This window comes from Papio anubis, chromosome 11, assembly GCF_008728515.1.
Source record: "Papio anubis isolate 15944 chromosome 11, Panubis1.0, whole genome shotgun sequence".
Classification (NCBI taxonomy): Eukaryota; Metazoa; Chordata; class Mammalia; order Primates; family Cercopithecidae; genus Papio; species Papio anubis.
In genome coordinates, this window is record NC_044986.1 from 53207013 (window position 1) to 53279101 (window position 72089).

Sequence of the window (72089 nt, forward strand, 5' to 3'; positions counted from 1 at the left end):
TCTAACATTTAGGTCTTTAATCCATCTTGAATTAATTTTTGTATAAGATGTAAGGAAGGGATCCAGTTTCAGCTTTCTACATATGGCCTGCCAATTTTTCCAGCACCGTTTATTAAATAGGGAACCCTTTCCCCACTTCTTGTTTTTGTGAGTTTTGTCAAAGATCAGATAGTTGTAGATTTGTGGTATTATTTCTGAGGCCTCTGTTCTGTTTCATTGGTCTATATCTCTGTTTTGGTACCAGTACCATGCTGTTTTGATTACTGTAGCCTTGTAATATAGTTTGAAGTCAGGTAGTGTAATGCCTCCAGTTTTATTCCTTTGGCTTAGGATTGTCTTGGCTATATGGACTCCTTTTTGGTTCCATATGAACTTTAAACTAGTTTTTTCCAGTTATGTGAAGAAAGTCATTTGTAGTTTGATGGGGATGGCATTGAATCTATAAATTACCTTGCACAGTATGACCATTTTCATGATACTGATTCTTCCAATCCACGAGCATGGAATGTTCTTCCATTTGTTTGCATCTTCTTTTATTTTGTTGAGCAGTGGTTTGTAGTCCTCTTTGAAGAGGTCCTTCACATCCCTTGTAAGTTGGATTCCTAGGTATTTTATTCTCTTTGAAGCAATTGTTAATGGGAGTTCACTCACGATTTAGCTCTCTGGTTGTCTGTTGTTTATTATAGCACTAGTCACAATAGCAAAGACTTGGAACCAATCCAAATGTCCATCAATGATAGACTGGATTAAGAAAATGTGGCACATATACACCATAGAATACTATGCAACCATAAAAAAAGGATGAGTTCATGTCCTTTGTAGGGACATGGATGAAGCTGGAAACCATCATTCTCAGCAAACTATTGCAAGGACAAAAAAAAAACAAATACTGCATGTTCTCACTCATAGGTGGGAATTGAACAATGAGGACACCTGGACACAGGAAGGAGAACATCACACACTAGGGCCTGTCTGGGGTGAGGGGAGTGGGGAGGTATAGCATTAGGAGATATACCTAATGTAAATGATGAGTTAATGGGTGCAGCACACCAACATGGCACAGGTATACATATGTAACAAACCTGCATGTTGTGCACATGTACCCTAGAACTTAAAATATAGTTTAAAAAACAATAATAAAAAAAAAACCTGGTTTTTAAAGAAACTTCAGAGCTAAAGCTCTAAATTTCCAGGAACACTAAACTGAACAGTGTTCAACTATTATATATTTACTACCTATGCACACTGTAAATCATTAGGTTGTTGTGAGTTTCAGTACATTTAATCTTCAAAAATCCTGTACCTTAGCCATGGAAATAAAAGCAATTACAGTCAGACATTTGTAATCATTGGCGCTTTCAAGATTCTTTTCCAGCAAACTAAAACTCATTACTTTTCTAATCAACAAACTAAATTAACTGTCGCTAATGCTTCCCGAAAATCTAAAGAAAGACAATAATTTAAAAAGTACTAGGTAAAATTCAATAAATAAATTAAAATAAATTTTATGAACCCAAACTTAGAGAACAATTGAGAATTTCTGAGTAGTTAGGAACTCTAATTCAGAATCCTTTTAACTACTGTTAGTGTGTCTAAGAGAGGATAATGTGACAATCGTTTTGTACCTTGGTTTTCTGCAACCAGATTACATAATAGTACCCAGCATTTAGACACTGGTTATAATTTTTAATGTATTGTTTCATGCATTTTTCATTAATTCCTTTCTCTCAACCTGAAAAGATGAATAATCATAAAACCATATATATACATTTTTGAACACTCAAGACATACTATTTTCTTGCAAGTATGATTTAATCCTCCTAAACCTGATAAAAAGAACATTCTAATCATATTCTTTCTTTTCTGATGAGAAAAAAAGACACAGAAATATTAAATTTGTTGCTCAACTAATAGGAAGTAGTGCCAGGAAACTAATCAGGCAGTTATGTGATTAGCTACAATATTGAATCGCCTTGAGAGAGGAAATTGGGTGTTAACAGGATTTGCAAATTCTAAGAATTGCACAATGTTATCTTAACACTTAAATCGTGGGAAATGATTACAAAGGAGTTTTTGAGATCACACAAATCTTTCCTTTTTTGCTATTTTTTTTAATTATTATATTTTAAGTTCTGAGATACATGTGCAGAAAGTGCAGGTTTGTTACATAGGTATACATGTGCCATGCTGGTTTGCTGCACCCATCAACCAGTCATCTACATTAGGTATTTCTCCTAATGCCATCCCTCCCCTAGGCCCCTACCCCCAAAGGCCCTGGTGTGTGATGCTCTCCTCCCTGTGTTCATGTGGTATCATTGTTCATCTCTCACTTATGAGTGAGAACATGCAGTGTTTGATTTTCTGTTCTTGTCTTAGTTTGTTGAGAATAATGGTTTCCAGCTTCATCCATGTCCCTGCAGAGGACATGAGCTCATCCTTTTTTGTGGCTGCATAATATTCCATGGTGTATATGTGCCACATTTTCTTTATTTGATCTGTCATTGATGAGTATTTCGGTTGGTTTCAAGTCTTTGCTACTGTGAACAGTGCTGCAATAAACATATGTATGCATGTGTTTTTGTAGTAGAATGATTTATAATCCTTTGGATAAATACCCAGTAATGGGATTGCTGGGTCAAATGGTATTTCTGATTCTAGATCCTTGAGGAATTGCCACACTGTCTTTCAAAATGGATGAACTAATTTACACTCCCATCAGCAGTGTAAAAGCATTCCTATTCCTCCACACCTCCCCAGTAGCTGTTGTTTCCTGACTTTTTAATGATCACCATTCTAACTGGCATGAGATGGCATCTCATTGTGGGTTTGATTTGCATTTCTCCAATGACCAGTGATGATGAACTATTTTTCATATGTTTGTTGGCTGCATAAATGTCTTCTTTTGAGAACTGTCTCTTCATATCCTTCACCCACTTTTTGATATGGTTGTTTATTCTTTTCTTGTAAATTTGTTTAAGTTCTTTGTAGATTCTGGATATTATCCCTTTGTCAGATGGACAGATTGCAAAAATTTTCTCCCATTCTGTAGGTTGCCTCTTCACACTGATGGTAATTTCTTTTGCCATGCAGAAGCTCTTCAGTTTAATTAGATCGCATTTGTCAATTTTGGTTTTTGTTGCCATTGCTTTTGGTGTTTTAGTCATGAAGTCTTTGCCCATGCCTATGTCCTGAATGGTATTGCCTAGGTTTTCTTCCAGAGATTTTATAGTTTTAGGTCTTATATTTAAGTCTTTAATCCAGCTTGAGTTAATTTTGTATAATGTGTAAGGAAGAGGTCCAGTTTTCTGCATATGGCTAGCCAGTTTTCCCGATACCGTTTATTAAATAGGGAATCCTTTTCCCATTTCTTGTTTTTGTGAGTTTTGTCAAAGATCAGATGGTTGTAGATGTGTGGTATTATTTCTGAGGCCTCTGTTTTGTTCCATTGGTCTATATATCTGTTGTGGTACCAGTACGATGCTGTTTTGGTTTATGTAGCCCTATAGTATAGTTTGAAGTCTGGTAGCATGATGTCTCCAACTTTGTTCTTTTTGCTTTGGATTGTCTTGGCTATACGGGCTCTTTTTTGTTCCATACAAATTTTAAAGTAGTTTTTTTTTCCAATTCTGTGAAGAATGTCATTGGTAGCTTGATGGGGATAGCGTTGAATGTATAAATTACTTTGGGCAGTATGGCCATTTTCACGATATTGATTCTTCCTATCCATGAGCATGGAAAGTTTTTCCATTTCTTTGTGTCCTCTCTTATTTCCTTGAGCAGTGGTTTGTGGTTTTCCTTGAAGAGGTCCTTCACATCCCTTGTAAGTTGTATTCCTGGGTATTTTATTCTGTTTGTAGCAATTGTGAATGGGAGTTCACTCATAATTTGGCTCTCTGTCTGTTGTTGGTGTGTAGGAATGCTTGTGATTTTTGCACGCTGCTTTTGTATTCTGAGAGTTTGCTGAAGTTGCTATCAGCTTAAGGAGAGTTTGGGCTGAGATGCTGGGGTTTTCTAGATATAGATCATGTTATCTGCAAACAAAGACAATTTGACTTATCTTCCTATTTGAATACGCTTTATTTCTTTCCCTTGCCTGATTGCCCTTGCCAGAACTTCCAAAATTATGTTGAATAGCAGTGGTGAGAGAGGGCATCCCTGTCTCGTACTGGTTTTCAAAGGGAATGCTTCCCTCTTTTGCCTTTTCAATGAGATATTGGCTAGTGGTTTGGTCATAAATAACTCTTATTATTTTGGGATACATTCCATCAATACCTAGTTTATTGAGAGTTTCTTGCGTGAAGGGTGTTGAATTTTATTGAAGGTCTTTCCTTTGAGATAATCATGTGGTTTTTGTCGTTGGTTCTGTTTATGTGATGGATTACATTTATTGATTTGCGTATATTTAACCAATTTTGCATCCCAGGGATGAAGTTGACTTGATCATGGGGGATAAACTTTTTGATGTGCTGCTTGATTAGGTTTACCAGTATTTTATTGAGGATTTTCTCATTGATGTTCATCAGGGATATTGTCCTGCAATTGTCTTTTTTTGTTGTGTTTCTGCCACATTTTGGTATTAGGATGATGCTGGTCTCATGAAATGAGTTAGGGAGGAGTCCCTCTTTTTCTGTTGTTTGGAATAGTTTCAGAAGGAGTGGTATCAACTCCTCTTTGTACATCTGGTAGAATTCAACTGTGAATCCATCTGGTCCTCGGCTTTTTTTGGTTGGTAGGCTATTAATTACTGCCTCAATTTTAGAACTTGTTAAGGGCTTATTCAGGGATTTTCCTTCTTCCTTGTTTAGTCTTGCGGGGATGGAATGTCCAGGAATTTATAAGTTTCTTCTAGAATTCCTAGTTTATTTGCATAGAGGTGTTTATAGTATTCGCTCATGGTAGTTCATACTTCTGTGGGATCAGTGGTGATATCCCCTTCATCATATTTTATTGTGTATATTTGATTATTCTCTCTTTTCTTCTTTATTAATCTAGCTGGTGGTCTATCTATTTTGTTGATTTTTTTAAAAAAAGATCTCCTGGTTTCATTGCTTTTTTTGAAAGTTTTTTTCATGTCTCTATTTCCTTCAGTTCTGCTCTGATCTTAGTTATTTCTTGTCTTCTGCTAGCTTTTGACTTTGTTTGCTCTTGCTTCTCTAGTTCTTTTAATTGTGGTGTTAGGGTGCCAATTTTAGATCTTTCCTTCTTTCTTCTGTGGGCATTTAGTGCTATAAATTTCCCTCTAAACACTGCTTTAGCTGTATCCCAGAGATTCTGGTATATTGTGTCTTTGTTCTCATTGGTTTCAAAGAAACACTCACCAACATTTATCTCTTATTTCTTTAATATTAATCATACTACCAGGTGTGAGGAGATATCTCATGTAGGTTTAATTTGTATTTCTCTGGTGAACAGTGAGGTAGAGCAAATTTTTATATAATTGTTGACCATTTGAGTATCATTTTTTTGTAAAAACATGTTCACTTCCTTTGTCTATTTTTTAATTGATTTGTTTTCTTCTATTAAGTTGAGTTCCTTACATATTTAGGATATTAATTCCTTATCAGATAAATGGTTTGCAAATATTTTCTCAGACTCTGTAGATTACCTTTTCATTCTTCAAATTGTTTCCTTTGCTGTGCAGAAGTTTTGTAGAAGAAAAGCTTTTTTGCCCTTTTCATTTTTTTTCCTCTTTTACTCTACTAATTTATCAGCTTTGAGTTTAGGTAGGAATTCTGTTTTCAAATTGCTTATTTAAAAAAAATCAGTACTGCAATCAGCATTAAAATTGGCAAATTCTGCACAATTAATTCATCAAGTTATAAACTTTTATTCTATTTGTAGCATTTTTCACTTGGTGCACTTTTGTTCTTAGAATGAAACCACTTATGAAATAGAAAGAAAACTTGAAATCAGAGCACTCTGTATATTTTGAAATATTTTCATTGGGAAATATGTGTTACAATGGGCAATGTGAAATAAAAACAAACTCATAAGTATTTTTTTTCTCCTAAACCAAATCTTTGTTTTTTTAAATGAAGGTTTGTATTCTCCATGATTTGTACAGTCATTACAGGTAAAAACAAAACAAAACAAAAAGTAGGTGACTGTAATTTTTCAAGATGCCATTTGCATATTACAATAAATATGTTCTTCACTAAATAGTTGAGAAAACATCTGTGAATATTGTCACTATGTAATCAACATACCAATAACCATCTGAAAAGTAAAATCATTATGCCATCATAAACATTGTGATATATTATCTGTTTTAGGTTTTGTTTAAATGATAGGTGTGCTTTCTCATTTGTGAACTATGGATCATGCAGGAACAGTTAATACTTCTTTGTATAGGAATGTCAATCTACTATGTTTAAAGATATTTAATTTCGGCCAGGTGGGGTGGCTCATGCCTGTAGTCCCAGCACTTTGGGAGGCCGAGGCGGGCGGATCACGAGGTCAGGAGATTGAGACCATCCTGACTAACACGGTGAAACCCCATCTCTACTGAAAATACACAAAATTAGTTGGGCGAGGTGGCTGGGCGCCTGTCGTCCCAGCCACTCGGGAGGCTGAGGCAGGAGAATGGCATGAACCCAGGAGGCAGAACTTGCAGTGAGCCAAGATCACACCACTGCACTCCAGACTGGGCAACAGAGCAAGACTCTGTATATATATATATATATATACACCAGCAGCACTAGATCATATTAAATGTTATAGTAATAAGATTTCCAACATTATTTCAAAGATGAGCTGCAATTAAGCTGTTCACACTTCTATAATTTGAAGTCTCCACTTTTTAAGTATGCCTCGAAGTAAATTGATGGCCAAAGTTATGTGGGGAAAATTTGCATTATTTGTCTATAATTTCCAGTGTATCTCATAGCTTCTCAAGTTCAAATAATCTTCTCGAATACTCTGAAATTTATTTCCACTTTATTATAAAAATTTAAGGCTTCTTACAGCATATTTAATTAAGAGTAAAGATGAAGATCTAAGAGAAACTTGTAAAGCATCTTCAACTTCCCCGAAAATTGCTGCTCAATTTGATTTCTATGCTAATATTTATATTGTTGAACTTGTGTAATGACAATAGAAAGCTTACATATCCCAACAGAAAAAGAAAAAATGCTTGAGCTGATACTACAATAAAGAATATATACAAATATTTCCAATAAGCAAATATATTTTGGGACATAATTAGTCATCAAGTATTGCAAATTGAAATGAAACTAAACTAGCAGTTCAAAACCTTTAGAAAGGCTAACATTTCAAAAGCCAACAATGCCAACTTCTAATAATGGATAGTAAATAAGTTTTCAGACATTCTTAGAGGCAGTATAACATAGCTTTGGACACTGGTTGTCATTCACTTATAAAAATAACGATGTAAGTGTCCTATGGCACTTTTGTTTCATAAAGAGGAATGACTTGTACGAGAATGTTGTAATCATTTAATACATAATAGTTAAAAACTGAGAACAATCCAAATATTCCTCAAAAGAAACAAAAAAAGCAAACATGGACAGGAATAATATTCATCAAGGTGAAGATAGAAACTACTGATAGAAAAAACTACTCAAGGAGAAAGGACTCAGGACAAGCAAGTTCCTACTTCAATTCTTATGATATTCTAAAACAGATAAAATGATCTATCATAATAAAAATCATAATAGTAGTTGGTTTTTGGGTTGGGCATTATGAGGAAAGGTACATGAGAAAAATTTTTATGTTTAATAGAGTCATTTTATATCCTGATTAAGCATAGATTGCACAGTGGTATGTATTTGCTGAATTCACAGTCGACATTTAAAATCTGTGCATTTTACTGAATAATATTAAGCTTTACCTTTACAAATTTGAATAAACTATTCGTATTCTTTTTGCAATTTGCTTCCTCTACCCCAGTTGCAGAGTAGAATTGCTGAAACCCTCAAAATTGAGAGTTACATATTTAAATTTATCTTTTAGCAGTTTTAGTTTTTCTTACAGGGCTATTTCTACTTTGGGAGGGGGTTTTGTTTTCTTTTTTTGACACAACCACAATGTGGCAATCAACATTCTCTCTCTCCATTTGTCTGTATACATGTATGTTTCTATATCTAGTTATAGATAGCTGTATCTGTCTATCCATCCGTCTTACCACTTATCTATAATCAATTTTCTTCATAGCATATGTTCACAGAAATGGAACTTCTGAATCAAATAATAGGTATATTTAAGTTTTTAATTATTCAAAAATATTGTTTTCATTATCTCTTGTCTTCAAGTTTTAGAAGTTCTTTGCATATTATTAATATTTTATCAGTGAGTGTTCTTTTTACCAGGAACAGAAGCTAAGTGTTCCAGTTATCTATTGTTGTGTATCAAACAAACACAAATCTTAGTGATTTAAAACAACTATTTTATTATTCTTCATAGCATTTGACTAGTCTCAGTTGGGCAGTTTGTTTGGTTTTTGGTTTTTGTTTTGAGAATCTCTCTCATGCACTACGTGTTAGATGGCAACTGGGTTACAGTCGTTTGAACACTCAACTGAGTTAAATATCCAAAATGAAATTTATTTCCTCACAGACAGGATTCTGATATAGTTGGGGGTGGGAGATTGCTGGGTATCTTTCTCTTTCTCTTTTCTTTTTTTCTTTTTGTTTTTTAGACATTCTGGCTCTGTCACCTACCCTGGAGTGCAGTGGCATAATCTCAGCTTACTGCGTCCTCCGCCTCCGGGGTGCAAGCAATTCTTCTGCCTCAGCCTCTAAGCAGCTGGAATTACGGGCATGTGCCAACACACTCAGCTAATTTTCGTATTTTTAGTAGACAGGTTTTCATTATGTTGGCGAAGCTGGTCTTGAACTCCTTACCTCAAATGATCTACCCTCTTTGGCCTATCAAAGTGCTGGCATTATAGGCCTGAGTCACAGTTTCCAGTTCCCTTTCTTCCTCTCTCTTCACACAGCCACTCCAAATGAATAGCTAAGGCTTTCTTACATCATGGTGGTCTCAGAGTTGTTACACCCCTTGTGGGATAACTAACTTTCCTCAGAGCAAGTATTTCCAGGGTACAAGGAAAAGCTTCAAGACCTCTTGAAACCTAGCCATAGAAGCCACACAGCATTATTCACACCACATTCTGTCAGTTACAAGTCATTTACAGTGTTAAAACAGAGCCAGGGGAAGGAAATCAGATAGGGGCATGAACACTAGAAGAGACAGCATGTTTTCTAATATACGTATTTAAGATTATTTTTTGCAAGCATTTTCTCAATTTTATTCTTCATCCAAAAAGGTTTTATATGTTCTGTTTTCTGTATCACTGAGATCAAATATTTTCTAATTTCTGACATTTCTAATATTAATCTGTCAACTTTAAATACTGATTAGCATGCAGTCAGCTTTCCAAGGTAATACTTCTGCAGTTTATTATATTTTTGCCATGGTAAAATAGCTATTATTGGCTTTTTGACCCGCTACTGAGTTGCATAACCAATACCATTTATTTTATGTTATTTTACATACATAAGTCCATTTCTGATATGAAACTCAGTATTTCTCCTTTTATAGGCTCAGCTACATGTAATGGAGATTCAATGTCTCCATTACATAAAATAAAAGTTCACTTCTTTTTCTAGTTAAAAAAAAAAAAAAAGGCTATCTGGAACTAGATAGTCTGTTGCTGCTATGCAGACTCTGTTTCACTGGGTTGCCAGGTAACCCTCAACTTCACTTGCACCAAACTTCAGTTAATGCCATTACACGTACTGAGAAGGAGATAATCCAATATATCCACAACCTATACAATGGTTTAAGAAAATGGAGGAGGGTTGCCCTTTTCTTTTAAGATCACTAAAAAGTATCTGCCCCAAAATCTGCAACTACAATTCTAAAACATTATAATCTTGTTTTGTTTATCACATTACCTCTAGCAGAAACTAGGGATTGTATTCTTAATTCTGGGTCATCACATGCCTACAAAAAATACTGATAAATTCTGAAGAAAGGTAGATGTATGTCACGGATATATCTAGCAATTTTTACTACTGTGGATTATAGAGCTGTAGAAATTATTAAACATTATCTATTTGTGTTTTGTATTTCCCTGCATTTAGCATGTATTTTTTAAATTAAAAAGTAAAATTAAATTTAATCCATATATTTAAAAGTTATTTGTCCTGATTTTTACTTTAAATATAGCAAATATAATTGGTTACATTTGTCATAAATGCTTTTCTGGTCAGGACAGTAATAAATAATGTTTAAATAAACAGATATTTAGTCAAATAACCTGACTAAAATTCCAAATAGAGTTCACACTAATATTTCAAATAATTGTTTACATTTTTTCTAACAAGGATTACCCAAATACCCATTTGCATAACTTATTAAGAATGTAATATTTTCTGGCCAGGTGTGGTAGCTCTTGCCTGTAATCCCAGCACTTTGGGAGGCTGAGGCGAGCAGATCACCTGAGGTCAGGAGTTTGAGACCAGAATGGCCAACATGGTGAAACCCCGTCTCTACTAATAATACAAAAATTAGCCGGGCATGGTGGTGCTGCCTGTAATTTCAGCTACTCCGGAAGCTGGGGCAGGAGAATCACATGAACTCGGGAGGTGGAGGTTGCAGTGAGCCAAGATCGCACCATTGCACTTTACCCTGGGCAACAAGAGCAAAATTCTGTTTCAAAAATAAAAAATAAAAAACAAATGTAATATTTTATTTAACATCATAGGAAACAGCAAAAATCTATCATGTTTGATATGTCAATGAAGATGATAAGAGCATATGATCCAGAAATCCCAGTTTGGGGCAAATATCCAAAGGAATTGAAATCAGGATCTTGAAGAGGCATTTGCACTCTCTTGTTCCTTGCTGCATTACTTGCAATAACAAAAATTTAGAAACAACCTAAATGTCCATTAATGGATGAGTGGATGAAGAAAATGTGGGATATACATACAATGCAATGTTATTTGCAAGGAAATTCCTGTCATTTGTGGCAACATGGGTGAACCTGGATGATATCATTCTGAGTGAAATAAGCTAGACACAGAAAGAAAGATACTGCATGATCTTACTTATATTTGGAATATAAAACCATCAAATTCATAGAAGTAGAGAGTAGAATGGTGGTGATCAGAGGATAGGGTAAGAGAGAAATGAGGAGGTAACTGTAACAGGGTGCAAAGTTTCAGTTATACAAGATAGACAAACTCTAGAGGTCTACTATACAACATTGTGCCTATAGCCAACAGTACTATATTGTATATTTAACATTTGCTAAATGGGTAGATCTTATTTTAGGTGCTTTTTACTGCACATACTTGCACACACATGCACACAAATGCACACCCATACACACAAAAATAATAATAATAATAGAAAATGGAGTGGGAGAAAAACTTTGGGAGAAAATGGATGCATTTATGGTCTTGATGATGGTAATGATTTCACAGATGTATGCATGTCCTCAAACTAATCAAGATGTATATATTAAGTAGGAATGGCTTTTTATATGTCAATTACACTCCAACAAAGTAGTTTAAAAATAAAAATAAAATATTTTTTCTCTCTAAAGTGTTTATAATAATTTAATATATTATTTTAAATACTTTTGTATATCTCTATACATATATGTAAAAACAAATCTATATCCAACATCTCTATATCCATCTATCTCTCCATCTATCATCTATCTATTCATATTTGTTTTGGAGTATACTATATGAAGCAATATCATGAAATGTGGAATGATTTATTGAAACTTATACCATTCTGTATTAAACTACATCAAGTTCTGTATACACATGCTTAAAAGCCATCATATATATGTTTTAAGATATTTCTTCTTTTAAGCACTATTTAAGAGACTATTTTTGTTCATTTTGCATTGCTATAAAGGAGTACCTGAGACTGAGCAATTTATAAAGGAAAGAAAGGTTTATTTGGCTCATGATTCTGCAGGCTGTACAAGAACGGTTTCAGCATCTGTTCTACTCCGGGTGAGTCTTCAGGAAGTTTATAATCATGGCAGATGGCAAAGGGGGAGAGCCAGCATATCACAAGGTGAGAAGACACAAGAGAGAGAGAAGGTGCCAGGATCTTTTAAACAATCAGATCTTACTTGAACTCGTAGAGTGAGAACTCACTTATTACCATGAGAAGAACATCAAGCCATTACGAGGGATCCGCCCTTATGACCCAAACGCCTTCCACTAGTATTTATAAGGCATTACTCTGTGTTCTGTGGTCATTAGAAAGAACCGTAAGATATTTTCTCTCTAGTGTACCCATTATTTTTGCCTCTAAGTTGTCCTCTGTTTTTGTTCCACATGCCCAACAGCAGCGGAGAATACAGCAGTGACGTTGTTCTCAAGGTAACCAGGTTTATATTTTACCTGATTTTTCTGCTTTCTCAAATTTCCTTCTCCAGATTATGTATTTGAACATACCAGATTGTTTCATACTGAAATATAATTTGGCTTTATTAGTTGTATATTAAATTCAAACTTATTTGACCTTGACTATATATAAATATACATGTATAGTTATATAAAAGAAGACTATAACTGTGTTAATAAATCTTAAATTATTTTGATTTCCTATACTTAAACAGTTGAGTGTATACATTTTTGCATTCAGTTAAATTTAACATGTGCTTTTGTAACATGGAAAGTGAAATATTACCATGCTGTGTGGGCCATCTGTACTGGGAAATATATTTACCTCTTTGAGTAAATTTTAGTAGCAAGTATATTGACTTCTGTACTCTTGAGAAATTTAGACTTCACCTTATAACTCTGAAGTTGAGATTTTTATTAATATATCATATTCCAACATGATTTATTATATCAATATGTTTCATATATTGCATAAGATAGAATCAGGATCAAAGTAAATAAATACAACCTTTTTAGAGTTGTGACTTTATTTCATTTTTAAAATTTATTTTCATACCAAAAAACAACATTCAAAGAAAGTATTACAAAGGATGACACAATACATAAAATTGACAGATGTCTTACACTAAAATAAAGTTGGTTTTCCCAGATCTGAATGGTTTTATACTACTTGATATTTCCAATTGGTCCTGAAATAAAGTCCATACCCTCCCTAATACTATAAGAATGGCACCAATATTTTACGATATTAATATTTGAATGGTGATTTGGAAGGTAGAGTTCTCACTCACAGATATCTTCTTGAATGTATGTCTGTACTGTGTAATTTAACCTCATCACCGTTGACTAGACCAAAATGCATATTTGACTCAAAGCAAGCAATAATAATCTGTATTCATAAAACTATTTGGACTGATACCATTATAGGTCTGTTATTAGCAAAAGATGTGAATTGAGAATGAGGAGGTAAAAAAAAAAAAAAAGCAGAAATGAGAGAAAATAATACTGCATTGATGTACGAGAAATTGATGAAATACTTTTTATTTTCCCTGAAAGTTTCCTAGTTCTCAGATCCAGGTGCTTTTCCTGCACTTGGGTTACATGGCATCTCTATCGGGATAACAAACACTATCTTTATATAAGTTAATTTGACAAGACATCTAAACTTGTAACTAAAGTCTTCAGTAGAGCCAGAACAAAATAAATTTGCTCTGTATTAGGGCCATCAGTTACGTTGTCCAGGAAATTTACAAAGATAAAACAGTTAATCACTGTAAGGTCACTGGGGATTTTCCTCTCTGGATATTCTTACAAATCTACATAAGTCACCTACTGTGAAACAGAGCTCTGATTATGGTGCTGGAATCAAGCTTAGTATCAGAATCACTAATGCAAAAGATTAAATCCAATCTGAGTGTGAAATTGAGGATAAATTGTCTTTCTGTAAAACACCAAAATTGTAGACAGAGGTAAGATTCATTCAGCTCATCTGTCACAGACTCTTGTTTTTTCACACTGGTTAGGGCTTGTTGAAGAACCAAAAAAGTCTAAAAAGTATAAGCATTCAAATTAAATAATAAATCATAGGTACTCTGGTAAGATCTTCAATAAAGATTCAAGTACTGACTAGAAAGTAAAATGAGGTAGCAGGAACTGTTTTTCCATTAGGTGGGAGGATGCCCTGTCTAATAGTGTTAACAGTGATGTATGTCTCCTGGTAATAGACTCTAATGGCTTAGGAGAACAGCTTAAGCTGTTAGAAGCAACCAGCCCACATCTTGAATGCTTTGCTGCCTAGAAATTCCTTCCACCAGATACCCTAAGTCATCACTCTCAAGTTCAAAGTTCCACAGATCCCTAGGACATGGACAGATGCAGCTAAGTTATTTGCTAAGACATAGCAAAAGTGACCTTTACTCCAGGTCCCAATAAGTTTCTCATTTCCACCTGAGACCTCAACAGCCTAGACTTCATTGTCCATATCACTATCAGCATTTTGGTCACCACCATTTAACCATTTAACCAGTCTGTAAGAAATTCCAAACTTTCCCTCATCTTCCTCTCTTCTGAGCTCTCAGCACTATTACAAACTCCATCTGTTACCTAATTCCAAAGCTGCTTCCACATTTTCAGGCATCTTTATAGCAATGTATCACTCCTCGGTACCAATTTTCTATATTAGTCATTTCTGACTTTGCTATAAAGAAATACTAGAGACTGGGTTATTTATTTATTTAGGAGTCTCGCTCAGTTGCCCAGGCTGGAGTGCAGTGGTGCGATCTCGGCTCACTGCAAGCTCCACCTCCTGGGTTCACACTATTCTCCTGCCTCAGCCTCCCCAGTAGCTGAGACTACAGGCACCCGCCACTACGCCTGGCTAAGTTTTTTGTATTTTTAGTAGAGACTGGGTTTCATTCTGTTAGTCAGGATGGTCTCGATCTCCTGACCTCGTGATCCGCCCGTCTGGGCCTCCCAAAGTGCTGGGATTACAGGAGTGAGCCACTGCGCCTGGCCGATACTGAGTAATTTATAAAGGAAAGAATTTTAATTGGCTTGTGGTTCTGCAGGCTGTACAGAAAACATGATGCTGGCATCTGCTGCATTTCTGGGGAGGCCTCAGTAAACTTACCATCATAGTGGAAGGCAAAGTGGGAGCAGGCATATCATATGGCCAGAGCAGGAGCAAGAGAAGAAGGGAGGCTACCACAACACACACTTTTAAACAACAGGATCTCAAGAGAATTCACTCACTATCTCGAGGACAGCACCAAAGGGATGGTGCTAAATTATTAATAGGAAATCTGCCACCATGATTCAATCTCTTCTCACCAGGCCCCACCTCTGACACTGGGGATTGCATTTCAACATGAGATTTGGGTGAAGACACTCAACCAAACTCTATCATTGAGGTAATGATAGTAGTCTAAATTATAGATATGAAAAATATAACGGTTGTTCCCAAGACATGGGGAGTGGCAGACATTGGGAATTATTCTTTTAATGACTATAGAGTTTCAGCTTTGCAAGATCAAAAAATTTATGGAGATATATGGTAACTGGATATTACAAATGTATTTAATACAACTGGGCTGTACACTTAATAATAATGAGAGTGGTAAATTTATATTACAACAACAAAATACAAAGAAAAAATATACCTGATGATTTTTTAGATTTTACATCTATGCATATTATATGTGAAATTTTTAGCCCTATACCTAGTACCTTTTCAGTAACTAGTAAAATTAGTGTATATAATTATTATAGAAAAGTGCTATGAATTCTTATTTTATTCGGAGTCCACTTAGAGTCTTTAAATTCCACAAAAGATACAAGAAGCATATTTGTTGCATAGAGAATAGAACAAACTTTACCCAACTTAGATTACTTTTATGAACACTGATTCTAGCTATATGGCAGACATTCAGTTTTGTTATTTAAATTCAAAATTTAATTAAGCAACACTGGTAACCAGGTAGCTGAGGGAGTGAAGGGCTGGTAGGTAAAAATAAGACAGTAAAAGTATTTCAAATCATGCAGAAATCACATATTCAATTAGAATATACTGTGACTGCAAGTATGTAGCATAAAATGTTGAAATCACATATATATGTGACTACATGTGTGATTCTACATTGGTATAATACCAAATAAGTTGACTTTGTCCCTGGTTCCCTGGAGGTAACTTCAAAATCCTTGAAGATTCTCTAATGATATGAGTGTTATTCACAGTAGGCCCCTTAGACCAAATCTGAGATTAAAGTAATGAGATGACTAAGGATGGGTCACACAAGAAATAATAATGATAAGATTAGAAGTTTCAAGCTTTTGAGACAGATGATATCAGCCCTACCTCTGAGAAAGAAAGGAGGGATATTTTGTTCAATAATGTGGTCAGTGATTCAATTAATCATGGCTAAGTACTGAAACTCTAAGTATATAAAATCTTTGAACAACAAAACTCCAGTGAGTTTCCTGATACACATGAATGTTACAGGAGGATGACACATCCTGAGGACAAGAAACTCCACATTTGGTATCTTGCAAGACTTAACCCTCTGAGTCCCATATTTGGCTTGTTCTGACATGGATCATTTTCAAGAAAATTGTAATCATAAGTGCAATGCTTTCCTGAGTTCTGTTAGCTGTTCTAGTAAGTTATCAAACCTGAGGTGATAGTGGGCATGCCAAATTTCTAAATAGTTGGTCAGAAGTGGTGCTTGCAGCTGTCGTCTGAAGTAAGGATAACCAGTCTTATGGAACTCTGCCCTTAACCTGAGTAATCTGCGCCAACTCCAAGTAGCTACTGCACATACTGCATTGCAAACACTGAAAAAATGTTCCTAAGTGTAAGCATCTCAGAGAGATGTCAGAAAATACAATATAATTTTTTAATTTTCCATTTTTTAATTTTTCATGAAATAAGTAACCATAATAACTTTTCAAAGGCAATATTTCACAGATAGTAGAATTATATATTTTAAATTACGCACATAGTATTATCAAAACTTGAGATTTGTTGAAATATGTTTTTCTGATTCTCCTGAGAATAACTGCAGGAACAGAAATTATCTATAGCAGTATTTTGAAATAAAGTAAAAATTAGTGAGTTTTTTCAGAACAAGTTTTTAGAAATATGTAAAATAAAGTGTACATCATTTTAGTGACAATGCTAAAGTATTGACAGCCAAGGTGGCAGGTAAACTGCTAGTGTGTCTGAGAATTCCTAACATTACAACCCAGTTAAAATTTACCATTAACAATAAATATGTTATATGCTATCAATATGAATACTTGCTGTTTAATCAATACAAGATTTAGAAGTTTGATTAGAAATTGTTTCATTTGGGAGGAAAGACAGTTTTAGACAGTCCATATTTTAATATATAAAATATAAAATTTTATTCTCATTTTTAAATATTTTTCATCTTGATATTCTGTAACATGTTTTTCTTCTTAAGTAAAAAATGTCCTTTCCCTAATGAAACTAAAGGTTATTTCTTAGATGTCTATGTATCTATCCCAGATGTTCAACAATTGGCAGGAGATTCTTGTCATGTAGAAATGAATGTTAAATTTGATGACAGTATTATTATTTATAAATTCAAATAAAAGCTGAATGCAAAGTATTATATGGATAATTGGTACTAACAATAAGTAATAATAACAAGTTCTATTAAAATGTTAAAAAAGAGCTATTAAGTGTGAGAACATTCATAGGGTCTTACAATATTTATGGAGATTAACATTGCTAATTTTTCTGGGTTTTTTTTTTTTTTTGGTTAAATATATATCTGCTTTTATTTGGATTCATTGAGTTAAAAATTATAAATTGAGAGACATGGCAATGTAGGAATGATAATTACTACCTAGAATCTAGATAGCCCATACATTTATGTGATCTGTAGAATTTTTTTTTTTTTATTATACTTTAAGTTCTAGGATACATGTTCACAACGTGCAAGTTTGTTACATATGTATACTTGTGCCATGTTGGTGTGCTGCACCCATCAACTCGTCAGTACCCATCAACTCATCATTTACATCAGGTATAACTCCCAATGTCATCCCTCCCCCCTCCCCCTTCCCCATAATAGGCCCCAGTGTGTGATGTTCCCCTTCCAGAGTCCAAGTGATCTCATTGTTTAATTCCCACCTATGAGTGAGAACATGCGGTGTTTGGTTTTCTGTTCTTGAGATAGTTTGCTGAGAATGGTTTCCAGCTGCATTCATGTCCCTACAAAGGACACGAACTCATCCTTTTTTATGGCTGCATATTATTCCATGGTGTATATGTGCCACATTTTCTTAATCCAGTCTGTAACTGATGGACATTTGGGTTGATTCCAAGTCTTTGCTATTGTGAATAGTGCCGCAATAAACATACATGTGCATGTGTCTTTATAGCAGCATGATTTATAATCCTCTATATAAAAAGGATAAATTACTGTATTAATGTTTAATAGTAAATTATTTTATGAGAACAAATATTAGTTTTTTGTAAGAATACATAAGCTAACATAAAAAATGAAATAGTATGTGCAAAAAAATGTAGAAAACATAAATTATGAATTAAATGAACAAAAGGAAAGTTGATTGAAGGTCATCATTGTGGCTTGACCAAATAAAGTAGAGAATCCAGCCCAAATGCTCTTACTCCACTCCCAGGTATCTTGGCAGCATTTAAGAAACATAAAATAGATAAAATGAGACTTACCGCTTGAGGAAGCTTTAAGATATTGCTGGGCTCTTGCTTACTCTACTGATGCAGGTCAGTTCTAGGTTAATTACAAATTCCATGTCAGTTATAAATCTTAGAGTTCAATATCCACATGGCCTTTCCCCATCTATATCTTGTCATCACTGCTTGGAAAGGACAATTTCATGAGAATTTTAGAAACTTACTTTGCTGACTCTGTGCATGAGCTAAACTCAAAGTATTCTGTTGCTTCATTTGCTCTTCTTTGTCCTCTTTTATTGAAGAGAACAACAGTAGAGCAAATAATAGGTGCCAAATGGGTTTCAGAATTCAAAAATTTGGAGAATGTAGTAAGACAATGCCATGTAAATTCTGTATTACATAAGATTTCTGGCAGAGTCAGGGGCAGCATCCTGTAATCAAATCTATTGCTAGTTTTTAGTAAAATATATGAACATTTATGCGAACTAGGATAAATAAAGACAGACTATGAATAACTTTACGTTTTTTCAAGGCTAACTTTGTCTCTAAATGAGTTTTGCCAAACTTTTATTTTTTATATGTTTTGGATTTCAGAATTTTGGTGAAATTATTATGTAATTGTACATCTTAAATTTATCTTATTATTATTTATTTTTTATAATTACTCCATGAGTGAAGTTTTTTTGTTTGTTTGTTTGTTTGTTTGAGACAAAATCTCTCTCTGTTGCCCAGGCTGGAGTGCAGTGACGCGATCTCGGCTCACTGCAAGCTCCGCCTCCCAGATTCACGCCATTCTCCCGCCTCAGTCTCCTGAGTAGCTGAGACGACAGGCGCCGGACACCACGCCCAACTAATTTTGGTTTTGTATTTTTAGTAGAGTCGAGGTTTCACCATGTTAGCCAGGATGGTCTCGATCTCCTGATCTTGTGATCTCCCCACGCTGGCCTCCCAAAGTGCTGGGATTACAGGAGTGAGCCACCGCGCCCGGCCAAGTGAAGTTTTATTATCACTTGTTGAGAAGTTTACGGACTTACCTAGAATCATACAGCTGCTAAATTGTCATATTAAGATTTAAAACCGTCTCACTTGAAAACATATTGCATCAGCAACTGAACTACACTATTTTGCAATACGAATGAGACCTGAATGTATTTAAGAATATTCATGTGACAAACAGAACCAAAAAGTGAATTTAGGAAAATAGTGTATGGTTTCAGCAGAAATATTCTTTCAGTTGACAGATAAAGGCAAAGTTATTATTCAATGATAAATTCTACTATTTTCTGGGTCAATATGTATTACAATTACCAAAGACCACCAAAATATGTGGTTTTTAGCTTGGTTCATCTTCAGGTCTCATGATTAAATATGAGAGTGCAGCACTTAGAAAAGATTGTCTAGTAGTAGATAAGTGGAGTTGTAAAACAAGGTAGAAATGTGTACTAGAACTTGACTTAATTGGAAGCCACTGTCAGTGGCTCATTAATATGACATGGAAGGCTTTAGCTAAATGAGGAGGAAGGCAAAGAGTTTAAATGAGGCTGAAAATTATTAAAAGGTGTGTGCGTGCATTGATCTAATATATGGGTATGTTTGAATATGTTTGGCTTATTCTGGAAGGTTGTGTATCCTTATGGAGAGTCTAGATTTTAGGAAACAAATATTCTAGACACTGCTCTAGGTAAAATAGTCAGGTTACAAGCATACACTAGAAGTTAATCAACACCCTCAAATCAAAATTCACTAGTAACATATCTCTAATAGATTATAGTTGAGCATATTGACTCTTCACAATGAGGAAGAATGTGCAATGTCGAAAGTCTGCGGGGGTATCATTGAGAGGATATTTGAAATTACTTATAGGATTTAAACTTACGTTAGATCATTTGAGGAAGGGTTCAAAAAAGCAGCCCTTTTATTGCGATTCAATGCTAGCGGGATAAGGGAATAATTCTGATTGATTCCCGATTACATCTTATCTAAATAGTTGGTAGAATGAAACTAAGCTAAAGCTACAATAGGTGAAAGGGCTGCAGTAACTCATGTTAGCCAGGATAGGGAAAAGGTTTTTTTTGTTTTTTGTTTTGTTTTGTTTTGTTGCTTATTTTTTGAACAATGTTCTTGCTTCTCTGAGTTCAGGCATTATTACAGAGTGCTTTTCTTTTTTTCTTAATCTGCCATGGTCACAAAGTTGCCTTCTCTGAGTTAGTGTTCAGTGAAAATGTTTATATTCAAAGAACACCAAGAGCTAGCTGTAGTACAGCTCTTAGCAGCAAGGTTTAACTGACAGTACCAAGCCATTTTGGCTATCAGGGGCTGCTGTTCTATTCCTCAAACTAAAGAAAGATAGCTAGAGTTTAAAAGGATAGCATGATTTTGAGGGGAAGCAAGTGGAATCTACTATCAGCAAAGACTTAGAAATAAGTGTACCTGCTTGGTGCTATTGAGAAATGAGAGCACAAGCTTGGTGCTATTGAAAGTCTACTTAAGACTCAATAGCACCTGAAGAGTTACTTCAAAGTTAGTATAAGCTATTCTATTGATTTTGATGTCAGGAAATATACTATGCTCTCCAAGTGCTAGGATGGCACTTTATGGATAAAGAAATGTGGGAACACATGTCAATTTCATTTTGTTTTGTAAGCGTTCTTCATAAAAGATGGCACTTACACTATTTTCATTAAAACAAATTTTACTGCATATTTAAAGTTGAAAACATGATGTTATGGGATACATATAGATAATAAAAAGATTATTAAAGTGAAGCAAATTAATACATTCACCATACCACATAGTTATTCATGTTTTCTTGTGTGGCAAGAGCAGATTATTAGAAGTCTACTCATTTAGTATGAATACCAAATACAGTACAATTTTATTACCTACCGTCCTAATGTTGCAGATGTCATTATAGAAACCCGTATGGAGATTTCTAAAAAAATGAAAAACAGAACTACTATATGACCTAGCAATCCCTCTGTTGAGCATACGCTTAAAGGGAATGCTATTGATGGCAGCAGCAGCCAGTCTGGAGCGACCACTAAGTAGACACTGACTGCAGTTGGGGAGGCACGACAGGGGCTATGCATTCCATGGAGCCCGCAGGCGCCAGGAACAAGCAGTTGCCCTACCCCCTTCCAAGTTGGGGGGGCAGGAACCCCACCCTTCCAGGCACACCTGCAGCCACCCAGTCAGACCCAGGAGGCTCCCCTGCCCCTGCAGACTCAGAAGTGCCTCCTCCTGCTGCCTGACTTCCCACCGCTGCAGGTGCCTGCTTGGATTTCAGAGCAAAATTGTGGAGCCCAGGCATTGTCATGACCAGGCCAGGTGTGTGTGCACTCAGTGCCATGCTGACACTCCAGCCCCCTGCTGCCTCTGCCTCTTTTGGACTTTGGGCGTCGATGAGCATGGGAGGGAGGCCAAGGTGGGTGGGCTGAGGTCAGCTTAGCAAGAACCCACAGGCACTCCTCAACATGAACAACCTGGGAGTCGTGGATAGCATATAGATGGCAGCAGGAGGCAGACAGTCTCCTGGGCAGAAAGGAGTGGGTCCCTGGTGAAGCCCTACCTTCAAGCCAGGGATGGCCTGAAGCCAGAGGGTCAGGCTGTCAATTCTGGGTGGAGTTCCCCAACAAGAGTGAGAATTTATGGTACTTTTTCTGGGCCCATATATGGCCACCCATGAACAAATTAACATGCATTCCCTTCCTTCTCATCCCATAAAAACACAGGACTCAGCCAGACTTGGGCAGGCATCAGGTCTAACTGCGTGTGGATAGGAGCTACCTACTCTGAGTCTCCTCTCAGCTGACAGCAGCACAGACCCAGGATGACTTGCCTGCAGATAATAGCTACCCACTCCAAGTCTCCTCTCCTCGGAGGAATGCACACTCATTGGGATGACCTGCCTGCATATAGGAGCTACCCACTCTGGGCATCCTCTCTGCTGAGAGCTGCACTCATCAGGATAACCTGCCTGCTGAAAGGAGCTACCCACTTCAGGTCTCCCAAGAACTGTACTGTTACTCAATAAAGTACCTCTCTGCCTTGCTCACCCTCCAGTTGTCCACATACCTCATTCTTCCTGGACAAGGGACAAGAACTTGGGACACACCAAATCATGAGACTGAAAGAACTGTAACACAAACAGGGCTGAAACACACTTCCCACTAGCCACATTGCTGGTGACAAGAAGGAGAAAAGAGCTGTGGCCCTTTGGGGAGCCCAGACATAGGGACTCCCCGAGCCACATCTGTGACATCCTCTTTGATGTTCTGTGGTTTCTGGCATCTGCAAGCTTCCAGGCACCACCACATGCCTCTCATCCAGACATGGGTACTCAGAGTGGGAGCCGATTGTGGTGCATCAGACTCAGCAACAGGCTTGCACAGACTCAGCGCTTCTGTTAGAATGTAGATCTGCCCACCCCACCAGCAGCAGAAGCAACATCCTACACTTACTTGCTCATGGTCTCCTTTCCTCTCTGCACCTGGCTTCCCCTTGGTAGGCTTGGTGTCCAGGCTGGTAGTGCTGGCTGAGCACATCCTGACAGGCCCAGTCAGTGGAACAAAACTCAGACAAAGGTGTCACTGGCCATAGAAGTTTACAGCTGGAAAACCAACTTCCTAAGGATCCTGTGACAATATTACTATGTCATGTGAGATACCTATACTCTTATTTTCATTGTAGCATTATTCACAGTATCTGAGATATGGAACCAAGCAAACACTGTGTATCAGTTTTTTATTTCTGTCGTATGTCTCTCTGTAGTATAGAGTAAAGAAGTACATGCTAATGGGTAATAATGAGTTTTGTCATCAAGTTTTCTGAGTTCAGATTAGGACTCCTCAATGTACAATCTCCATAATCTACTAATATTGCAAATTTAATTTTATGCCTATATCATGTCATCTATAATATGGTAAAACAAATAGTAAACATTTCATAGGGTTGATTTCAGGAATAATACAGTCCTTACAATTGATTAATTAATGTCTGTTTATATTATTATCTCTGTAATTATTTTCACATTTAAAAATTTAAAAAATGCAATATCCATTATCCATTTTAACTTATATTTCAAAATTAAGAATCATAGAGAAAAAAGTCTTTGAATCAAATAGCAACTATGATAGCCAAAACTAAAAAATTAACATGAGCCTCCAACAAAATCAAATGATCCTCACACAAGTTTCCCCACTATGAAAAATGACAAGTAGGGCCTGGACCTCCTTACAGAGACAGCCATGTTACATTCCTAACTCTATTTACAGAGAAGAGAGGCTGGGTTGTATCCTAGTGAAGGAGTTTTTTTAATCACCCTTCACCTCAAAGTGAACTAAAACTTCGAGTTTTAAAAATCATAGCCAGTCACTATATTTTGTTTCTAAATTGGAGAAATTGTGTGAATGTGGGACGGAAGTGTTATCAGTTTACTTTTGGACACAAAAGTTTGAAACTGAAATCATCACTCAAAATTGTATTCAATTAAAGTGTGTGACTTTAGAACATAATATTCAAACTGACAATCATATCTAAATACCACAAATAAAAACCATGGGAATATTCCCAAAAATGTCTGGGGAAATAGCAGACAATTTATGACAATCAGGTAAGTAACTCGATCACCAAAGCATCAAAAAGCATATAATGATTGTGGAGGAGAAGGAAAACACAAATGATATAGTGTTTTGGCAAAGGAGAAATTAGACTGTTTTCCATTAATACGCTGAATTGATAAAATGGTTTTTAGATAAAGTTTTGTAAGAATTTCAGAAATAAATTTCAGATAAATGAAAACTATATTTTTTTAATAAAAGGAAAAGAGGGTTCAGGAAAATCATACTAGTAAGAGCAAAAACTGAACTTCAGGCATGGATGCATTCTTTAACAGAGTGAATTATTCTGCATACTTATTCAGGGACATATCTGAAATAGTCTATTTTCCTGATTGAATGGCCTCAGAGTCACTGAGTTTCCAAGCTTATTGGTTGCAATCTTTTCCTTTTTCTGTGAAGGTCATTGTGAAAAACTCTCTTAAATATACTGCATACAAATCTTACCCCTTGTACAAATGTGTAACACATGCCCAGTTTTTGTTCTCATCACAGCACATTCCTCAATTCAAAACAGACCAAAATATATGAGTATAATACATAAATATATCTGGCTTTTATTTCTGTACAATACTCAAACCCTAGTCAGTTACAAAGACCCGAGCTTGTGAATTCCCTGCAGTTCTTTCCTCCTAAACTTGCTTTTACTCCTGTGCTTTTTGATCAGTAAATTACACTTCCATTCAGAAACAAAGATGTCATTCTTTAAAAGGACAGTCATAAGTGACTCTTAAAATTTTAACTCTTGTAATGTCATTCCCCTTCTCAATACTGTCAAATAAATTATTATCTCACTTAAATTCCAAATTTCTGAGTTTGGCTAACAGGGCCCTACATGCCCTGGCTCTTGGCTGCTCTCTGTGTTCATCTCTCACCACCCTCCAAGTCATTCTTTCCACTCTAACCACACTGACCTTTCATTTCTTAAACACACCCTGACACTTTGCATTTTCTCTTTCCTTGTCAGCCACATGGCTTGCTTCCTCACTTAAAAACAGAATACAGTTTATAGAAAGGCCTTTATTCACCTTATTTCAAACCGTGCCTCCATAATGCTATCTACTTACTTTGCATCATTTCTATTTGACTTGGAAGGATTTAAAAGCGGATGTGTAAATTTCCATCTTCTTACTTTGCAAGGGAGCTCATGAAAGGGTTTATTGATGAAGTTGCCTGATAAATATTTAACAACTATTTCTGAAACAAGGCAAAAAGAAAATCTTAATAGCATTTGCTGATTTCATGACTTCTAGTGGTATATCAAAATTATATCACTAAGCGTGAAGTTGGGAAGAGATACCAACAATAGGTCTGCCAGTTAGCACAGGTCGGCTCAAGTTCAAAATGAAACCATAACATCAAAGTAGCTTGAAATGTTGGAACAACTAACTCATAACTTACAGCTTCTGTAGAGAGCCTGTAGTGGTGTTTGTAGGAGCAAGAAATAAACTGTCTCTAAGCCACTGCAACATAGATGTTCTTGCTGTTGTAAAATAAACTAGCCTATCTCAGTGTATACAAATATGTTTCAGGGCTGGAGGCATCAACCTGGCTCCAAGATTTCTAGTAGTGACACAAATGGCATTTTTATATAATTCATAGGCATTATGATAAAAATACACAGATTGCTTAGGAGAACAATTTCTATATATGGTAAGAAAATTAGTAGAAATTCTCCTGAAAATCTTCAATTAAGTGGACAATATATAATAGAATAAAATAATAATAACCATTATTTGTTGCTAACTGTTTTCTGTAAGGTATTCTAAGTACTTATGGGCTTATCTCAACTTTTTTATTCAACAAACTTTAGAGGAATATGCTTTATTACCTATAATTACTGCTATTAAAAATGAGTTTTAGTGTTAAGAATTTTACTCATGCTCAAGCAGCTAGTAAGGGGTTATTAACTCTTAAAATTTGTTTTCTTTTTTAAAGTCTTCATTTTGCTATAGTAAATGAAAAACAAAATGTATATGACTTCTCTCTTTCAGCAAAGAAGTTACAAAATGAGAATTTTTCATTCCCTAAAATCTGGGATTCAGAATTAATTAAAATATAAATCAAGGCACTTGGAATTAAAATATTTTGTTATTCAGATTCTTTTCTATAAACCATTTTTTCCTGATAAGAGAAGCTAAGAATACCAAATATTTACCACCTAGATTGTTAAATAATGAACCTACCTGCTAACTAATCAGAATAGACAAAAAATTAAAATCATTTCATTATTATATATGTAGCAATTTCTTTCAATTGCTTTTGTGCAACTGCTCAAAAACGTATTTTTAGCTCAAAAACATATTTTACATCTGCAGAAACATCAGAAATCTATTCCTCAAACTTAAACATAAGAGAATTACTTCAATAAATGTTTTTAGAGGAAATAGTATTATTTCATATATGTTACACTTACGTTGTATATTACCATACAATTTTTGTCTTCGTTTTTTTTTCCTCCAAAATGCTGCTAAGGAAAAAAGAGAAAAAAGTAGTTTTTCTTCGTTGTCTACTCTGATTTATTATCTCTTTGGGCAAAAATTGAATGACATAAATTATTTAAAGAAATAAAATATGTGAAAGTGCTTTGATCTTTTTACAAATAAACATTTAACCAAAGCCTTAAATGTAACAGTAAATAGGAAGAATTTAAATATCAATTTCTTATTCCAGAGCCCATGGTCTTAATCACCAAAAATTGCTTGTATGTTTTTGTGTCTCTAAATGTTTTCATAAATGTCAAAGTTTGACCAATCTGGACTGTTTCTGTTGTCTTCGGTAAAACTAAAAACTGAAAGTGATCGTCACAACTCTTTATTTTATTTTACTATTTTTTAATTTTTTGAGATGGAGTCTCACTCTGTTGTCCAGGCTGGAGTGCAGTGGCGCCATCTCAGCTCACTGCAAACTCTGTCCCCTGGGTTCATGCCATTCTCCTGCCTCAGCCTCCCAATCATCACAACTCTTGATCTTCCATCCAATTGGCATAGGAGTAAAACTTATAGTACCTATTTTTAATAATAAGGCATATGAGTTTATTGCACATTTCCCCTTTAAATTATACTACTATATAATAATTATACGAAACACAAGAGAGAAAGTTATATACAGCAAAAGTCTTTGGAGGACTAATTTTCAAAATGCTTAGGAAAGAGCCCATATTAAAATAATTACTTTAAATGCAAATAACAAATAATTAGATTTAATGTTCACCAGGGAAAGATTACACTAAAAAATGATATGGGTTGATTAAATTTTATCCACAAAAAAAACCTATAAAGAAAATGTGATGATTAATTTATTAGGAAAAAACACTAAGTTTATATAATATAGGAAAATTAATATGTTAATTTTTAAAGCATTAGCTCACATGAATAGACAGTGTACAAACTGTATTGGAGAAACTTTCTGTAAATAAGGGAACAAGGTTTTATATGTGGTTAGTCTTCAGTAACACTGATTAACTACAATGGTTAGAGAACAAATCTCACTATAATTTTTTTAAAAATGTTTTATTTAGATTATTCTCATTATTATATCATTTTAGTATTTATTGAGATATAATTGACATTTCATAAACTATACTTACTAAAATGTACAATCTGCCAATTTTCACCGTATTTATCTGTAAAACCATCACCAGTCAAGATAATAAATATATTTATCACTCCCAAAATTTTACTCATGCCCCATTTTAATCCCTTCCTCTTACCCCTTACTCTAATTTCTGGATTGTCACTGATTTGTTTTCTGTCACTATAGATTAGTTTGCATTCTCTATGGTTTAATATATATGAGACAATGTAATACATATTATATTTTTCTGGCTTCTCTTCCTCAGCATAATTATTTCTAGATTTGTGTACATTGTTGCTGCTATCAGTAGCTCATTCCTTTTAATTGATAATATTTTTGCAATTTCTCACTATAAACAATTTGTTTAATTATTCACTCTTGATGGGTGTCTGAGTCGTTTATAGTTTTCAGTTATTACACATAAAGTTGCTATGGGCATTCACAGCTTTGTGCTTTTATTTGAGGATGGGGTAAATACTGATGAGTGTAATGGCTAGATTATATGATTATATGTATATGTTTTTATATATGTGTGTGTGTGTGTATGTTTAACTTTTAAAGAAATTGCCAAACTGTTATCCAAAGCAGTTATAACATTTTATGTTATCTGAAAAGTAAATGAGAGCTACAATTTGTTCAGCATGTGGTCTAGTCAGTTGTTTTGCCTCTTTCTCCTTCACTTTTACTCTCCTCCTCTGGAATGGTACAAAGAAATAAATGTTAAACTGGTCTGACAACATCACTTACCAACTATGATAATATAGACAAATCTCAGTTTCTTCATCCATTCAATGGAACTTATAATGACTGCATAGAACGGTTATCTTTTTATCCATTAAATTGCCTTTTCACTTTGTTGAAATTGAACTGTCCATATATGTGTTGGTTTGTCTGTTCAATTAATTTATTTGCCTATAGTTATTCAGTACCACACATCTTGATTACTGTATCTTTAGAAGTCTTGAAATCAGGGATTAATTGTCACATCTTAAGAGTGATGCTTGTCGGAAAGCCATTTTTAGAGATGGGCGATATTGAGCTGCTCTCATTAAAATACAAAATTAGTTAGTGGAGCTAGTCCTGAAGTACTGGGGAGGCTGAGGAGAATGGCGGCGGAGCTTGCAGTGAGCTGAGACTGCCGACACTCCAGCCTGGGCGAGAGCAAGACTTCATCTAAAAAAAAAAAAAAAAGAAAGCATCAATACCGAAATGCAGCTGAATTTCCAGACCTCATCCTCATTTATTTTCTTTTTTTTTTTTTTTTTTTTGAGACGGAGTCTCGCTTGTGTTCCCAGGCTGAGGCAAAGGCGCGATTCCCTGCTCACTGCAAGCCCTCCTGGGTTCACGCCATTCTCCCGCTACTTCAGCCCCAGTAGCTGGACTACAATGCCTGCACACCACCTTTCCTGGCTAATTTTTGTATTTTAGTAGAGACGGGTTTCACCGCGGTTAGCCAGGATGGTCTCGATCTCCTGACTGTGATCCGCCTGCCCTCGGCCTCCCAAAGCAGCCAGATTTAGTGGCTTGAGCCATCACACCGCCTCATTTATTTTCTTATATGGGACTTTCCTCTGTCTTTGTTGCTGCCTTTGTCTCCCTCTATCAAATACAAATTCTTGAAACATATTATCAAACATATGTATTTATATAATATGTACTATATAGTAAATTTATAAGCAAATGAACATAAAATAATTTTGTTTATTCATTTATTTGCATTTAATCTGCTTTCCTTCCTAGAATGTAATATCCTGAAATAGGGATATTTCAAAATCATAAATCTATACATGCAAGGTGTTCACTGGTTCAGCCTAAAGAGGCAGGATACCTTGAAGCAGTGGAGAAGTGGGTGGTGGGGGCAGGGGGTTAGTGCTTACAGATCATAGGTGGATTCAAAGATTTTCTGAGTGGCAATTAGTTGAAAGAGATAAACTTTGTCTAAAGACTTGAAGTTAGTAGAAAGAAATGCTTGAGGTAAGATATGGGCGGTTGTGGAGGCCAAGGTTTTTGTTATGTAAATGAAGTTTCCAGGAAGTAGCCTTGAAAGAGAATAGATGGTAAATGTCTCTTTTTAGATCTTAAGTGTCAGACTCTCATTTAATCTCTCCTAGATCTTGGAAAGACCCAGAAATGTAAGGCCTTGCTAAAGTAATGAAAATTCTCTACAGATGCAAATTTCCCCCACAAGAGAAAACTTTTCAGAGCCAGTTCAGAATAGGTTAAAGTATATATATATGGGGTAAAATATTTGTATTTCCCTCAGGGTCTGCTATCTGTCATGTAATGCTATAACAGAGTGAGGTTAAAATCTGGTATCTTATTTCCACCAAGAGTCAGTTTTGTCAGTCCTATAATCTCTATTTCAATGTTAATGCCTGTCAGTTTTGTCTGAAGTTAAAAAGGGAAAGTGTGTAACAAGCTGGAATTAGGCTTTTTGCAGCTGCAGGGGTTTCAGTCAAATCTAATGGAAGATGGACCAAAATTGGTCAAATATAATGGAAGATGAACTGGAACGAACAAACAAACAAACAAAAAAACAGAAAAGAAAAAAAGTGATAGCACGATTTACATATAGTTGAGATCTTGGAGCATGAGGAAAAGTTGTAGAAAACTAACAATAAACTTTTATCTTAAGCTACCAAATCCCAAAACAAAATCCCAAACAAGCTCCTTACCCAGGGAATAGAGCCTCTGCTGATGACTTACTCTCCACCTTCGCAGAAGTAGGAAACTCCCTGAAAAGGAGTTATGTGGCAGAATAAACCTCAGATCTCAACCAAAATATTTGGGAGATTTAGGATCTCTGGAGGGGGATGCTCATAGTCTTCAGCAAGTCATCCAATCAGTCAGAGTAATTAAGAGCTTCTGCTAGTGCCAGCCCCAATAGGAGTGTTGCTGCAGGCCAAGAGCCAAACTCCATTTAAAGAAGCCCTCTGTAATTACAAAAATCTAAACCAAAAGTTGACTAAGGCATATCTGAATTTAGAAGTTTATTTTGACAAAGTTGAGGAGACATCTGGGAAAAAGAAGCACAAGTCACAGTAGGATCTGTGCCCTGTGCTTTTTTCAGGTAGAATTTTGAGAACTTTAATATTTAAAGGGGAAAGAATGAGCAGGATGGGAAGGAGAAAAGAAAAAAATAAAGGGAGAGTGGGTAGGCAATGAGGTAAATGGTTACATTCTTGTGAGGCTCTGATTAGCACTTGGTGAATCTACATTTTACATGTAGAAAGAAAAGAGTAAGGAGAAAGGTCAGTTACACATTCATCTTATGCCCACTAAATCTACATGTTATGTAAGATAAAGTAAGCATGTGAAATTACAGTTATCTGTTTGAAAACAAAAGGAAGGTAATTTTTTTGTGTGTGACTCGGTGCCAAAACCTAACTTTCCCTTTGACTTAGTGAATTTGGGGTCCTGGGGTTTTATTTTTCTTTCATACACTAAATAAACATTTGTTTTTGTCCACAAAAAGATTTTATGAATGATGAAATCAAATGACACAACGTCATAAAGGAAAGTAAATTGAGAGCATTTTCTTACTGACAAACTATCTGAAGAATATTTATGCCTCTATTGGAAAAACATATTTTCTTCATCAGGTAATGTATTCTAAACACAAGGTTTTTCACAGGGTTACTGTGCAGTTTAAATGAGATAATACAGGCATGAAGAAGTGCTCTCAGAATTACATGCACTTACCAGGAACTGTACTAAACCTAATAGCTCAATCATTGCAATGACATTATGAAAGAAACACCATTATAATTTCCATGTATCTCAAATAAGGCAACTGAAATTTATAGAAGTTTAGAAATTTGCCCAGGGCTCTACAGCTAATGATAGGATTCAAAAACAGCCTTCTTTTAGTCTGAAATCCACAAGTTTAACTACAGCTCTAGGTTACTGCCCAAATGTGTTGGTTTCCTTTCTACCTTGTCTGCTTAAAACAAAACTGCTTACATATTGGGCATTCAGTGAACTTCTTTTTTAAGTTTTGCTTTAAAATAAGCAAATATAAGCCACACCTATGCTCTTCTGGTTATTTTTTTATAATTAATTTCTAAAGAATGTTTTTGTTATTTTCATGTGTGTTTATGTCTTACTGCCTATACAGGAAGCAGGGATTTCTTCGTGTATTTAAGAAAATACTGATAATTTTAAGTTCTTGTTCAAATATGTAAATTAAGTTTTCTAGAATTATTACATTTTATGATGCCTAAGCATTATATGCGACCTTCCTCAGTTGCTTTTCATAATGGTCTATGAAAAGTTTTTGACATGTAACTTTCTTCAGTACCAAAGACAGCTTGATGCATTCTTAGGATAGTCTGAAATACTTCAAATAATTCTCTCCTGGAAAAGGGGATAATTCAAGACCAATCTTTCTACATAGACCAAAACAGGATGTCAAAAAGTATTTGGGAAGAAAACTGGAGGAATGTAATTTGTAAATGTAGCTTTCAAAGAAATATATGGCAATTACGTATCCTAAATTCCACCAAATTGAAAAATATAATGCCCTCTCCTGATGCTACTTTTCTGTTATTGGGATTGCTAGGTTTCTGATAACTTAATCATTTTTTCATATAATAAAATTACAAGACAATTCTCTCTTTTTTCCTAGCGATTTGGACTACTTGTTTCTGTTTTGATCAACAATGTTAAAAAGATCATCTTGACCAATAACTACATGTTTGGTTAGTATCTTTTAAATGTTTGGACTATATGACCCTATTTAATTTAAGGTTCTGGCAATGCAAGCACTCATTTTAGAAAACAATCCACTTGTAAATGCAGGCAAAAACTGTGTTTTTCCTAGTCAATTAGATGTCAGTCGAGGAAAACACTGAGTAAAATATTGTAAATGCTCATCTTTGTGGGGCAATTACTTTGAAAATATGACATTTGCAATTTTTTGATATTCGTCAAAAAATTATATTCTAAACAGAAAATAGCCTCGTTCATTATCAAACATCATCAGCAAAATCAATAGGCATATAATCACATGGCACCATTCACTTGGGACATATGATGTCAAGAGAAAGAACTTAAAACTTTATGCTAAACACTTAGACATATACTGACAAGTCTGCTGTAAGACAGTTAAGATTGAAAAATAACATGTCCCAGAGAGAAAACTTCTATAATATGAAACTGTTGTGTGGCCCAGACTAGGGGGCCTGAGCTTGCAGGAGGGAAGCAAAGAGTAGTTCCTGGTAAAATGTGAAACTGCATTGGCATCTCACACCAACAAACTCAGGTTTCTTGGGTAATTTTCTGTGCAAAGAGTGAGGAATGTACTAAAATTAAAACATGAAAAGCACCATGTTAGGTGCTCATTTCTCTGTTGAATGAAACTAAACCCATTCCCCATAAAGGCCAGATGTTACAATTAAAAGAACTGTGTAAGCATTTGGCTTGAGTCTGGCTGTCTCCCAGTATCATGAAGGACCTGGTCCCTTTCCATCTTTGTCTCTGCTATGCTTGTTCCTTAAGCGTATTCATACTTTTCTCCTCAGGGTCCCGCATTTTTTATAGAGATTTTCAGTATCAGAACTGCAATCAGAGGCAGAAAACCAGAAGCCTGGCTGTAGAGGTGGAATGTAAAGGGTGGGAAAGCTTTTCTGCTTATCAGAGAGACAGGGTATTCTTCTCCAAAAGCCTTTCAGCCAACTTAAGGACTTCACATGTCCTTAAAAAGAATTGTATTACATGACTAGCCCTACCTGCCCAAGCAACTGGGAAGATATATGTTTTCCCGCCCCTTACCCTGGAAGCAAGTAAAGAAATCATAGGTTTGGGAATTGTTTTGTCTAATTGGCCAGAATCACTACCTACCACGGTTCTGTCACATGATGTCTCCTTAGCTCTGTAATAGATGAGTAAATGATTTGGCTGAGAAAGGTTGCTAGAGGTAAGACGCAGACATAAAAGAGGAAAATCGAGAGGTTAAGCCTGGGGATGCTTATAATCCCAGCACTTTGGGGAGCAGAGGAGGGCAAATTTCTTGAGCCCAGGAATTCAAGACCAATCTGGGCAAAATGCTGACACCCCAATTTATTAGTCCGTTCTCACACTGCTATAAAGAAATACCTAAGACTGGATAATTTATAAAGAAAAGATGTTTAATTGGCTCATGTTTCCACAGGCTGTACATTTAAACTATAAAACTACTATAAAAATATTGGAGAAACTTTTCAGGATATCAGTCTAGGCAAAAATATCTTGAGTAATAACAAGCACAAGCAACCAAAGCAAAAATGGATAAATAGGACCACATCAAGTTATAAAGTTTCTACACAGCAAATGATACAATCAGGAAAGTGAAGCAACAACCCACAGAATGGAAGAGAATATGTGCAAACTATCCATATAACAAGGGATGGATAACTAGAATACATAAGGAGTTCAAACAACTATATAGGAAAAAAAATCTAATAACGATTAACAAGTGGGCAAAAAATCAGCATGGACATTTCTCAAAAGAATACCTACAAATAGCAAATAGATATAGGAAAAGGTGCTCAACATTACTGGTCATCAGAGAAATGCAAATCAAAACTGTAATTATCATCTCGCCCCAGTTAAAATGGCTTATATCCGAAAAACAGGCAATAACAAATATTGACAAAGATGTGGAGAAAAGGGATACTTTGTACACTGTTGGTTGAATGTAAGTTAGTACAGTCACTATGAAGAAGAATTTGGAGATTCCTCAAAAAAATAAAAATAGAGCTACCATCTGATCCAGCAATCCCACTGCTGAGTATATATTCAAAAGAAGGGAACTCCATCTATCAAACAGATATCTGCATTCTCTTGGTTGCTGCAGTACTGGTCACAATAGCCATGATTTGGAAACAACCTAAGTGTCCATCAACAGATAAATAGATACAGAAAATGTGGTACATATACACAGTGGAATATTTTTCAGCCATAAATCAGAATGAGATGCTATCATTCACAACAACATGAATGGAACTGGAGATCATTATGTTAAGTGAAACAGGCAAGGCACAAAAAGACAAACATTACATGTTCTCACTTATTTGTGGTAGCAAAAAATTAAAATAATTGAACTCATAGAGATAGAGAATAGAAGGACTGTTACTGGAGGCTGGGAAAGGAAGTGGGAGGGAAGAGTGGGAATGGTTAATACAAAAGAAAATAGTTAGAAAGGGGGTGATTATAGTCAATAATAATTTAATTCTGCATTTAAAAATAACTAAAAGAGTATAATTGGATTGTAATACAAAGGATAAACTCTTGAGGGGTTGGATACCCCATGCTCCGTGATGGAATTGCATGCATTATCCTTTGCATACCTATATGAAAACATCTCATGTGCACCTACTGAATACCCACAAAAATTAAAATAAAAATTAAACAATTATTGAAGGACAATAATTGAGTGTTGTTTTAAAGTGCTAAATTTATGGTAATTTATAACACAAGAATAGAAAACTAATACCAGATACTAAAATAATATTACTTGTTTTTACCCAAACTAGTGTGCTTAAGCTTATTTAGGGTTATAAATTTTATTTCTCTTTTTATCTCTCTTTATAAAATATTGTCAGAGAAATCTTCATTTAGTATTGTAATTAATCAATGCTCTTCCCTTATTGTATGTACCCAGCAAATGGTAGGCAGTGCTTTTTTTAAAATAAACAAAATAATCAGAGCTCTCACCTATCACTTCTATTTTAAATTAGTAGTTATAAAATAGATGCTGACATTCATTACCTTTTGCATTGGGATCAACTTTTTAAATATTTTACTATTATTAATTCTATACAGCAGTGACTTATTGAAATAGCCAAATATAATATAATATGTAAATATATATGTAAGTATACAGTTATATAATTACTTCATAGTTATATTTCTTTAAAAGTTGGAGGGAGAACAATTACCTTATATATTTTCATTATTTTCTTACATATTGTCTTTTTTAATATAAAAATAGAAATTCTAGAGAAATTATAGGAAGAAGGCAAAACTCATCTTGTTCAGAGGTATTAATCACTTTGCTATTTACTTAGATGATTGATCAGATGAATTGCAAATCAGACGAAATACCATTCCCTTCTCACCCATTTGAATATAATCCAATTTATTTAGCACTATCTCATCAAATGAGTACCAGGGAAATTTACTGTTAAATAACTATTAACTTGTTGAGAAAGACCTTGGATTTTTGGAGCCAATCTTCTGACTAAATTCGTTAGCTAGTCTTGGCTCTGACATGCTTCCAACTTAGAAATAACTAGAGATTGTTACCTTTATAAAGAATGTAAAGAATGAGTAGCTGCACTTGCTCCAGGGCACTCAAAGAGTTCTTAGAACAGAAACGGAAGGCTTTTTGTTCTGATTTCTTTGAGATTTTTTTTCAGATTTATAAAATTGTGATAAAAACTGGGTGGAGCACTATGATTCAGCTGATGGGTGGTCTTTGAGTGGAACTCTAGATAACCCTGATGAAAATGGAAAAACCAAAAGGTGGATACCTTTAAACAGAGACCAACAGTAATCAGCATTACTTAAGGAAAAGGTTAACACACACACACAAACATGCTCATACCATACCTGAGGACTTTTGAGTTTCTATGTCTCTTTTGAATTTTCCAATGTATTTCCACACTTGCAGAATTTCAGCTTTATGTTGCTTTGTTTTTTCAAGTGGAATTAAAAAATTTTTCAATTTCAATTGTTTGTTGCCATCATACAGAAAAGATAACTTTTGTATATTGACCTTGTGTTTCCTGACCTTGCTAAATTCAATTAGTAGTTCTATGTTTCTTTTCTGGATTCATTGAAATTTTTTCACGAATAATCATGCATTTAAGAATAGAGACAGTTAATTTTTGCTTTTTAATCTTTATGTCATTTATTATTTTTTCTTGCCCTATTACATAAGCTAGGTTCTCCAGTGAAATTTAAATGAAGGTCAGAATACCAAACGTTTTTGCATTGTTCACAATGTTAGGGAAAGTGATTAATATTTCACCATTAAACATGATTAGTTATAGCATTTTCCTAGATGCCTCTTATCTGACTGAGGTTCTTCCCTTGTATTTCATGTTTTCTGAGATTCTTCTTAATTAATAATTGCTGTTTTTCTTTTCAAATTTATTTTAAATATCTATTCAGATGGTTATTTAATTTTCATCGTTTTTCTATTTAAAATATTTAATTGATTTCAAAATCTTAAACTAACCTCAAATTCCCGAGAAAAAATTTACTTATTTTGAGGGATTTCTTTTACATTGATGCATTTGATTTGTTTATGATTTAGAATATTTTGCATTCTTAATGATGTTTGCCTCAAGACTTTGGGTCTGCAGCTTTTTTGAAACGCTTCGTCAGGTTTTGCGAATGGCTTATGTTAGCCTCTTAAAGCTAGTTAAGAAGAGTTCTTTTCTGTTCTCTTTTCAGAATTACTTTGTGTAAGATTGGTATTATTTCTGCTATTCATAAATGATAAAATTTACTATTAAAACTATTTGGTCTAGGAGATTCCTATGTGGAAAATTTTTTATTGTAAGATCAATTGCTTTAATAGATACAGAGCTACTGAGACTTTTTATTTCATTTTGAGAATATTATTTCATTAGAACTTCTCTACTTCTAATTGGTTACATTTGTAGCACTATTATAAAATCTGCAGTGATATCCTCATTTTATTACCCATATCGGTAAATTTTGTCTTATCCTTTCATTTATTGACTAGTAAATAGAAACAAGTTTTGTCTTTGTCAACTTTCTGCATTGCTTGTTTCTATTTTTTAACAATTTATCTTCTTACCCTCATTATATTTTTCCTTCTAATTACTTGGAGATTAGCTTTTAATGTTTACATAGCTTATTTCTTTGATTCTCATATAACCATACAAAATTGTCCATTCTCTTCCAAACACTGCTTTAGCTCTGTTCCAAAAAGTTTGAAATCCATCTACATTTGTCTGTCTTGGTGAACATTTCATATACACCTGAAAAAAAAAGTGTGTAAACAGCCATTTGGAATGCTGTGTTCTATAAATCACAATTAAATTAATGTAATTGATAGTATCATTAATTTATCTTACATACTTACTAATATTTTTTCCAGTAATTCTACTGTGTTAGATTATTGTAACTATATTTTCCTATTTTCCCTTTAGTCAAATGAGACAGGAGCCGAAGTCAGAGAGAATTAAAGCATGTTCTCAACTCACTCTCACTGGAGGAAGACACATAGAAAACTTAAGAATGCAGGCAGAATTCAGGAGCAAAACCAGCCTTCAACTGACAGCTAACAAGGAAAGGTGGACATTTGCCCTTCAATCATAAGGAAATAAACATGGTCAACTACCTGAATAAGCTTGGAAGCTAATTCTTGCCCTCAGTCTCCAGTAAAGATTGTAGTCCTTGTGAAACCTAGATTTTAATATTTTTAGATTGTAAGCAGAAGATCCAGTTGAGTCCACTCGGACTTCTGACCTACAGAAAGTGTGAGATAATACGTTTCTGTTGTTTTAAGCCAATAGGTTTACAGAATTTGTTATAGCAACATTGAAGAACTAATATAGATTTTGATATGGAGAAATTTTAAAAATCTGAAAGCTAAGATAATGAGGTAAAATTAATGCAAAGACAAAAACGCTTATTCTAGTTGGGGTCTTGACATAAAGACATAAAGGTCTTGAAAACAGAGGAAGAGAAATACTTTAACAAGATACTACATTATAAAAAGATAAGACCTAATGCAATACAATATTTTGAAATTCATAAAACACCAAATTAATAAATCAAGATCTAGACACAAAGAAAATGATATTTTATCTCCATTAGAATCTTATAACTACTAGTTTCAATAATGCATTCACTGCTTTGAGATAAACCTTTAATGATATGGCAACTGATGAGAATTACATACTGCATTACATTAGAGTGTCTTTGAGATTGCATCTCCTAACATATAGATGTCAGGAAGCACTTACTTGTTTAACATATTATGTTTTGGGCGTAGAAAACTAAAAGCCTCTCTCCAGAGCACAACTTGTACTTCTCATTTTCATTTTTTTACATATTCAGGCTTTGTCCTAGAGTATCATCCTTTTACAGGCGATAGTTCATTCTCACTTCAGTCTTATGTTTTCTAGTCTAAATATTGGGAGAGAATAGGTACTACCCGGAAGAAAATTTCTACGTGACACAGGAACCCTGTATTTACGCTTAATTGAACTCAACCAAAGTTATTTTAATTAATTAGTTCTTAGTATGAATGAATATTCTACCATTACGCCAACAGGCAGAACAATTTTGCAGTGGTGCTTTGGGAAAATTAAGAGTGAAGAAGATGGCATTTCTTCTTGCCAGAGGTTGTTTCCATTAAAATGGCTCACTTTTAGCTTTAAATCGGTTTCATTTATTGAAATATGACTTATTCTTTTTTAAATCAAACAGATTTCTAAAATAACTCCCTTGATAGGCAGAATAGCTAAAGAGCTATGAAAATGGGTGCTGGAGCCAGACTGTACAGGTTTGAATCCTAACTATATAATTATCTGTATAACAATGGGCTATTCACCTCCCCTTGCTTGTTTCCTCTTATAAAAAATGGAGACAATAGTAGCATCTACTTTATAGAGTTGCTGTGAGGATTAAATGAAATAACAGAACATGTAAAGTTAACATAACATGCTTTTATTAAAATTAATTATTACAATCATTCTTTCAGAAAATTTCCTTTTTTATTTGAATCATCCATCTAAAAACTTATGGTGTAGTCTTATCCAATCCCTTTCAAAAGCTACATTTCATAATTATCACTAATCCTTCAAGTGGTCAGTGCAAGCTGATGAAACTCATTAATCTCTAAACAGAACTAGCTCATTGTACTTTCTTGCCTTTATAAATGCCTTTGATTCTATCTTCAATTTCCTTCTTTTCTCCACCTACCACTGTTCTATTCTTATTAGTCTTAAGTTTAAAAAAAAAATCAACTTTTCATGAAAGCCTTTCCTAATTCTCTCTCTCTAACCCAGGTCTTCTCAAAATGTGAACTGTATATAGTTACGTCAGTTTTTCCCCTTTAATTAAATTTTATATTCTTGAAAGAATACTTTACCACATCCTCTTAGGCAGTGCTTCCCAACCTTTTGGCACCAGGGACCTGTTTTTTGGAAGACAATTTTTCCAGGGACTGGGGTGGTGGGGGGATGGCTTTGGGGTGAAACTGTTCCACCTCAGATCATCGGGCATTAATTAGATTCTCATAAGGAGCCTGCAACCCAGACCCCTTGCAGCATAGTTGACTACAGGGATTGTAGTTTTATGAGACTCTAACGCCACTGCTGATGTGAGAGGAGGTGGAGCTCAGGCAGAAATACTTGCTTGCACCCTGCTGCTCACCTCCTGCTATCCCAGCCAGTTCCTAACAGGTCATGGATCAGTATTCCCTGTGGTTCTGTGGTTGGGAACGCCTGCTCTTAGGCATTTCTTACAGGTGCTAAATTAATAAAAATACATGGTAGAAACTTTCTGATTTCTTATATAAAATGCCTTAGCATTACATGTATGGAAAATGCTAGCCACAATGTTTATATATTCTTTGTTGATATCACAATTGCCTTTTGAAATGTCATATTGTCATTAACATTGCTAAACCCTTTCCTCTAGTAATAGTGAAAACAAATCATTGAACCTTGGAAAGTGTACAACATATTATATATTTTATTTTTAGGTAAGATTAGAAGCCCCAAAAAGGCTATTTGTCCTAAACATCTGGTTGTTTGTGGTCCAGAGTCTATCTCAGAACTATAAGATGAACATCATTTTCATCACTTTCGGACCCATTTACTCTATCAACCATCAGTTTATACTCTCTAATTCAATGGATATCTCACTAGCAATTAAAATAAATAAAACATGGCGTAGTTAACTGCTTATAAATAGGTCTCATATGTCCTTCACATTGTTAGAAAGCATTATTTGCATTTTAGAAAGCTTCTCTTTTATAAATTGACCCCCTTGGGTAAAGTCTGAGTGGCTTTTCAGTTGATACCTTATTCTTCTAATACCTCATTCCTATTTTTAATGAAGTTGAATGTCTAAAATCAGACTTATTTCTAACATAGTCAATGTTGCATCAAAAAATGTTTATAACAGCAATGGAGGAGAAAGTGCCTGCACTCCCAAGTAGAAAATTGTCTCTATTTTATCTATCAGTTTAGCTCTAGAAAATATGTTAATTGGAAATTGTAAAATCTGTTGTGCGATAAGATCATCAGCTTTACCTTGTTAATTTAATGACTATAAAATTATAGCTGTGGTAACATGTTTTATTTACTCATGTCCAACAATAAAGGTAGACATTTAAAATAATTGAAATGATTGGGCATATTACATTAAAGGTTTTGGGATGTTTGACATTCCTCAACAAATTATTTTAGAATATGGTCTGGGTCTTTGTGTCCATATGTATATCATATTCAAGTGCACATATTTCTGACCACCTATTATCTGCTGAATGTATGCCAGGGACCGAGAAAACAAAAGAAAATTAAGTATTTTTCAAGAAACTTCTTGTCTAGAAGGGAGGTAAATGAATGTAAGTATGTGCTATGATAATGGTTAAGGTCTGGTTAAAACAAGAAGAACATAGCCTAGTCAGAAAGACGAGGAAATATTTCTCAGTGATGAGCTGAGTTTAGAAGTAAAATTTCCAAAGCTACATTCATGGACATATTTCTGTTCTCTTCATAAGGTCTCTAAATTCCCCAAGTCAATTGTGCTCAATAATGGTTTACTCAATATGCCTTTGCTATACCTCCTTTAGTCACAACAGTGCTTAGGGAATCAAGAGGACTAATTAGACTCTGAATCTCATAAAGTGTTACGGTGTTAAATTTGCTTTATGCAAAAATACCTCCACATTAATTTTATTCATAAGTGCTTGTCTGTAATTATATGTATCTCATCCTTCTTAATTTCTATTTGTATTGTTAATATACAAAGATATATTAGTGCAATGGTACAATAATGTAGTGGTACAATTAGTGCAATGTACAATATACAAATAAAATATATAGATTGGTGTCGGCTCATTGTATTATTTTAACTCAAAAGGATATTCTCTGAAAAGGATAACACCAGTTTAAAGTACAAAAACACTTCTCAAACCACTTCAAATTTCTTTTGATAAAAATATGTAAATTTCCTAAAGGTCCTTCAGTTTCCAGGATTCAAAATAATGTAACGATAAATACATTATTATATACCTAAATTGTGCTAGAAAATGGTCCAGGCACTGTACTATGAGCTCTACTAAGAAATCATTTCTCCCTTATAATTCTATGAACCATATGGTATTATTAGGCTATATTTAGAGATGAAAAATTTGAGTCCTAACTTGTTTAATATTAACCAGCTTTTACGTGGCTCAGCTTTGAGATAAAACTCTTAACAGGGTTCACAGCCTGACCTCTTACCAAAAAATCTTAAATTGGCCTTGTTTTATGTAAGAGATGTGACATACATTCACTCTTAAAAATTTCCTTTTCTGTCCTGTGGCTGTAAGATTAAAGTATTCTACCAATGAAAAGCATTTAAATAAGAATACTGAAATGGATGATTATGTAGGTAAGACTCGGTAGCCTTCAGGAACATCTAAGTCTTTGTGAGGATTCCTAGTATAAGCAGAAAAAGTAGAGATAAGATAGAAACATAAAAGCCTCCTCCCTTTTGCCAAATCTATTCCAATTTTATTTTTACATAGTTGCAAATATGTAAATTTAGAAATTTGAAATACCAAATATCATAACATAGCCTTTTACAAAATGAAAGAATAAATCAATGAGACCTAATACAAAAGTTCACTGCTCTCCACTCCTTCTACTTGCTTTATTTTGTTAGATTTTTGTCTAGGCAGTGTCACAGACATCTGGTTTCCTACAGTTCTTTACCTATTCTTTCTTGTACCACATTCTTTGACATTTTCCCAATCACCTTCCCATTTTTGGACTTATACTTCCCTTAATTTCTGTACTACTTCTGTAGTTTTTATCTTCGACTCTTTCCTGGCCTGCAATTGCATTCCTATTCTGATTATGCTGCTTTCACCCCCTTGGTCCAGCCAGTGTCCTAGACTGTCTTACTTACGATCATTTCCCTTCAGTAAAATCTTTATTAATAGAAACAAGACAAATTCAAAATGACACATTTAGTATAGCATAATATAAGAAACAAAAGTAGAGAAAATCAGAAAGGCAATGATCGTTTCACAGTCATCAATTTCTTTCCCAAACTTGATTTTATTTACAGTGGCTTTCATCTACGTTTTTCTTCATACATAGTCATCAACCCAAAATTAGAAGTCAAAAATCAAACCAATGTGAAATTTTAGTCCCCCAAATTATATTTTTAAATGTCTCATAAGATCTAGTATTCAATACTTTTCTTTGAGTATAGTATCTATTTTTTATTATTTTTCCCTTGAAATGAAAAAGAAGGTATAAAGAAACAATTTTTTTAGCTGATATGATTGGATGAGAAATCTTTGTCTTTCTTTATGCATGAAGTCCAAGTTACAAATGGAGACACTGTTAGCTGACATTCTGAGTGTGGAAGTATCATGGCCATTTCTCTGGACCTTTCTTACTATTCTAAGGAATGTTTTTTTTAAAAAAAAGATAAACTATTTATAAATTATTGATGACAAACTTTGCTCTTTTAACCAGAGAAAACATCCCATCACTTCTAGGGAAGAGATAGTTCCTGCCCCCATTCACTATTCTCAACAATAACCAGAGCCAAAACAAGTGATGGCTAGACGACATTAAATTACTTCTGAATGACAGAAGACAGAGCCCAGCCCCACCTCACACACTTTTGTTGCAATTTTCAAATGAGATTTTCCTGCGGTCAAAGCAGACCCTCACTGTTCTATTCATGACCATTTAACTGCAAGAGCTGCTGAGCACATCTATGATCTCTCTTGCTCATGACAGCAGGCAGAATGAACATAAATGGTTAGAAAACACCACCTGCTCAGTGCTTAATTCAGGAGGAAAAAGCAGCTGTGCCATTTGTGATGGAAAACACATTAGCTTAAGCTCAGCATGCCATTTATATAACCAACCATAAAAACTCCAAGTTACTGGGGGTGTGAGATAAAATATTACGTGACAGATACCTGTTTTCCACTTGAGAATTTGTGTCTGAAGATTGTCAAGCACAGAATGTGACTGATAGGACACTAAGAAACTCTGTGACTTTCTAGATCACAATACTTGCTGTTTGGAACATGAAAACCAGAGTTCTTGTGAAAGCAACAAGTCATCTATCAAGTGCATCAAAAGGACCGAATGAATGGTAGGCTATAGGGCACTGAGTTGTAGCCACAGTTGCCCTGCTGTAAAGAGTGGGGACAAATTATATTTTTAGCGTTTATTGATTCCAAAGCATGTAATCAGGAAAATTGTCATTTATCTTTACAAGTAGGTAAGAGAGGGGATTTCTGCCTTAATTTTCGTGCAAACACAATTCACTGGAGCTACTGAACTTTGAAGAGAGAGATTAATCACCAGTAAAACAAAAGTTGTTTCTTCCTATCAACGAGGAACATGAGTCTTTTTATTATTTTTTATTTTATTTTATTTTATTTTATTTTATTTATTTATCTTTTTGAGACAGAGTCTTGCTCTGTGGCCCAGTTTGGAGTGAAGTGGCGCGATCTCGGCTCACTGCAAGCTCCGCCTCCTGGGTTCACGCCATTCTCCTGCCTCAGCCTCCCAAGTAGCTGGGACTACAGGCGCCCGCCACCAGGGCCCGGCTAATTTTTTTTTTTTTTTTTTTTTTTTTTGCGTTTTTAGTAGACACGGGGTTTCACCGCGTTAGCCAGGATGGTCTGGATTTCCTGACCTCGTGATCCGCCCACCTCGGCCTCCCAAAGTGTTGGAATTACAGGCTGAGTCACCGCACCCAGTCTGAATCTTTTTATTCTTATTTTTTGGAACAGTTTTTCTTTTACTTACTTCATAATCTCTATTCCAGATTTCACCTTCAGTTAGTCAAGTGATACATAATGTGTTAAAGTTACATTTGACTACCAGTGATTGGTTTTATTTAAAAAAAAAAAAAAAAAAGATTTTGAATATAGTACTTTGGATATATACTCTCAATTTTTTTATTAATTATTTATTTTTATTTATGATTATACTTTCAGTTCTAGGGTACATGTGCATAACGTGCAGGTTTGTTACATATGTATACTTGTGCCATGTTGGTGTGCTGTACCCATCAACTCGTCAGCACCCATCAACCAGTCATTTACATCAGGTATAACTCCCAATGCAATCCCTCCCCGCTCTCCCTTCCCCATAATAGGCCCCGGTGTGTGATGTTCCCCTTCCCGAGTCCAAGTGATCTCATTGTTCAGTTCCCACCTATCAGTGAGAACATGCGGTGTTTGGTTTTCTGTTCTTGCGATAGTTTGCTGAGAATGATGGTTTCCAGTTGCACCCATGTCCCTACAAAGGACACAAACTCATCTTTTTTTATGGCTGCATAGTATTCCATGGTGTATATGTGCCACATTTTCTTAATCCAGTCTGTCACTGATGGACATTTGGGTTGATTCCAAGTCTTTGCTATTGTGAATAGTGCCGCAATGAACATACGTGTGCATGTGTCTTTATAGCAGCATGATTTATAATCCTTTGGGTATATACCCAGTAATGGGATGGCTGGGTCATATAGTACTTCTAGTTCTAGATCCTTGAGGAATAGCCATACTGTTTTCCTTAATGGTTGAACTAGTTTACAATCCCACCAACAGTGTAAAAGTGTTCCTATTTCTCCACATCCTCTCCAGCACCTGTATACTCTCAATTTAAAGAAAAAAAGAATGTACACAGCTATTGAATTATGGTTATTGTTTTTAGCTCGTATAGGTTAGCCAATCTAAAACTACTTTCTTTAAATTTCAAAGTTGAGCAAATGAGAAATTCTTATGAGAATAATTGGAGCCGGATTTTAAACAGTTGGTAAAACAGTTATATATCTACATGAAAAAGAGGAAAGAAAAATCTGGAAGGAATTCTACCATGTAAATCTAATAAAAGTTGTGTATCAAAATCCATAATGGTGATGGAATAGCATTGGTTAAAATTATAATCATGAATTCGTACTGACTATAATTAATTAATTTAAAAAAGAATGTTCTTACTCATAGTAGAATGTCAGCTAATAAACATAAAAGGAATAATGAACTTGGAAAATACTATTTTACCATCATATTAAAAATAGATTCATGAAAAAAATGAATAATGTTAAATCTAGAGGATTACAGTTTGATGAACTGAAGTACCTTTGCGTAGATACGAAATATCTCTCCCCAGATTACTTATTAATTACAAATTAAAAATGGTAACTATACAATGAAGAAACTGGGAGCCCACCATTTTTAGCAGTTAAGCAGAGTTCCAATAATCAGTAATGAAACCAACAATAATTATCTCTTGTCTTGTTTAGAAATGTGAAATCAGTAACTGAGAAGACTTATTACAGGAAAATGAAACATTCATGATAAATCTTGGTTTTCAAATGTTATTCCTTTTTACAAATATTAAAAATTAACACAAACTCAAGTGAATAAAAAAAGAATTAGACCAAACAAAAGAAATCTATCTGTACCTTGTGTGTGTTATAGAGCTTACAGAAAACACTTAAATAGACAACAGACTGATGCCATCACTTTCATTGCCTAAAGATACTGGGAAAAGACATTTGAATCATCTTTAACATAAATGCTGAAAACACATGCATATAATTGTATTTAGAGTGAGAATGCCAGAGTACCCTACAGTTCTGGAAAAGTAAGCAGAAGACATTATTTTTATAGCCTGAGCTCATTTTAAGTGTTAATAGTGAAATTCAGTTGAATATTATCTTATTTCAGCATCAGGCATCCTTTTCCTTTATTTTTCTAATTTTATTTTTATTTTTGATACGGGATCTCACTCTGTTAGCCAGGTTAGACTGCAGTGTCCCAGTCATAGCTTACTGCAACCTCGAAATCCTGTGCTGAAGAGAATCTCCCACCTAGGTCTCCCAAGTAGTTAGGATAGCTAGGACTGTAAGTGTGAACCACCACACCTGGTTGTATAAGGAATCCTTTAACAGTATTATTCTGTGGAGCTGAATGCAACCACTTTCTGTGGCAAAGATGTATATACTTCCATATCAAATGTCCTATCATTCAGAAACAAGCTCACCATTGACAATATCTCCCAGATCTTCTGAATTATGACCCAGTTGATAACTGTACTGATGTCAAATAAAAAACTGTACACTCTGGAAACAGAGTTCATGCTTGTAGAATTTAGATATCTCCATGTCAGAAATCCTGCATGAAACACTGAAGAGTTTATTCTACTGGATGCAGAATTATAGTTTTGTTAACTTAGTATTTTTTAATTAGTATGTTGGCCCTCCTTGTTTAACTATATTGGCATATTAATATGAATTAGAGGTAGATGAGAGGGAAATATACCTGTGAACTTACCTACAAGTCTTTTATCATCTTTTGTTCACATGGATGTTTTTGGTCTTATCATCAGGATAGTGGTCTCATTATTAGTACAGTTTGTATTGAGGGACATAGATTTTAGGCCAACTAGTGAATTCATGTGTCTGAGTAATTTTGCCTCCTTGATTTTTCTGGCATTTAGTGTTCTTGTATCTTAAATGGGGTAATACACTAACTTTGAGTTCCTAACTGTAAAATGTTTCGGGGATTCCAATGATATTAATAGAATCTGTGCCACTGGATTAGGTAATTCAAAAGAAACTTTGAGTTCTCATTGCTGGAAAATTCAATATTTTTGGTTGGCTATGAGAGGACCAAGTGAGTTAGTTATGCAGATGCCAGCATGACTGCTACTACCCTATCTGTTATCTCAGCACCGGGCAGAACGCCCCTCAGCTCAATTTCTACACGTGGAAGCTGCAGCAATGTATTATCAAGGAAGGAGACTCGTATCATACACATCTGCTCTCTTATTGCCCAGAGGAGGCTTTAGAGTTTGTGGTGAAGATCATCAATAATCTGAAATCTAGAATAAGCATGCGTTGAGTTTTCTTATACTACATTTCCAATATCCACTATCTTAGGTTTCATATGCATTCCACAGAGGTAAAAAACATCAAGCTATCACCATCATTTTACATAAACATCCAAAAAATATTTTTAAGAGCATATTTTTTGAAATACCATTTCAACGTATACTTTGCCTTCAAATTGTGCTACATTATTCTATTTTTAATATTTTAAAGGTATTTTCAATGCCTTTTCCAATGAGTAAATTAGTTATCTGAACTTGGTGACATGTAGCCATAAATGTGGTTATGAAATACTCCTGAATTTTAAAATTTTGCATTTCTGTTTTCCACAGCTTAGCTACCTTTTTATGTGTGAGTAACTGAAGCCCACCAAAATTTCTTAATATGTGTCTGATTTTGTCTCATCAGTTTTTTCATTTTAACCAAACAATGTGTGTATGATATGTATCTGATGATCAGAGCATTTAGTAGCTATTTTAAAGAAATGAAACTAGATTTTATTACAATCTTCAGATGTAATCTTGCAGTTGATCCCCATGAAATGATGTAAACAAGACTGGTCTATAATAGAATCATGGTTACTGACTCTTCTAAAAGACAGCAATAGATTGTCTGACAAAGCATGGTCTCTGGTGTTAGCCTTCAGAACCTATGTATATGTTAACCATGACCCCACTAATTACTTGAAAAGTCAGATTTGACAAGTCATTCAATCTCTGCTTTAATTCCTTCATCTGTAAAATAGAAATAAAGATGATAATTTCTAGACTGATTTTGAAGTTTAAATAAATTTAATTCATAGTAAATTTGGTGAGTATAATGCCTATGATGTAGTAGTAGGCAGTCATTAAATGGGTGATGTAGATCTGTTTGAAAAGAGATACAAATAGATGAAATAATGAACGTTACTCTGTGACAGCCTATACATGATATATGTGCCACTAACATATCATTATCACAGCACTCACAACATTATTAATGGTAATCACATCAGCATTACGATATTGTAATAATGATGTTTATTTTGAACAACTTAGTACTGTTTGAATATTCTAACGTGAGTTCTATGTATCTAACAACTTACATGTCTTGCTATTTTTCAAATCAGCAAAAAATCTGAAGATATCGTTTTTGTTCATGTTGTTGGAGATATCATTTTTGTTTCATTATTTGTTTTTTACCATATTAAATGTTAAATCTCTTTTTCTAATGTAAAAATGAACACATTTTTTAACAGCATTGCTCCTAGGGTTGCCTTCAAGTGGCCAAGTGTAGAGGAGAGATTTTGAACCTCATGTGGAAAAATACAATGTTTTCGATCCTATTGATAGATAACAAAATGCACACGTGCAGTGTGATCATATCAATGCCAAACGTTTAGCATATTGTAGAGCCTGGCACATAGTAAATGCTGTCTATATATTATTAATTACTATTATTTTTATTATAATTTAAACCTACTTAAACATTTTTATTATTTTTTGTAGGCATGGATAAGACACAATGTTGAATAGATGTGGGGAAAATAACCTCTTTAAATGTAACAACAGTTTTCAGAATAAATCATAGTTTAAACAGTCTTTGAATAAAATTTCCTGATAATACTGTTTTAGACGGATCAGTGTTTATATGATAGTCCTCTTATTTTGGCTACAACTTTGAGGTCATGCTTTCAGTTCCTAATAAAAATAAACTACTATGTCAGTTTGGCTGAGTTTAGAATGTTATGAGATGTTAGTACATTATGGCTATGTTTAGAATGGCTAAACATTCTATGGCTGTTTAGAATGTTTGGCTGTGTTTACAATGTTTTCAGAAGAAAATATTTTCTATCTTCCAAAGTGAAACACAGGGCTATAAATTGCTAAAGGGACATCAGTCTTTTCAAAACCTTTTTTGCTCTGTAGTATTCTACTATAATTATTAATACTATGAGATAAAACACAAGATTAAGGCAGTAAATTGAGATGAAGATTCTCCAAAGAAATGAACTAAGAGAGAAACTTGTTCAGGTATTAAGTTATTTTAGGAAAAAAAACAAGTCCTGGTAGCAGCAGGTGTGTATGCTGTTAGAATGACTGTGTTTTAATTAAGCAGCATTTCCCAACAGAGTAATTACCTATGTTGTTTACTGAACTTTTATAAGGTTCATTAACAAATTTCTAATCTTCTTTCTTCCCATACTCCAGGTTAAAAGGTTTTTTAAAACTTGTTCTTATTAGAAAACTTGTTCTCATTAAGAAAGGAGTATAAATAGGTTCTGAGCCTATGGAAAATGCATGCTCTTTACAAAGAGGTTCACCTAGAAATTCAAATAAACATGCTCATAGCCTTACACATATGGCTTTCTCTGAGTTTATGAATTTTTGTGACATTTTATCATAATGAATTATGTCTTTAAAACCTACAACATCGAAAATAGTTTTGAGATATTCTCAAATGAATATTACCAAAGGAAATTTCTGCAGCTGCAACTAACTCTGCTGGGTGTCACATAGAGGAATGAAGGGGGATTGTGTGAGTTAGTTCCTACAGCCCAGACCTGTATAATATGTTCTATTTTGAACTCCATAGATGTCAACTGAATTTAAACTTCCCATGTAGACAACATTTTTATTCCTTATAGAAGAATCTTGGGAAGTCACTACCAGGCAGGCCATCATGTGAACTGAAAAAGTCCTCTGGTTTTTAATGTTCCCAGAAGACTGATTAAGGGTGAAGTATTTTTAATATCCTTACTTATGTTTGAATTGCCACAAATCTATAGTTTTTGTTAAAATGTGTAATGGAATTGTGTTTTTAAGAGAAAGGCTACTTGTTAGAGATGGCCAACGGATTAAATTATTTGAAACACGTGATTAAAAAATCTCAGGACTACAATAAGCCTATTTTATTTTATTTCAAAATGTTGAGATGTGACCCTTGTTTTTTTGTTTGTTTGTTTTGTTTTGTTTTGTTTTGCGATGCAGTTTCCCTCGTATTGCCCAGGCTGGAGTTCTATGGCACTATCTCGGCTCACCACAACCTTCGACTCCCAGGTTCAAGTGATTCTCCTGCCTCAGACTCCTGACTAGCTGGGATTACAGGCATGCACCACCACGCCCAGCTAATTTTTTGTATTTTTAGTAGAGACAGAGTTTCTGTATGTTGATATAGTGACATCATAGATACACTGGCAATATACTCATGTTACAGCCCAGACATTTTAAGAAAGAAAGAGCAAATGCTTGGTGAAACTAAATTAGGAAATTGAAAAAAAAATTTCTTACATTTTTTACTTATCATCCAACGCCAGTCATAGTACTATCATCTCAGAAATACAAAGCAGTTCACGACTGGGAAGAAATATTTGGAAACAACACACCACTATTGTTTTTGTTCACAAAAATAGTACAGCTAAGATCCCATGCAGATTTCTTCATACTGAGGCTGTCAAAAATAGATGTTCAAAAAACTTTACATCAAATACACACACACACACATACACACACACACAAATACACACAAAACTTTCAAATGCAATTAATGTGCATACATAGTTTCATGCCTGGATGAAAAGGCTTCTGCCTAGCTACTCAAAGAATGAATGAAAAGCACACTTTAAAGAACAGTATATCTACAAAATGGACAAGACATAATAGTAACTTTCACAAAAATATAACAATTTTGAGTGTTTCTCTCATGTGACTTCTCTACAACATACAATCGTGTATATTTGCTCTAATAACTACATATAAAATTTTTAAACAATTATAAATGTTGTAATTTATTGCAACAAAATCATAAAACTAAACTTTGTAAGGCATTTGACTGATCACTGTACTCTTGCATAACATAGGTGACATACCTATGCTATGCTTTAAAAAAAATTTTTAAAGCCTTAGATAGTCCAAAATCTTCCTAATTTTCAAAGAGAAACAAAAGATATGGCACTACTTTTATTCGTTCATTAATCTAAAACTAGTCTCTTCAATGAATCTTTAAAATGTGAAAAAAAAAAGTCAACATTTAACCCTATGCAAAAAGATCCTTAATACTTGCAAATATTTGTCTTATAAATCCCTTAGCTTCTCATGACCATTCAATTAATAAATACAGTTGGTCCTTTATATTTCTGATATCTTCCTGCATTATAATTTTAAGAGTTTAAGACTTCATCCATTAACCCTGTAAAAACAAGCATGAATATATCACATGAAGCTGAAGTGCGAGAATCACCGGAGCCCTGAGGGCTGCAGTGAGCTGTGATCATGATTGTGCCACTGCACTCCTGGGCAACAAAGTGAGACCTTGTCTCAAAAAAAAAAAAAAAAACAAAAACAAAACAAGTTATACAAAATAATTCATATTTTTACTTTTAAGACTTATTAGTGCTTGTACTTGAGGTCTTTAGTTAATTGGTGTGAATTTTGCATTCAAGGTTAAAAAAAAAAAATAACTAGAACAAGATTGCCCTTAGTTTTATCATTTCTTGCTATATTATCTTCCACCAAGGAATGTGAGAGCAGAAAGTGACTACCACGCAATTGTAAAATTCAACTTTAATAGGTTCTCTAATAATTTCTTAGATAAGCTTGTGGAGTAGACTAATGTGAGGAATGGCTGTGAATTTATCACTTTGTCTCTTCTGTATCAACCACAATTGGTGTTCCACAAAAATTTGTGTAATTAATATGAAGTCCTCAAATAAATCTTGAGCATCAGTAATCAAGTGAACTATTATGTATAATACAGATTAAAATTTGGACAGGCATTTTCTGTTATATTTCAATATCATGGACAAAACATGCATATATACACACACACACACACACACACTCACAGTTTTAAATCTTCTTATGGAAGCATTCTATAAGGAAGAAAAGACATCAGATTGCATTCCCATGTGAAGAATTAATTGAGAATGAAATAATTATCTAGTAAATCCTGGTGGTACTTAGTCCATCATGATAATTAAGGCAGATTTTATGCATAATTGCCTTGACCTCATATTTTCCCTTATTATTTCTAGACACATTACATTATATCCAAAAAAGTGTAATTTGACTTGTCAATAATGAAATGTCAAGTCTGTAGTGCTTCCTGGTTTATAATGGAATTTTAATAAAATTGTAAAAGCTAACTAAATTGGTACCAATAAATCATTTTAGGTAACACTTTCAGTAATATTTTATTCATTTAATTCATGTACAACCCTCTAAGTTTCATTCTTGTTTAATTTAATTTAATGTGTTCCTACTGTGCCATATTTTCATTATTTGGGTATGATCATACATTCTGTCCAGTTTTGCTTTGTGATATTTACGATATTTTTATTGCTTTAAGTGCAGAAACTCAGCTAGATGTCCTTATGCAGGGCAGGCAATTGGTTTTAGACTCTGGTCATTATTTAAAATTAAATGCAAATTTTCATTTAAATATATTTTGGGGGTTACTAAAATGAAAAAAACAATTCTGACTCATGAGCTAAACTACAAATAAAACATATGATCAAAATACTATTATAACAGGAAGTATAATTTAGAAACTATAGAGTTGCCAATAGAGAGCTCCGAGGGATATTCCTAACATTTTCTTTTTTAAAAAAAGGACAAAGTTGATGGATGTATTTAAAAGTTATTTTGGTTCTATTAGCTTTAATAAGGGTCTATGAGTCTAAGAAAAGAGATTTTTCATGAACTGTGGATTTAATTTTAAGGCAAGGAATCTGTGGTAGAGAGAATTCTGAAATGCCATCCTGCCAAGGTTTCTACCCTCTGCTTAGGTGCCCCATTCTCTCTCTTCTGGAGTGTGGGTGGGACTGCGAATACTTGCATTCCTTTCCCTTGATGAGGTTATGTTATAATACATGCCAAAGCAGAAAGGAACGTGAGGAAAGAACTAAAATCTCAAATCAATTGACCATAAATTAATCCTGAGTGGATGTGGCCTATGAGGTGAACTCTTAAATACAATCTAGACCCTTCTTGAAGACAGACTGTAGAAGCCAGGAGAAATTCTCCTGCTCCATCGGGAAGAAGCAAACTTCCATACTGAGGCAAGGGATTAAGACCAAGCTAGAAGAGCTGAAAGCAAACCCTAAATGACAAACAGCAAAAGAATGAACACCTCATTCCTACCATACAAGAAAATCTTTCATCAAAGGAAGAGTTTGTTTTAATTGTTTTATCTTTGATTCAAATTATCTGAATTTACTTGACAATGACAATAATTTACATTCAAGAGCACTTTACACAATGACTCGACAAATGATCTCCAGAGTTAAAATTTGCTGCCTTCCACGTTATTTTTTGTTGTTGTTTCCAGGATCTTTCTATAATATAATAGGCTAAGAAAATAATTAAAAGTATGAATATGATTTTCTACGCACATTAGGAAGCATTGTGCAACAGTATTTTGCTTATAATTTAAATATTTTAAAATATCAATGTGTTCTCTTGAAACTGAAGTTGGAAAATGCCATGTATAAATTGCTTCCTTTAACCAGAGAAAAGCAATGCAATGAAGGTGAATTGAGATGCAATACAATTTTAATTTAAATTTCCTAGTTATTATAATAGGTTTTAGAATGTATGATAACTTTTTATAACATAATAAATTATGAATGTATTTTCCAAAAGCTCAAAGAAGCTGAGGGACTTCAAAAAATACATAAATGGGATAATGATATCTAGAATGATGAAAATAATACAGCAGAAAACAGGCAGGCAGTGAAGACCTGGTCAACATCCCACCTGTAAGCTATTTTAAGGGGCTGATAAAAAAGCATAAAACAATCTTGCAAAAAAAAAAAATTATAACAGTGAGAAAATTATGGCAGTGAAAGAGATCTGATTTAACCCACCTCTCATCTTGCCTTTCTCCTAAATTTTCCTGGGGTTTTGGGGCAAGTTAACTTTGAGAGACATTTAAGTTATAGCTTAAATGTAATAGCCCTTCCACAAAAGTCTACTACCTTTGTAAACCTAATAAAAACCCCTAATAAAAGACTGGGGAGGAGAAGAATCTAAATTCTGCTAAAGCATACACATAAACAATTGCCAGTCATACCTGAAGATAACACCACTATCGTATATTGGCCTTTTCAGATATGTATTCAGATTTTTTACATATCTGACACCCATGGTTCCAGTTGGACCTGATGGTTCCACTTGGACCTGTCAACCTCACTCCTGTGGCCTGACCCAGAAGTGATTCAGCATGCAGGAGGACAGTTTCACCACCTATGATTTCATCTCTGCCCCAACCCTATCAGCAGCAAGCCTAGCAACCCCTACCCCATAGTGATGGTTAATACTGAGTGTCAACTTGATTGGATTGAAGGATGTAAAGTATTGATCCTCGGTGTGTCTGTGAGGGTGTTGCCAAAGGAGATTAACATTTGAGTCAGGGGACTGGGAAAGACAGACCCACCCTCAATCTGGGTGGGCACCATCTAATCAGCTGCCAGTAAAGCTAGAATAAAAAGCAGACAGAAACATGTGAAAAGAGAGACTGGCTTAGCCTCTCAGCCTACATCTTTCTCCCATGCTGAATGCTTCTTGCCCTCAAACACTGGACTCTAAGTTCTTCAGTTTTGAGACTTGGACTGGCTCTCCTTGCTCCTCAGCTTGCAGATGGCCTATTGTGGGACTTTGTGACCATGTGAGTTAATACTTAATAAATTCCTCTTTACACATTACATATATTTATAGCTATATGTCTATGTATATATCTGTGTGTGTGTGTGTGTGTATATATGTGTGTGTGTATATATATATATGTGTGTGTATGTGTGTATATATATATATATAAGTTCTGTCCTTCTAGAGAACCCTGACTAATACAGATTTTGGTAGCAGAAGTGGTTCTAGGGGAGCAGATTATTAAGGATGAAGTTCTTTCATTGGTTTTGGGGTTTCTGGATTTGGCTGCTTAATATGATTAGACACAAAAATGCTAAGGCCCCTACTTCTAATATATGGAGAACACTGAGAGTCCTTGAGGTAAACTGTTTAGAGAGTTATGCAAAATAAATGCATTTGACATTCCTGATTCTCTGCTCATGAGAGGCAAAGAGTTTAGTGACTCTATATAATACCTTTGACCATATCTAGAGAACCAAGAAACATAATGAAGGAGGTTGGTTGCTCCTAAGTTCAGTAGACAAAATGATGAAAAAAATGAGGAACTCAGGAATTCTAACTCCTGGATTCAGAAGTGGATACTGAGCCTCAAATCTGCTAAGATTGCCCTGAGTGAGAGTCTTACCTTCTGGAGAGAAAGAACTGAAATTTTGGAAAAACAGACACAGCTCTTATCATGAGAGTGGTTGACATGCAATGAAAGGTGAATGCACAGCCTTGCCAGGTGTCTCCTGTTAAAGTGAGAGGATTGATTGGAAAAGAATGGGAACGTGCAACTTGGAATGGGGATGTGTGGGAGGACCCTGATGATGTTGAGGACACTGAGTTTGTAAACTCTGAGGAAACTTTTTTGTTAGAAGAAACAGCTTCCCCATCCCCAGTAGTGGCAACATCCCCTCCCCAACCCATGCTGCCATCAGCCTTTACACACTTGTTTGAGGAGATAAACTCTGCATTGCCTGAGACAACAGTTATGGCCTCCACAGAGGCAGTAGCCAGGCAAGATAATGTTGATTCTCCTCCGGAGCCACCCCCAACAACCCTGTTTGCTTCTAGACCTATAACTAGACTAAAGTCCTGGTGGGGCCCTAGAGGTAAGGTTCAGAGTGTGACCCATGAGGAGGTATGCTACACTCGAAAAGAATGGCTTGAGTTTTCTAATTTATATAAGCATAAATCTGGAGAACAGGCATGGGAATGGATATTAAGGATGTGGGATAATGGTGGAAAGAACACAAAGTTGGTTGGATCAGGCTGAATTTATTGATTTGGGCCCACTAAGTAGGGAATCTGCATTTATTGTTGCAGCTGAGGGAGTTAAGAAAAGGTCCTAATAGTTTATTTTCTTGGTTAGCAGAAATATGGATTAAAAGATGGCCCATGTGGGTGAGCTAGAAATGCCTGCTATCCCTTAGTTTAATGTAAAGGAAGGGATCCAAAGGCTTAAGGAGATTGGGATCGTGGAGTAGATTAGTCGTTTTAGACCTATCATCTGAGCTGGGAGGATCCAGAAGATATACCCTTGACCAATGCTTTGTGCAATAGATTTGTGAGGACAGCACCTGCATCTTTGAAGAGCCCTGTAATTGCTCTTCTCTGTATGTCAGAGCTAACAGTGGGAGCCACAGTTAGTCACTCAACTACAAAATTTAAATACAATGGGAATAATTGGATCCTGAGGTGGCAGGGGCAAAGTGGCAGCACTCAACCATCAAAAGCAAAGTGGGCATAGCTACTATAATGGACAGCAGAGGCAAAGTGGCAATCACAGTAGTCTGACTCATGTTGAGCTCTGGCATTAGCTAATTAATCACAGTGTTCCTAGAAGTGAAATTGATAGGAAGTCTACTGCATTTCTACTTAATTTATGTAAGCAGAAAACTTCTAGGTCAAATGGACAAAAGACTAATTTAAATTTTAAAAACAGAGAATCAAGGCTCATCAATGAATTTTCAGATTTGTGCCAGTTTACAGACCTTGAATGAAGGGGAGGCCAGGTCCCTTTGAGGAAGGAATCAACTATATTACCGACAATTTATGCTGTTAATCTTTCTCCATTCCTTCACCAAGGAGACTTCCAGCCTTTTACCAGTGTAACTGTGCATTGGGGAAAGAGAAATTATCAAACATTTTGGGGACTACTGGACACTGGCTCTGAGCTGATGTTGATTCCAGGGGACCCAAAACATCATTGTGGTGCTCCAGTTAAAGAAAGGGCTTATTGAAGTCAGATAATCAATAGAGTTTTAGCTCAGGTCCAACTTACAGTGGGTCCAGTGGGTCCCTGGACTCATCTTGTAGTCATTTCCCCAGTGCTAGAATGCATAATTAGCATAGACATACTTAGCAGCTAGCAGGAAGACCACATTGGCTCCCTGACTGGTAGGGTGAGGGCTACTATGGTGGGAAAGGCTAGATGGAAACCATCAAAGCTGCCTCTACCTAGAAGAATAGTAAATCAAAAACAATATCACATCCGTGGAGGGACTGCAGAGATTTGTGCCACCATCAAGAACTTGAAAGATGCAGGAGTGATGATTTCCATCACATCCCCATTAAACTTTCCCATTTGGCCTGTGCAGAAGACGGATGGAGTCTTGGAGAAATGACAGTGGATTATCATAAACTTAACCATTGGGTGACTCTAATTGCAGCTGCTGTACCACATGTGGTTTCATTGCTTGAGGAAATTAACACATCTCCTGGCATCTGGTATGGAGCCATTGACTTGGCAAATGCCTTTTTCTCCATTCCTGTCCATAAGGCCCACCAGAAGCAATTTGCCTTCAGGTGGCAAGGCCAGCAATGTACCTTTACTGTCCTACCTCAGGGGTATATCAACTCTGAGGCTTTGTGTCATCTTATTTGGAGAGACCCTGATCACACTTCACTTCCATAAGATATCACCCTGGTCCATTACATTGATGACATTATGTTGATTGGATCCAGTGAGCAAGAAATAGCAAACCCGCTGGACTTACTGGTGAGACATTTGCAGGCTAGGGTAGGAGAAATAAATTCAACTAAAATTCAGGGACCTTACCTTAGTAAAATTTCTAGGGGTCCAGTGGTGTGGGATCTGTTGAGATATTGCTTCTAAGGTAAAGGAGAAGTTGTTGCATTTGGCCCCTCCTACAACCAAGAAGGAGGCACAGTGCCTAGTGGGTCTATTTGGATTTTGGATGAAACACACTCCTCATTTGGGTGTGTTCCTCTGGCCCATTTACTGAGTGACCTGAAAGGCGGCTAGTTTTGAGTTGGGTTCAGAACAGGAGAAGACTCCCCATCAGGTCTAGGCTGCTGTGCAAGCTGCTCTGCCACTTGGGTCATATGACCCAACAGATTCAATGGCGTTGATGTGTCAGTGGCAGATAGCGGTGATGTTTGGAGCCTTTGGGAGGCCCCCATAGGTGAATCACGGTTGAGGCATCTAAGATTTTGGAGCAAGTCCCTGCCATCTTCTTCAGATCACTACTCTCCTTTTGAGAGACAGCTCTTGGCCTGTTACTGGGCTTTGGTGGAAACAGAACATTTGACAATGGGTCATCAAGTCACCTTTTGACCTGAACGGCCTCTTAGGAACTGGGTGCTTTCTGTCCCATCTAGTTATAAAGTGGCTCATGCACAGCAGCATTCCATCATCAAATGCAAGTGGCATATATGTGATCAGGTCTGAGCAGGTCCTGAAGGCAAAAGTGATTTAGATGAAGAAGTGGCTCAAATGTCCATGGTCTCCATTCCTGCCACCCTGCCTTCTCTCCCCCAGCCTCTAACAATGGCCTTATGGGGAGTTCCCTATGATCAGTTGACAGAGGAAGAGAAGAGTAGGGCATGGTTCACAGATGGTTCTGCATGACATACAGGCACCACCTGAAAGTCAACAGCTGCAGCAATACAGTTCCTTTCTAGGACATCTCTGAAGGACAGCAGTGAAGGGAAATCTTCCCATTGGGCAGAACTTTGAGCAGCAAACCTGGTTTTGCACTTTTCATGGAAGTAGAAATGACCAGTTATGTGATTATATACTGATTCATGGGCTGTAGCAATAGTTTGGTCAAGGAACTTGGAAGAAGCATGATTGGAAAATTGGTGACAAAGATATATGGGGAAGAGGCATGTGGATGGACTTCTCTGAGTGGTCAGAAACTGTGAAGATATTTGTATCCTATGTGAATGTTCACCAGTGGCTGACCTCAGCAGAGGAGGATTTTAATAATCAGGTGGACAATATGAACCATTCTGTGGTCACCACTCAGCCTCTTTCCCCAGCCACCCATGTCATCACCCAGTGGGCCCATGAACAAAGTGGCCATGGTGGCAGGGATGGAGGTTACACATGGGCTCAGCAACAGGGACTTCTGCTTACTAAGGTTGACCTGGCTATGGCCACTGCTGAGTGCCCAATTTGCCAGCAGCAGAGACCAACCCTGAGCCCCCAATATGGTACTATTCCTTGAGGTGATCAGCCAGCTACCTGATGGCAGGTTGATTATATTGGACCTCTTCCATTATGGAAAGGGCAGAGGTTTGTCCTCACTGGAATAGATAGTTACTCCGGACATGGGTTTGCCTATCTCGCATGCAATGCTTCCCTAAAACTACCATCTGTGGACTGATGGAACGCCTTTTCCACCATCATGGTATTCCACACAGCATTGCTTCTGACCAAGGCACTCACTTTACAGCTAAAGAAGTGTGGCAGTGCACTCATGCTCATGGAATTCATTGGTTTACCATGTCCCCCATCATCCTGAAGCAGCTGAATTGACAGAATGGTGGAATGGCCTTTTGAAGTCACAATTACAATGCCAACTAGATGACAATACAAAGCTGGGCAAAGTTCTCCAGAAGGCCATGTATGCTGTGAATTAGCATCCAATATATGGTACTGTTTCTCCCATAGCCAGAACTCACATGTCCAGAAATCAAGGGGTGGAAGTGAAAGTGGCACCATTCACCATCACCCTAGTGATCCACTAGCAAAATTTTTGCTTCCAGTTCTCATGACATTACATTCTGCTGGCCTAGAGGTCTTAGCTCCTGAGGGAGGAGTGCTGCCCCTAAGGGACACAGCAATTCGAATAAATGGAAGTTAAGATTGCCACCTGGATACTTTGGCTCCTCCCACCTTTAAGTCAATAGGCTAAGGAGAGAGTTACAGTGTTGGCTGCGGTGATTGGCATAGACTATCAAGATAAAATCAGTCTACTACTCCACAATGGAGGTAAGGAAGAGTATGCATGGAATATAGGAGATCTATTAGGGCATCTCTTAATATTACCATGCCCCATGATTAAGGCCAATGTGAAACTACAATAGTCCAATCCAGGCAGGACAACAAATGGGCTCAGACTCTTCAGAAATTAAGGTTTGGGTCACTCCACCAAGAAAAAACTATGGTCTGCTGAGGTTCTTGCTGAAGGCAAAGTGAATACAGAATGAGTAGTAGAAGAAGGTAGTCATCAATACCAGCTATGACCACATGACCAGCTGCAAAAACAAGGACTGTAATTGTCATGAATATTTCCTCCTTCTTTTGTTAAGAACATATTTGTGCATTTCTACACTTGTACTGAGAAAATATCTTTATTTTATTTCCTTTTTCCTTTGTCATGTGACATAAGATTTATTGACTTCATATCAGCATTTAAGTATTGTTAACTTTATGTAATAGCATTTGGGTTGGGGATTGGTGAGTCTAGTTTATGAAGGATAGTTGTATTATGTTAGGCATAATTATGACATTATTATTGTCTTTATCTGAAGATTATGTATAATCTCATGAGATGTATGTGTGTTCAAGTTGACAAAAGGTAGACTTGTGATGGTTAATACAGACTGTCAACTTGATTGGATTGAAGGATGCAAAGTATTAATCCTGGGTGTGTCTGTGAAGGTGTTGTCAAAGGAGAATAACATTTGAGTCAGTGGGCTGGGAAAGCCAGGCCCACACTTAATCTGGGTTGGCACCATCTAATCAGCTGCCAACGTAGCTAGAATATAAAGCAGGCAGAAAAGCATGAAAAGATTAGACTGGCCTAGCCTCTCAGTCTACATCTTTTTCCTGTGCTGGGTGCTTCCTGCCCTCAAACATCAGACTCCAAGTTCTTCAGTTTTGGGACTTTAACTGGGTCTCCCTTCTCTTCAGCTTGTAGACAGCCTATTGTGGGACCTTGTGATAGTGTGAGTTAATATTTAATAAACTCCATATATATAAAATTAGTTATATTCCTCTAGAGAACCCTAATACATCCTTCCACCAAACTGCAAGAGATTGATTTGAGTACTAACTCCATCACTCACATGATATGGCCAGACTTGTGTCTTTTAAACTTTCTTTACTGCAATGCTGTGGATTTTATTTGTGCAGCAGGCAGGAAAAACCTCTTCAGTGATTACAAGCATATGTATATATACTTTGCTGTATTTTGTACACTTCTTATTAAATTTTATTCTGTAATATTATATATATTTGGCATTCCCATTGTGCACAGGTCCCTGATAGAGACTGCAGGATATTCTCAGAATCATTCTGCAGATGAGCTAATAATTGAATTGACTAAGGAACTAATGACTATTAATATTATTAAGTAGAAGAAATAAAAGAATACAACATAGAATGTTGGTTGTTGATAAAATAATCAAACAAGCAAATAACAATAAAATAACAATAGTAATGGTAATCTTTTATAATCATTTGTTAACTTAGGGTTATAAAGGCTTAAGGACTAATTATATAGATCAGCGAAAAGAATTTCAACTTCTGAAACTAATCTGGAAGATCTATAAACATTTTATTCTCTCTGTCTAAACTATGTCAAATATATTGAAATCTAATACAAAAAATGTGTTATTAATAATTGTTTCATCAGCAGTATGAAGATTATTCACCCAGGGCTGCAAACAACCAACACATGCTGAGAAGTGCCTTTGGAGAATACAATTTGTCATTGAATATGGATGTCAGGAAAGAATCCGGGCAAAAGCAATTGGATTGGAAAAGGAAGCATAATCACCAAAATAAACAAAGTATATTTTACCGGAGAGCCCAATCTACTTGAGATTCAGCTATAAATATCTCATTTATAGCTCATATGAAAGAGAAATTATGTGGTAGAAGAAATGGATACTGAAATGTTTATGGCAAAATTTTCAGTGTGTCTTTATCACAACATTCATTTTGACTGAGAGTTAATTTTATATATAAAATAATTTATAATATCAGCTCAAAGTAACTGAAAGTATAGGACTCTTTCTAAAACTGTTTATCTGGATATTACAGGTTTTTTCACAAATATAATTTTAATCTGGTAAAAAGACTCCTCAAAAAATTACCCCTCTGATATATATGTAAATCAATTAGTCCTTTGATAATGCTGTTTATATTTACACACACAGACACATGCACACACACACATACACATGCATACGTATTTATTTACCAAGAGTTTATGCTCAATATTTAATGAAAGTTTGAATATTGAGATAGAGCACAAAACTCTTATAATTTCAGTTCATCAAGAAAAGGAATGAAAGACTAAAAATTACTATTTGGAATTTGACCAAAAGCTGGACTTAAAATTGGAAATAATTGTCTCAACTAAACATTTTGAAAAATTAAAATATACTTCTAAATCTCTAGAATATGCATGTTTCCTTCTTAAGCATCCTGACTATGCTATGAGGAGACTATCCTTTCACTTTTTTGTTTCAATTCTGGTGTGTGTGTGTGTGTGTGTGTGTGTGTGTGTGTGTGTGTGTCTATGTCTCTGTGTATTTCATATAAATGACTGATATAGCTTTAAAGTTTTTCTCAGTATTACTAAATTTTAGAAGTTTTTTTTTTTTTGTCTGTCTCTAGGTCTCTAACCTTGCTTTCTTTAGAGCATCACTTTAGAATATTTGTAATTGCAAATTCTTTCTCTGCGCCTTTGAGATGTAAATTTTTTTAAAAAGCCTCCTGCCAGTTTTACAACTCAAGGACCTGGGAGCCATCTCTTTGAAATGCAATAATCAATGAAGATAGTGTCCCTCTCTTCTTGTCTCTGTGGGAGCTTGGGAGTCTAACTTTGGAGGGTGCATTGCTCTAAATTGTAAAACTACTTACTGTCATTTGGCTGATGCGAATTAGCTAACACAGATAGTCTATGATCTCCCTGACTCCAGCTTTCAAAAACTCTTCTGCTCTTTGTTTCTCCAGAGTTTAGTTGAGAGCTCAGACTGAGTTCTGTCTGGCCTCTGTCCCTATTGCAGTCACCTTCTTTGCCTGTTTAACTTTGTTAAGTGCAATGTTTACTTTGACATAGTTGTATGAAAATAATATAGAAGTCAGTGACTTTACCTTACTCTTCATTTTTTAGGAAATTAGCCTCATCAATTTCAAGTCCCAGTGAATTTCTAATAACCATGAATCCTTTGATAATTTGAGAGCTCAGAGACCTTTTCTAAATCCCAGTCTATCCTAATGAAAGGCTTAATAGACATATAACTCTGCCATACAGATTATGGGTGTTAATCCTAAATCATCATCTCCTGAAAAGTTTGTGTGTAACAATAGTCTACGAGTAGAAGCAATACATCTGGTCCTTCATATCCACAGGTTTCACATCTGTGGATTCAACCAACTGTGGATAATAAATACCAAGAAAAAAAAAGTAACCATACAAAACTAAAAATAATACAAATGTTAAAATACAGTGTGACAACTACTTACATAGCATTTACACCACGTTGTATATTATCAATAATCTAGAGGTGATTTAAAGCATATGGGAGCATGTGCATAGGTTATATGCAAATACTACACCATTATATATTAAGAACTCGAGCATCCACAGATTTTGGTATGCACAGAGGCCAATTGACCTAGAGCCAATCCCCTGCAAGTGCCAAGTAAAAATTAGTTTAAAAAATAATTTCCTGGATTAATATTTGTACAAGTGTTAAATAGAGAAATGTGTAGCACTCACTAGTCATGTATAGCATGCAGTATAGCAAAGCAGGTCATACTGGAAGAGCTAATCTCTTACTGCCTGTGTTCCCATCCTACTACTGTACCCTTTACAAGTTGGATTAATCTGGGCAATACATAGGAAAACTCTCTTAAAGCCTATACATTTGAAAAATTTAAAAAACAGGAATAAATAGCTCTGTTGTGGAGATTAGTTGTGGAAATCCATTAAAAAATCTTCTCACACTATCTGACACATATGAATGCTTCAGTAAATTATAATACTATTATAGGAATTCTGGAAATGACATTGTGGGAAAATAAGAAATACACAATACTCTTAGTAGTAAACAATTGTTTGATCTTGAGTATCTCAACTTCTCTTGAGTATGTCAACTTATGATTCCTTCTACTCATTGGTTCAATAATAGAATGAATATGAAAATATTTAGAGGAGTTAATTAAGGGAGATGAAAGTAATGGTGGAGTCCTAGAAAACAGATGTCAAAAACTGATTCTCCCTTTCTGGATAGACACATAATTCCACAAATATAATTCCTATATAATTTCAAAAGGAAATAGTTTGAGGGTAGGATATATATTCAATAGAAAATTTACTCTAAGCAAATATATATCCATGACAATAAGAATTGTCATATTATCATATAGTGTACAGTAGGCTTTCAAGAAACACACATTAAACTTAATAATTCTGCTTAGATAATATACTCAATTGTAGGGGATTTTGAAATAATAAAAGAGCAAGAAACAGGAAAAGTGCTCAAGGGAAAGATAAAGAACTTTATTATTTAATCTATATGATTTCATTCTAAACACTACAGTTCTCACTACAGTAATTATGAACTTTCTTCCTTGGAGAATACCACCTCTGTACAATGTGAATCTCATTTCATCTTTGATAGACAGTTTGGCAGGGTTCTCTTATGAATGTGTCTTAGCAACAAACACCTATTGGAGCATTATAAATATTGACAGAGCATTTTCAATGCTTCAATTTTCAATGCTCTGTCAATGGTTCTTTCAGGAACCAGTACATAGAGATCGCTATCACTAGTTCTGTTCACATTATAACACGGTTTCTACTGAGCATAATCAAAATGAACCAAAACAGAAAATCCAAAATAAACAAATGAAAAATATCGAGATTAAAAGGAAAAAAAAAAAGCAAACCATAATTATCTTTAGATAATATAGGGTCTACATATTTTTTTCATTAGTAAGTGAGTATAATAATGCTATTTAGAAATAAGACCAATATACAAAATTTAATTAGAATGCTTTAGACTAAAAAAGAAATTGTGAAAGATGGGAAAAATATTAAAAATATATATATACACACACAAAATAAGTCGTAGTCATAATGCCAAAACTATCTAAATCCCCTGGATAAAAAGTATTTAAGTATTCCCCTAATTTAAAAATATTTTCATGATCCAAAAATTAATCCTCATATCCATTGGCAGTCAGTCCTCATTCCTTCAACAATACCCTTTCTACCCTCTTCTTGGTCCATGGCAGTTATTCATCTACTCTCTGTGTCTATGGATTTGCCTATTATGAACATTTTGTATGAATGAAATCATACTATGTATGGGCTTTTATTGTTTGGGTTATTTCACTTATCACTGTATTTTCAAGGTTCATTAATGCAGTAGCATTTGCTAGTACTTAATTTTTATGACCAAAAATATTGTTGTTGTGATATACCATATTATGTTTGTCCATTCATTAGTTGATGGACATTTGAGTTGTGTCATCCTTTTGGCTGCTAAGAACATTCATGTACATGTTTTAGGTTTACATCATTTCCAGGTATCATGGTGATAAATTCAGTAGAGGAATTGCTCAGTCATGGAATAACACTACATTGAACTTTTTGGTGAACTGCTTTACTGTGTTCCAAAGTAACCGCACAATTTTATATTCCTATTGGTAATGTATGAGGGTTTTATTTTCTCCTCACTCTCACCAAAATGTATGTTAAATAATATCTCACTGTGGTTTTGATATGCATTTCCCTAATGACTCATGATAGTCAGCACCTTTTTATGTGCTTATGAACTATTTGTGTATCTTGTTTGGAGGAAAGTCTACTCAAATCCTTTGCCCGTGTTATAATTGAGTAGTTTTTCTTTTGGTTGTAGAATTGTGAGTGTTTTTTAAATATATTCTTATATATTCTGAATATTGGCCTTATATTTTGTAACCTTATCGAACTTGTTTATCAGCTGTAATAGTTTCTTTTTATTATTATTTAGGATTTTATATAAACAACGTTTGCAAATACAGATTATTTTACTTCTATCTTTCCAATCTGGTTACCTTGTATTTATTTTTCTAATGTAATTGTCTTAGCTAGATCCTCCAAAACAATATTGAATAGAAATGACAACAATGAGCATCTTTTTCTTGTTCCAAGTGTTAAGAGGAGGGCTTTCTCTCTTTCACCATTAATCATGATGTTAGCAGTGAATTTTTCATAAATATCTTTTATCTTGTTGATTAAATTGCCTTATATTCCTAGTTTGTAAAATGTTTTGATCACAAAAGTGTATTAGATTTGTCAAATGTTATGCATCTATTGAGAGGATAATGTGATTTTTGTTATTTTATTGATATGCTATATTATATTAATTTACTTTTAAACGGTGATAAGGAAAACCTCTTTCACTTCTTGGAGAAATCTTGCTTGGTTAGGGTGTATAATTCTACTCACATATTTCTGGATTCTGTTTGCAATTTTTGTCAATAATTTATATGCCCATATCCATAAGGAATATTGACCTAGAGTTCTCTTTTCTTGTGATGTCTTTATCTAGTCTTGGTATCAGATAAATCTGTCCTGGAAATTGGGAAGTGTTTCTGCCTCTCCAACTTTTAGAATAATTTGTGACACGTTGATATCAGTTTTCTTTAAACATTTAGTAAAATTTATCAGTGATGGTATCCAATCAGGAGCATTACTTTGTGAGAAATTTTGTTATTAATATTTTAATCTCTCTACTTGTTGTGGGTCTATTCAGATTTTCTGTTTCTTCTTGTCAGGTTTGTATCATTGTAGGAATTTGTGTATTTCAGCTAGTGCTATGGTTTTGGTATGGATTATTTGTCCCCTCCAAAGTTCACGATGAAATTTGAACCCCCATGTGGTAGTGTTGGGAAGTGGAGCCTAGTGGGAGATGTTGGGTTATGAGGTGAATCAATCTTAATGGCACATATTTGAGGTAATGAGTTCTTACTCTCTTGAGATTGGATTAGTTTTCACAGAGTTTATTTGTTGCCCTTGAGAGTGGATTGTTATGAAGCTAGAGAACCTTCATATTTTCATCTCTTCATAGGTGTTCACTTCCCATTTGACCTTCTCCATAATGTCACAGAATGAAAGCCATTGCCAGAAGCCAAGGCTATGCCCTTGACCCTTTCAGCCTGCAGAACTGTGAGTTTAATAAACTTCCTTTCATTATAAATTACCCAGTCTCAGGTATTCTTTTATTACAACACAAAATAGACTAAGACACATAGGTTACCTAATTTGTCGGCATACATTTTTATAATGCTCCCTTATGACACTTTTTATTTATGTAACATGGTGCTAATGTCTCATCATCCCTGATTTTAATTATTTCCATTTCTTTCTTTCTTTTTTTTTTTTTTTTTTTTTGGTTTTTCTACCTAAAGATTTATCAATTTTGTTGATTCAAAGAACTAACTTTTGGCTTCATTGCTTTTCTTATTGTTTTGCTAGTTATATTTTATTTATTTCATCTCTTTATTACTTCCTTCCTCCTGCATGCTTTGAGTATGAATTACGCCACTTTTTTACTTTTTTAAGGAGGAATTTTAGATTACCGATTTAGTATTTGTCTTCTTATTTATATAGGCATTGTAGCTATGTGTTTTATCTCAGCACTGCTTTAGCTACAGCCCATAAGTTTTTCTATGTCATTTTTTTTTAACTTCACTCATGTCAAAGTGTTATATAATTTTCATTGTGATTTTTTCCCTGACATATTTATTTGCACGTTAACTCATAACTTATTATTAAAACAAACTTAATGAAAAGTAAACAAAAGCTTTGTTCTTAGCAAGTATCGTACTTCCTCTTTATTTGGTACATTATTATCATGCAAATAATATATTTTTATACAATATGTTTATTAATACTGATGTATAATAATTCCTTCATGTAATTTAATTTTTAATCAGATAAAGAAAAAATTATGAACAAAATTCCTTTTTATTATATTTATAAAAGACATTACCTTTCTATTTATTATTATTGGAGCCCTTTATTTCTTGATGTGGATTTGAGTTATTGTCTTGTGTTCTTTCATTTTAAACTGAGGGATTTCTATTAGTATTTCTTATACAACAGGTCTGATAGCACCACATTCTCTGTTGTTGTTTATCTAAGTATATCTTAATTTATTATTTTAGTCTTCATTTTTAAGGTTAGTTTTACTGAACATAGAATTCTTGGTTATCAGTCGTTCCCTTTTGTACTTGAAATATGATATCTCATTGCCTTCTGGTCCCATGATTTTTGCTAAGAAATCCGCTGTTATTGTTACTGATATTCCCTTGTAGACAAAGACTCCTGTCTCTCTTGTTGCCTTCAAGGTTTTCTCACACTTTTTAGCTTTTAATATTTTGATTATGGTATTCCTAGGTGTAGATCCTATAATGGTTTTTATCAAAAATAAAAATATTTGCCACCATTTCTTCAAATAGTCTGTCACATTCTCTCCTCTGGAACACTTGTTCTGTGTTTGTTGGTATGCAGATGGTGTTTCACAGTACTTTGTGGCTCAGTCTATATTTCTTCACTTCTTCTTTTTCTTCCTCAGTTGATCAATCATTAACTTTGATAATTCTTTCTTCTTTCAGGTGAGAATTACTATTTAGCTCTTTAGGTGACTATTTTATTTCAGTAGTTTTAATTTTCTAATCCAGATATATGTTTAGTTATTTTAAATAATTACTGAAGAGGGGGTAAAACAAGATGACCAAATAAATGCCTTCACTAATTGTCCTTTCTGCAGGACAGAAAATTGAAAAACTACCCACACAAAAAAGCACATTCATGAGAACCAAAAATCCAGTCAGCAATCACAGTACCTGGTTTTAACTTTATATTTTTGGAAGAGGCACTTCAGGGTGTAGGAAAGAGTCTAAAATAGCCACCACTACTCGTATTCTATTTTCTGGCAGTGGCTGTGTGGAACTGAGAGGAAATTTTTGTGCTCGAGGATGAGCACAGTGGTTGTGGGATTCTGCATTGGAACTCATTGTTGCCCTGTCACAGTGGAAAGCAATACCAAATAGAACCCCTTCAGTACCCAAGAAGGGGGTATGTACTCCAGCCCAAGCAAAAGAGAATCATGATCCCAGCAGTCAGAACCTGAGTTCTGGCAAGCAGCACCACCATTAGCTAAAGTACAATGAGGTCAATCAAGACCATTCTGGCTAACACAGTGAAATTCCGTCTCTAATAAAAATACAAAAAAAAAAAAAAAATTAGCCGGGCATAGTGGCAGGCACCTGTAGTCCCAGCTACTGGGAAGGCTGAGGCAGAAGAATGGCGTGAACCTGAAAGGCGGAGCTTGCAGTGAGCTGAGATCCGGCCACTGCACTCCAGCCTGGGAGACAAAGCCAGACTCCTTCCCCCCACCAAAAAAAAAAAAAAAAAAAATACAATGAGATCTTAAATAAACTTGAAATGCAGGCTTTGCTGCAATTTCTGGGTAACTCCTGGTGCTAGGCAACTCAGAGCCCATGGACATGTGGGCAAAAGACCCAGTGAGACATCAGCCAGGGTGACCAAGGAAGTGTTTATGTCACCCCTCCCCTAAATGCAGGCAGCGCAGCTCATACTTCTGTGGGAGACTCCTTCCCTCCACTTGAGGAGAGGAGAGGGAAGAGTAAAGAGAACGTTGTTTCGTAACTTGAACACCAGCTCAGACACAGTAGGACAGAGCACCAGGCAGAGTCCTGAGGCCTTCATTCCAGGCCCTAGCTTACAGATGACATTTCTACACATACCTGTTCTTATTTCTAGAAATAAGACTACTGGCTAAAAGAGAACCCATGCCTTAAAGGGAAGGACCCAGTCCTGGCAGGATTTATCACCTGCTGATTAGAGAGCCCTTGGACACTGAATAATCGGCAGCAGTACTAGGTAGTACTCATCTTGGGCCTTGGGTTAGACTCAGAGATTCAGGTATGACCCAGAATATTTCCAGCAGTGGTGCCTACAGGAGAGTCCTTCTGTCTGAAAGAAAGGAGAGGTAAGAGTAAGGGGACTTTGTCTGACAGTTTAGGTACCAGCTTGGCCACAGTGGGGTAGAAAACAAAGCAGGTTTTTGAGGTCCCCGGTTCCAGGCTGTGAATCTTGAAGGGCATTTCTGAACCTGCCCTGGGTGAGAGGAGAGTCCACTGCCCTGAATTGAGGGTCTCAGGCCTGACAGTATTCACCATAACGTGACTGAAGAGCCCTTGGACCTTGAATAAACATTGATGATAGCCAAGAAGTACTCACTACAGGCTAGGACAATTGTGGCCATGGGGAGAAATTTCTCTGCTAGTGGAAAGGAGAGGCAAGAGGGGGAAAGATTTTTTCGTGTGGCTTGGGTACCATCTCAGCTGCAGTAGACTTAAAAACATGCATTGATATACTGAAGAACTCATCAAGGTCTCTTACCACCAGAACTGATCAAATAGAAGAAAGAATTAGTAAGCTTGAAGAAGGCTATTTGAAAATACACAGTCAGAGATCCAGAAAACCTTCAAGATCTAGAATATAGCCTTAAAATGGCAAATCTGAGAGTTATTTACCTTAGAAAGGAAGCAGAGAGTGGTAGAAAGTTTATCCAAAGGGATAATAACAGACAGTTTTCTAAACTTATAGCAAAATATCAATATCTAATTACAAGAAGGTTAAAGAACACCAAGCAGATTTAAACCAAATAAGACTACTGAAAGACATTTAGCAATCAACTCCCACAGATCAAGTATAAAAAAGTATCCTAAAAGCAGCAAGCTAAAAGAATCAAATAATATGCAATGAATCTCCATTATATCTGGTAGCACACTTTTCAGTAAAAATCTCACAGGTCAGGAAAGAGTGGCAAATGCTGAAGGAAAAAAAAATACCTTAGAATAGTATATCCAGAGAGAATATCCTTCAAACATGAAGGAGAAATAAAACTTCCCCAGACAAACAAAAGCAGAGAAATTTATCAAACCCAGACATGTCCACAAGAAATGCTAAAGAAAGTTCTTCAATACAAAAGAAAAGAATGTTACTGAGCAACAAGAAAATAAGAAATCATCTGAAGGTACAAAACTCATGTGTAATAATAAGTACACAGAAAAACAGCTTACAACAGTAATTGTGATATGTAACTACTCATATCTTGAGTGCAAATACTAAAACTTGAATTGATTGAAAATAATTACTACAACAATTTTTCATGACATAGTACAATAAGATAAATAACATCAAAGTTAAAAAGTAGAGGGACAAAGTTTGTGTAGAGTTGTTATTAGTTTTCTCATTGCTTGTTAGTTTGTGATGCAGTGTCAAGTCATCATTAGATTAAAGTTATGGTTTAT

At 35.2% G+C, this 72089-nt stretch overlaps 1 long non-coding RNA gene across 1 annotated transcript; it reads left to right on the plus strand.

Annotated features, from left to right (window-relative positions):
* Positions 1-11983: 11983 nt before the first annotated feature.
* LOC108580519 lies at positions 11984-23126 on the plus strand. The gene is made up of 3 exons (XR_001891669.3): positions 11984-11999; positions 12341-12374; positions 22311-23126. It is a non-coding gene; the product is annotated as an uncharacterized LOC108580519 (long non-coding RNA).
* Positions 23127-72089: the final 48963 nt, after the last annotated feature.